The sequence below is a fragment of the Thamnophis elegans genome, chromosome 1 (assembly GCF_009769535.1).
Source record: "Thamnophis elegans isolate rThaEle1 chromosome 1, rThaEle1.pri, whole genome shotgun sequence".
NCBI classification, from domain to species: domain Eukaryota; kingdom Metazoa; phylum Chordata; class Lepidosauria; order Squamata; family Colubridae; genus Thamnophis; species Thamnophis elegans.
Genome location: NC_045541.1, coordinates 71,711,055 through 71,783,143, shown reverse-complemented (window position 1 = coordinate 71,783,143; position 72,089 = coordinate 71,711,055). Strand labels below are relative to the sequence as shown.

At 40.6% G+C, this 72,089-nt stretch overlaps 1 protein-coding gene across 1 annotated transcript; it reads left to right on the top strand.

Moving 5' to 3' along the window:
• Positions 1-36,021: 36,021 nt before the first annotated feature.
• Positions 36,022-61,873, top strand: LOC116512680 (acyl-CoA (8-3)-desaturase-like). Its single transcript, XM_032223289.1, has 12 exons — positions 36,022-36,243; positions 40,079-40,189; positions 42,667-42,864; positions 45,139-45,240; positions 46,370-46,498; positions 50,299-50,356; positions 50,951-51,027; positions 52,109-52,206; positions 54,754-54,850; positions 60,442-60,521; positions 61,403-61,528; positions 61,672-61,873. Exons 1-12 carry the CDS (start codon positions 36,022-36,024, stop codon positions 61,748-61,750), a joined length of 1,377 nt encoding a protein of 458 aa, XP_032079180.1. The 3' UTR covers positions 61,751-61,873.
• Positions 61,874-72,089: the final 10,216 nt, after the last annotated feature.

The window sequence follows — 72,089 nt, the reverse complement described above, 5'->3', positions numbered from 1 at the left end:
AGAGGTACTCTGTCATGCTCTGAAGGTTCTGGAGTCTGAAGCAGGCCAGCTTACCAGAACAAGGCTGCTCCCTGCCATCTAAGGAAAAGGCCCCAAACTCACTGCCTCAGCTTCATTGCCCTGGCATTGCTGCCTGCATACTGAGGGGAAATTCAGCCAGTGTCAGAGTAACATTGAGCAACCTTTGCTGCTGCAATTAAGTTGAATTGGCAAACTTGTGCAGGATTTGTTATGAACTGCAAGGCTGGAATTTTTGGCATTGGTCAATAACTTTACCACAGGTAATCCTCATTTAATAACTGCAATTACTGACACTAAATGAAATACTTGTTAAGTGGCATGGCCACTGAATGAACCATATGACACACACACACAGAGAGAGAAAGGGATGCTGACAAATGGCTGGTTGCTGCCATCACATTCAGATAAAATTGTCTCATGCAGAAACACTAGCTTTACTTTCACTCCAGGGTATGTTGTAGTCAAGTGTGGAAATTTTGGAATAAGTATACATATTTGTCAGAAAATGGTTTTATATAGTTTATGACTGTTTCTGACTATCAGTTTAACAGTTTTATTAGTTTATGTCAGTGATGGCAAACCTTTTTGTAAAGGTGTACCAAAATAACCCACACGCACAATTCAATGCACCCCACCCATATGCTCATGTGCACACAACCCCCGCCCCGCGCATGTGTGCATGACACCCCCACCCCAGCCAGAGGCTTTTCTGAAGCCTGTGAAGGGCAAAAACGGCCTCCCTCAGTCCCCCAGAGGCCCTCCAGAAGCTGGAAATGGGTCTTTCCAAACTTCCGGTTGGCCCATTGGGCCTGTTTTTCACCCTCCCCAGGCTCCGGAGGCTTTCCTGCAGAACACATACGATATCAAGATATCTTTAAGATCTTTTTGTATTGAATACACAGCTAAAACACATAAAGTAATTCAGGCAATGGGAACAAAGCTTGAATTAAAACTTGACACATTTTCAAAGGAACTCTGCAAGGAGATACAACTTCTTTTTTAAAAAAACAAATTATTTTTTATTTTCAAAACAAATATACAAATCCACCTCCTTTACATACTGTAGAAAGTGTATCAGTTGGTTACAAAAGGCTTTTGTGCATCTCTTCCACTGTCATCAAGTATAATTCATATTAACTCTAATATCTTAACTCAGATATTTATACATATTACCATCATCATACCTCCACTTTTATTTGACTATGATTCTTTAAATGTCCTTCATTTTAAAATATACCAAGATTTAATACATAACCACATACTGGCATTTCATTTACTTATTTATAAAATCCTCCATTAAGACTAAATCTTTATATCCTATTCTAGCTAAACATCCATAATATTTAATAACAAAATTTTCTAATCCTCCTTTCCAAATCACAGTTTACATCCAGTTTCCTTATATTATACCAATACATATATATAGATTATTATCATTATCCTTTCTTTATTTAACTATATCCTATATCATAACATTTCCCCCCTAATAATCAAAACTTAACTGTGTCTAATTTAGTTCTTTTTTTAATTGTTATTATTATTATTAACCTTTATATATAATCCAAAAGGATTTCTAGCCTTCCCTTCACGGGTATCATTCAATATTCATATCCAATTATTACTTATCATAACACTACACATTGTATACATTACTATCATTATCATTTTTTTATTTAACTGTACCAATTGTCACTAAATCTAACTAGATTTAGCTAGTTTTAAATTTTATTCTTCCATCTATCAACCTGTATCTTTCCAATAACAAAGCAATCCCAAATTTTCTGCCATTTGTGGAACCAGTCCTCCAAACATCCTCTTATTCAAATCTGTATGGACTCCTCTTAGCAACTCCTTGCTTGTAAGATCTTTCATGTACTCTTGATGCCTCCTTTCTGTTTCCTTGTTCAGCTTGTCTTTGATTGTCAGCAGTGTTATCAAATATTTTGCAGATAGGATTTCATAGTCCATAGATTCTTTAATTTTTTCTTCTTCTTCTACAACTTGCCCTTTGAAATAGATTTCCTCTCTATTTAATTCCTCCTTCAATATTCCATTCTTTCTTTTTTCAGAAATAAACCAATTGCCATAAATATCAACAAGTTTAATCTCTTTATATTCATCTTCCATTTCGTTTTTTTGAGTTTCAATCCCCTTCCTTGTTTTGCATTTGAAAAATAGGTTTATAGGTTTTTTTTTTTTTATAGGTTTTTATTTGCATTTGTAGGCCGCCCTTTTCCCTGAGGGGACTCAGGGCGGCTCACAGAAAACCAGGGAAGGGGGAAATACAACATTGAGACAACAACACATAATAAAATAATGGGCAACATGCATACAACATTCGGGCGGGGTAGGAATCCTTATCCCCAGGCCTGACGGGCGAGCCAGTTCTTCAAGGCTGTGCGGAAGGCTTGGACGGTGGAGAGGGTACGAATCTCTACGGGGAGCTCGTTCCAAAGGGTCGGGGCCACTGCTGAGAAGGCCCTCCTCCTTGTGGTTGCCAGCCGACACTGGCTGGCCGATGGAATGCGGAGGAGGCCTAATCTATGGGATCTTATAGGTCGTAGGGAGGTAATTGGCAGAAGGCGGTCTCTCAAGTATCCAGATCCACTGCCATGTAGGGCTTTATGGGTGATCAATAGCACCTTGAAGCGCATCCGGAGATCGACAGGTAGCCAGCGCAGCTCGCGGAGGATAGGTGTAATGCGGGTGAATCGGGGTGCACCCGCAATCACTCGCGCGGCTGCGTTCTGTACTAGCTGAAGTCGCCGGATGCTCCTCAAGGGCAGCCCCATGTAGAGCACATTGCAGTATTCCAGCCTAGAGGTCACAAGGGCCCGAGTGACTGTTGTGAGGGCCTCCCGATTCAGGTAGGGTCGCAACTGGCGCACCAGTTGCGACCCTACCTGAAATATATCGTTTTTTTCCTCATATTTTGTTGTTAAATGCTCCAAGTATTCCAATTTTCTCTCAATGTTTTCCTCTGTAACTAATAACTTTTGCAGTTCTGAAAATATTCCTTGCAAGTTCAAAGCCTCTACACTGTCTGGAAAAACCATATTCATATACAGTTGCTTTAGCTTAGAAGGTCAACAAGATTAAAACATACGTTCACAGAGACCACTGTTTTTCACAAAGAATGCTGCTCTCAGCTCTCTGTGAATGAAAACAAACTTCAAAGGGGCAACTGTTTGGTCAGATCGTAACCAAACAGCCAAGCAGTAAAACCTTGCAATGCCGAAGTCAATGCAATCCGTGAGAGAGAGAAAAAACCATCGTCTTTGAATACACAAAAACTCCGATCAGCCTCCGGGGTGGGGATTTTTTTTATATCTCTTTTGTATACCAAATTAGACAAAGAAATCCAATCTTTAATGAGCTTAAAAGAAAAATACCCACAACAATAAAAGAGGAAAAAATTAATCTGTAGCTTACAGAGAGTCACAAAGAAAGGTTAGAAGAAGAAAACTTAATCCATCCATTTGAAAAAGGTTTGCTTAAATTCAATCCATGTAAATAACATTTAAAAAGTAAGATAACCACTGTCCAGAACCATTCCAAAATTCAAATTCACTGCTAAGTTCTAAGTTTTAAAGGCAGTCCCTTTTTTTAGAACAATAAACATTCATCACCAGCTGAAAACACTTTCTTTTTCCACATCGTTTTGGAGCTGCCCCGACTTTGTCAACCTTTTGACTGGATTTTTTATCACCGGCTTAAAGATCTTCTCTTGCTTCTTTTGGAGATTTTGCGATATCCCCAAGATCAGCAAGATGTGATCTTCCTATTCACCATCTCTTTGGGATGGTTTAGGTCCGTCGGGACCCCCAGTGATAAAAGTGTCGACTGCGATCTCAGAGTATTGAGATCGTACGTCATCTCGTCACGACTTTGGCCCCTCCCCAAGGAGATACAACTTCTGATGGGAAATATTGAACAGGTAAAGAATAGGGTGAATGTTAGGGAGCACAAACTGGAGAAACAAGATATTTTCTTTGAAACTGATCTGGATGAGACAAATCTCCTGGAAGCCCAAATGAGAGAACTTCAATTAAGATTTAGAGCAGGGGTAAAATGCTACCGCTTTGGACTCATTCGCCCAAACTGGTAGTTTAAAAAATGCTACTAGTTCAGGCAAACCGATATTTCCAATGATCAGATGTGATGCATGATTTATATTAGCTAGAAAGCAGGATTTCCTATATAGTTTATAGGACTATATTTCCTAATATGGTTTACTCTATATACTTGGACAATTTTCAGATCGAGGATCTTTGCTTCACAATTAATCAATGGGCCAAAACTTTCATCATCCTTAGTCTAATACCCTCTTCAGATCATTCAGGGTTTGATCTAAATCAGGGGTGAAATCAACTTACCTTTGCTACCGGTTTGGGAGCAATGTGAATGCCTGCGCGCCACCTCTATACATATACAATGGGCAGAGCATCAAAAACGGAGGTGATAACATTTGGGTGGGTGGGTGGGCGGAGCCTGCTACCGAGCATGCCTGCAAAGGTGAGTGAACAAAGGGGGGGATCTGCTATGCCACGTGATTTAGATTAGCAAGAAAGCAGGAAATCCTGATTTCTAGCTAATATAAATCACAGGTCACAGCTGATCGTCAGAAATACCGGTTCACCCCAACCGGTAGCATTTTTTTTTTAGTTCCAATTTAGGCGAACCGGTAGCATTTCACCCATGCTCTAAATCTTAATTGAAGTTCTTTCATCTGAGCTTCCAGGAGATTTCTCTCATCCAGATCAGTTTCAAAGAAAATGTCTTGTTTGTCCAGTTTGTGCTCCCTAAAATCCACTCTACTCTTCACCTGTTCAATATTTCCTATCTGAAGTTGTATCTCTCCACAGAGTTCTTTTGAAAGTGTGTCAAGTTTTAATTCAAGCTTTGTTCTCATTGCCTGAATTACGTTATGCGTTTTAGCTGTGTATTCAATACAAAATGATCTTAAAGATCTCTTGATATCTTCTCTGTCCTCTTACAGGTAGCCATCCCTTCAAAATGTAACTGAAATTTAAATTTTAAAATTGAAAATTTTATGTTTGTAAATTTATAATATTAAATCCAATGGTTTGGATAATGCTACTGAAGAGTGAAAAGGGTTCATAATTCTACAGTCTTTGCCTCCCTCTTTTGATCAAATAATGCTACTGTAGTAGAAGGAACAGAAATAAAGTTGATCTATGCCTTTTTGTCTAATAGCCCACACTGCTAGACCTGGGGTTGCCAACCTTGGCCATTTTAAGACTTGTGGACTGCAACTCCCAGAATTCCTCAGTCAGCAAAACTGGCTGAGGACTTCTGGGAGTTGAAGTCCACAAGTCTTAAAATTGCCAAGGCTGGAGACCCCTGTGCTAGACCAATCAGAGGCAAGTGCAAATCAAAGCTATTTGTCCCCCTTCTACCAGCAAGAGCAGAAGACCATTTAGGCAGTCTTTGTTTCAAAAATGAAGTTTCCACAGTGATGTCTAGCTTCTTTATTTTGGCTCGGACACACAACTCCTCCCCTCCACGCCATCTTAAAGTCCCTGAGCCTCAGAAATGATGATGTTTCCACAAAAAGGAAAAGGCAAACTGCAGCCAAAGGAAGCCTCATTTAGAATAAAAGTTAAATATGCAAAAGCTAGTGTCTAAGACATGGTGGCAGACTTTATTGTCCATTTAAAATGGCTGCTTCTTCCACAGTAAACTTATTTCTTGGCTACCCAGCCCCCAGCCAGATACTCATCCAATTACTTCTTCTTCAAGAAGTTTTCTGAGAGTATCTGGATAGTATCAGCAGATACAAAACATAGCTAAGAAACTAAGCCATATGTTGCCTACTTTGTCTTCACAATTTGGAGATTCCATATGTCTTTCTCACCCAGAACTCCCAGTACTGGTAGAAATCTACCAATCTGGCAATTCTTCCACATTCATTAATTTAAAAATATGGGAAAAAATTTGCACCACCAAACAGATTATAAATCAAGATGACTGTGAATCTATATTTCTGTTTCTTCATTCCAGAGGCTTCTCCTGGAGAGGTGACAGAAATACAAGCTGAGAAATGGGGGCACGACAGATAGTTTTGCTGATGAAAACCCATCTCACAGGAGAAATATGTGTTCAAGTCAGTGCTGAAATGACAAAGAAAAAAAGAAGCTGATTTAATGAGAGTGCAAAGGAAGGGGTGTTTTTCAGTGTTCCTAACATTCTGACATGTCAGCACTGCTTCAAAGCCATTATCATGATACGGCCAGCGAGATGTCCAACAGCAAATGCATGGTATAATCTTGGTGGTGAAAGGCCTATAACTTGATTTGATTTGATTTTATTAATATTTGTAGGCCGCCCTTTTCCCTGAGGGGACTCAGGGCGGCTCACATAAAATCAGGGAGGGGGAATACAGACATTGACATAGTGACATATAATAAAATAGTAAGCAACATACACTCATCATTCGGGAGGGGCGGCTATCCTTATCCCCAGGCCTGACGGGCTAGCCAGTTCTTAAGGGCTGTGCGGAAGGCCTGGACGGTGGAGAGGGTACGAATCTCCACGGGGAGCTCGTTCCAAAGGGTCGGGGCTACTACTGAGAAGGCCCTCCTCCTTGTAGTTGCCAGCCGGCACTGGCTGGCCGATGGAATACGGAGGAGGCCTAATCTATGTGATCTTATTGGTCGCAGGGAGGTAATTGGCAGGAGGCGGTCTCTCAAGTATCCGGATCCACTACCATGTAGGGCTTTATGGGTGACTAATAACACCTTGAAGCGCATCCGGAGACCGACAGGCAGCCAGCGCAGCTCGCGGAGGATAGGTGTTATGTGGGTGAACCGAGGTGCACCCACAATCACTCGCGCGGCCGCGTTCTGTACTAGCTGAAGTCGCCGGATGCTCTTCAAGGGCAGCCCCATGTAGAGCACATTGCAGTATTCCAGCCTAGAGGTCACAAGGGCCCGGGTGACTGTTGTGAGAGCCTCCCGATTCAGGTAGGGCCGCAACTGGCGCACCAGGCGAACCTGGGCGAATGCCCCCCTGGTCACAGCCGTCAAGTGGTGGTCAAACGATAGCTGTGGGTCCAGGAGGACTCCCAAGTTGCGAACCCTCTCTGAGGGGTATAGAATTTGACCCCCCAGCCTGAGAGATGGAATATTGGTGGAATCTTCGGGAGGGAAACACAACAGCCACTCGGTCTTTTCTGGGTTGAGCACAAGCTTGTTAACCCTCATCCAGTCCATAACGGCTTCAAGGCCTCGGTTCATCACGTCTGCCGCTTCATTGAGTTGGCACGGGGTGGACAGATACAGTTGAGTATCGTCCGCATATTGATGGTATCTGATCCCGTGCCTGCGGATGATCTCTCCCAGTGGTTTCATGTAGATGTTGAATAGTAGGGGGGATAAGACCGAGCCCTGAGGCACCCCATAAGTCAGGGGCCTAGGGGACGATCTCTGCCCCCCCACTAACACCGACTGCGACCTGTCCGAGAGGTAGGAGGAGAACCACCGCAACACGGTGCCTCCCACTCCCACCTCCCGCAGTCGTCGCAGAAGGATACCATGGTCGATGGTATCGAAAGCCGCTGAGAGGTCAAGGAGGACCAGGATGGAGGAATGTCCTCCATCTCTGGCCCTCCAGAGATCATCGGTCAATGCGACCAAAGCGGTTTCAGTGCTGTAACAAACATAGGATAATAGTGGGGTTTTTTTTATGCATAGCCAGAACTAGAAACAATGGTTGTTTAGAAGAAGATTCAACCATCCAGGCCAAAAGAATCTTAAAATGGCAATTGGAGCAATGTTTATTAGAACTAGATGTTTCATTATTCATCCAAGTAACTTCTTTGGTCAAAATGAGAATTTGCATAGTCTGTATAGCAAGAGTTGGCTCTTTCCAACGACTCTGTCTATCCAAATTCTGATTCTGACTAAAAAATTTGCTCGGTTGACTAATGAAATGTCTCAGTTTTAATAAACTTGGTCGCATTGCCATGATTTAACCCTTTAAGATAGTGGCAGGGTGAATAACTCGCTCTGGATTATGAGTAAATTACTAAAGTAAGAGATCAAACAGAGACCTAAATGTGTGCTTTGTGTATCTATCTGGAACACAAAAATTAAATTAAACAAAAAACAAAACATTTAATTAAATGAAAGTTATTAAAATGGAAAATTGGAAATAGTTAAATGCCCATTCCTATACACGTATGCAAAGGTAGCACAATTCAGTGAAATTTGCAATTCTAAATATATTTCCTAGGAAAAACTTGCCCAGCTTTCAGAGGGACAGGATTGCTGCTTCCCTAATCTCATTCTTTTATCCTCTTGTGTGCTGATTGTGGGAGTTAAAATCTCATCTGATGAGAACAGCACTGCAGAAGGTTTCCTCGATAATAATTACAGTCGAACCTGAACAGCTTTGAAGTGTGTTTCACATACATATAGTCCTTGACATATGACCAGTCACTTAATGACTGTTTGAAGCTACTGCCTGTATAAATAGTCCTCAACCTAGGACACAACTGAGTCTAAAATTTATGTTGCTAAGCAAGACAGTTGTTAAGTGAATTTTACCACCTTCCGTGCAGATGTGGATCACTGCAGTTTTTAAATTAGTTACAAAGATGTTAAGCGGCTGGGGATGCCACAATGGTTGTAAGTGTGAAAACCAGTCATAAGTCATTTTTATCAATGCCACTGTAACTTTGAATGGTTACTAAATGAACTGTTGTAAATCAAGGACTACCCATACAGGATTTCCAACCATCGCAAAGTGCTGCACCATCCCTGTGTGGGCACATGATATCATTTCAGGGGCTTGATAATCATTTCACATCTACATTTTTAAAATAAGATCCCTGTTTTTTTTAAACCTATGTGGCTCTTTAAGAGTTTTGGAATTGCAGTAACAATTTAGCTCTTTATTCGCATCAAATCCTTATATTGAACACAAGAGGTCAGCAAAGAACTAAAGATTTAGCTCTTTGCTCACCTCAATTAGTTTAATGCATACAGTTTCTGATTTTAGACTGAAATGAAGCTGTGCAAAGTACAGCAGCACACCTCCAACTCACAAATAGACAGTGGTTGGCCTCCCAGGACTTCCTCCACCACCCTGAAGCACCTGGTATTTCTTACATAGGATTTGTCCACTTAATGACCTACAGTCCTTGTTTAATGACTGCAACCAGGAATGTCGGGATTGTGGTCATTGAGTAAAGTGTTCATTTGACATCACACTTAACTATTGTTTCACTCAATGACCAAGATTCGGTCCCAATTGTGCTTGTAAGTTGACGACTACATGTAAGTAAAAGAATTTTAAAGGAATGTATCTTCAAATATGCAAATAACAATAAAAGGTCAGAGGTCAGAATTGTATAGTCACTCTGAACTATTTCAGAATCCTTCAGTTTCCATTTAAGATTCCATTTAAGAATTTTTCAGTTCATTGAAATCTCTCTAACAGCTACCATTCTGGAAAAGCTTAGTTCAAGGCAAAAGTAAAGATGAGAATGGGCGTTGGTTCTTACCTGATACGCTCATTCTCTGTTGAAGTAGAGACAGCAAACAGACTGGGTTTACTCCGTCCAGTAACCAACTGGACTGAATCTACACTTATGATGTCATTGGGCTCTTGTGGCTCCTCCACAGTTCAGACGAAGGAAAACTGTAGACTCAAGTGAGAATTGTGAGCAAAAACGTACATGTGACAAGTCCATATCCTCTATTTCTCTCTCTCTTTCCTCCGGACGAAAAGGTTCTGAATTGCGTGGTGGGGCTCGCTGCTGTCTCCACTTCAAGAGAGAGTAAGCGTATCAGGTAAGAACCAACGCCCATTCTCCTGTGATCGTGGAGACAGCAGCCAGACTGGGACATACCAAAGATTGGGCTGTCCACTAGGGTGGGGATACTAAAGAAAGTCCATTAAGGCACAAGCACTTGTTGCAGCACCCTGCATCCAAAAGCTGCGTCAGATGACGCATACTTGTCTAACTTGTAATGACGTTTGAAGACCATGGGGGACCCCCTTGTGGCTGGCCAGCAGACTTCTTCCAATGTGGCTTGAAGCGTGGACCAAGCAGCAGTTGTCACAGCACCACATGTAGTATGAGCTGATCCATCGCCCCAGATACGACGATGAAGCCTTGTTATCCAAGGAGACCCGGCGAAAGGATACGAAGAGAGCTTACGAGTGGTAAAATGAAGTGGTGCAGTCAATGTCGATCTTGAGGGCACGACGTATGTCAAGAGTGTGCCACTTATCCTCCCTCTCATGACAAGGAGATGGGCAGAAATCAGGCAAGGTTAACTCTTGACCTCTGTGGAAGCAGCTATTCACCTTCGGCACTAGCAGCAATTGATGAGCTTGTGGGTGTGGGGGCAAATCATGAACTTTCAACTGGGTGGGGAAAACCGGGAAGCTTTCAGATTTGGGTTTCCCCAGATGTGCCAACATGGCTCACTTAATAAATTGGAACTTTGAGTAATACTTTGGATGCTATTTGGAATCCTTAAAGGGGACTTCAAAGGAGGGGAAATGGGGTGAAGGTAAGTGAGCCAATCTGGCAAAGGGTGAAACTGTAGTGGGAAAATGCAGGAGCAAGTAGGGCGGTGGAGGGGGAGGTGTCTCTTTAGAAAGGCAAAATGTGGCACCTCCCTCCAACCTGAGATGGAGGGTGAGTAGACAGCATGTGGGCTGAGGCTCCACGGAAGGTGAGAGGCAGTAGGTCGTGCATCCCCTCAACCTGAGGCGGAGGGCGAGTGGACAGCATGTGGGTGGACGGAGACCCTGTAGAAGGTGAGAGGCTGGAGATAGCACATCCGCCTCACCCAAAGCAGAGGATGAGCAAGAGGCATGTGGGCGTAGGTCCCGTGGAAGGTGAGATAGGAACTGGTGCATCCCTTGACCCAAGGTGGAGGGCAAGCAGGTTGCATGCAGGGAGAAGAATAGCAAGAGCTAGACCCAAAAGACAGCAGACCTTCACCTTGTCCACCCTGAAGTAGCCGTTCGGCTAAATGCCTTACGTTTGTAGGGAGCTGTGATGAGCATAGGGGGCGAGGCATGGAGATCAGCTGGGCTGTGTGGCCAGCATGGTAGGCCACGGCCAGAAATCTGTCCAGAAATCTGGATCATGCAGGCTGAGAAACTCAGCCTCGTGAAGATGATTTCTCAATGTTTTTTCCCTCTCAGGTTTATCACCTTAATGACAACTTAACCTTTTAAGAATGATGGCACAACTGGAAGAAAACCTGAAAAAAGGATTATTGATCATTCTGCAATTTGTATGTGTCACCTTCACATACACATTTTTTTGACCATTATGGCAATTATGGCCATCTTTCCTTTCAACAGAGCAGCATGTTTGAAGATGAAAATCTTCTGCATGAAAAGGAATTTTTGTGATATTGGGGTGGGGGTTACAATCCAAACTACATATGGCAATATACCTTCCTTCTTGTAATTTCTTTATTTCCACTCCTAAATAGTTCTTTATTTCTCGTAGACTCTTTTACTGAAATTCCTTTTCAAGCTATTTTGCAAGTGAGTAGATTTGTGATTGTTCTTTTGTTATGTAACAATTATCATCCACAAATGCTAACAATATAGAACTTTTGCCTTCACAATTTTTAGTATACAAGCATGGATCAGCTTTCTTCCTGAAAGATTCACAGTTGATGCGGTAAAAGTACGTAGCATTTTTTTATGAGCCACAAAATTGCTTCTGCTTCTGAAACCCATTTTTTTTTCAAACTGGCATCTAAACATCATTTCTAATTTCTTGATTTAAGTTATATATGGTTTTGTTAAATGTATACACTGTTCCTGGTTGATCACTCTCATAACCAGGGCCTTGTGTGGTATATTTGTAAACCTCAAGTTACAAATGCAATGGATCCAGCTTTTCATTTTTTCTGTTCTGCCAGAGGTAAATATAATACTTCTTAGTAATTTTGTGGCTCATAAAAAATGCTACGTACTTTGAGCCTCTCTAGGGCTTCGGGGGGAGGACCTGCCGCCGTCGGGAGCTCAACGGAGCTCCTCTCAGGGTTCTGGTCTGTATATCTTATAAGATCTATAGATATCTCCCCTTTCTGGCAGAAAGGGGCAGGGAGAAGGTCAGTCGTTAGGATCTCTTTGTAATTCATAGCTTTTTTTTTTTGCTGTGAATGGAGAAGAGGTTCAACATTAGCTGAGCTTTTACTCCAGCCAGTTCTCCGCAGCTGCCTTTTTTGCAGCCCTAGGCAGATTCCCCCCCCCCCCCAGGACAAAGCTAAGCTATTTAAAAATTAATCCGGGCGGGGACCATTCCTGAGGAATTTCTTTTATTACTATCTAAAATACCAGCTTCAACTTTGCAAAAGGCTCCCTTTTCTAGCTGCGTCACAAGATGGCGATCTTATAGCTTTTGTGTTTGATGTGACGTACTTAGTCAGCCCTACTCTCCTGAAGGCTTCTCCGTATTAATTGTTAAAAGATTAACTGAGGGGAGCAGAGACTTTGATTCTTGGCTAGCCTGATTGCTTGTCTTTTATCTTTATTCTGGAATGGCTCCCAAATCTAAGCAGAAGCGCTTCCTTAATAACATATCTCAAAAAACTGCTATGAAGCCGCTACCCTTGCCTCCTACGTCCTCCACTGGAGATTTGTTAACACAAGAATTTCTTCTCAAAACGCTTAATAATTTCAGACAGGAAATTAATCAACTGATATCGGATTTATATGATCAATTTGATGCTAAAATTGCTCAAGCAAAGGAGGATATGATCGGAGTAATGACAGTCATGACAGATTATATTGCTGAAACGGAGGATAAATTGGAACTTTTGGAAGAAACTAACTTTAATTTGACATCCAAAATTCAAACGTTACAACAGGAAATTGAAAATGCTCAAAAACAACTTGTCATGATAAATTATAATAAGACTGCCTTCGCAATAAGAGTTAGAGGACTGCGTGAAAACGAACAGGAGAATTTGAAACAGATCTTCTTTGAGGCTCTTAGCCGCTCGGTGGGAAGTCCGGGACTTAACTTTGATTGGCAGATTCAAAAAATTTACCGCCAGAATTCGTGGGTAGCAAAACAGCGACAGCTTCCGAGGGACATAATTATATACTTTACCACAAGGGAATCCAGAAATGTGATAATACAGAAGCTTTACAACAAGAGGTTGAGAATTGATGGACAGGACTTGATTGTTTTTAAAGAGATACCATCTCAAATATTAAGAGCAAGGAGAGATTACATTTTCTTAACTGAAGAACTCAGAAATTCTCAGATTCCATACAAATGGGAAGTCCCAGCTGGCATTACAGTTACATTTGGCAATCAAAAACACCGCATTAATTCTGTCTGTGAAGCCCGAGAATTTTATTACAAGACCCTGAAGGCGGGACTTCCTGATTCATCCGGACCTGGAGAGAGACAAGGAGAAGGAGAAGACAAGCAGCGAGACACGTGGCTACAAGGCGGAGGGTGTTGCTTTCCTCTTCCGGAAGGGCAGAAGAGTAAAGAATAAAGACTTAGCGATGTTCTTAAAACTTTATGATTTCTGCCTGGGATAAAATGGAAAAGTTGTATATCGATGATGAGACATGGAGACTGAAAGAAGCGTTGCTGATTGTGGACACATATTGTATATAAGATTTGTTTGAACTCTAACTCAAATTGCGCATGAATTATTTTCCTAGGCGAGGAGAGCGGAGATCGCGATCTTTTTGAGTTGTGGTCTGGGACGAACGGAGTTGGGAGGCGCGTGGGAGAGGGAAGGGTAGCGAAAGCTTAACTAGACTACTTGGGGCTAGAATGCAAGCTGATGTTTGTATCAGTTGCTATTTCAATATAAGGTTAAGAAAGATTAGTCAGAGAGTCTCCAGGAAGGTGGAGTAAATATGTGAGGAGCAATGGACGCGGATAAAATATATATGTGGATATGGATAAAGGCAGGGTGGAAGGTAAAAAATTTACATGTGGATGTGGGTAAGGATAGAATGGGAGGTGTTGGAAATGAAAAATGAAAGAAGTACTTGAGTTTAATGGTTTTATAGAAAGGTTTGGATATTCGGATAAAAAAGAGATAAATTAAAGGTCTGAATAGATAGATAAAGCAATGAGACTTTTAGTTGGGGAATCCTAATTGATTAACTTACCTGGCTCTAACACAGTTTGAAACCCTGCAAGTAGTAAAATAACCGAAATTTGGAATGAGCTACATTGTTTAAGATTTACAGATGATGGGAAGCTGTGTTAATGTAGTGGGTTTATTGATCTTTCTTGTTTTTCTTTTTTTTTTTCTTCTTCTTTTTCTGTGTGTGTTTTTTTCTTTTCTATTTTTTACTATTCCCTTTTTTTTGTTTTTCTTTTATTTTTTTAACTTTAAAGTTAGCTGGCTTTATTATACTCAAGTGCTTGTTAAAGAACTATGCCGGGTATGGGACCTGGGAAGCCGTAAGGGGGTTAGGGAGGGGGGATTATAGGGGGGAGGGGGGAGGGTGGAATTACAGTTTCAATTCTTAGAACAATAAGAATTCACTTGTATACTGCGGCTCGTTTTTCTTTTTTTTTCTTTTTCTCTTTTATTTTCTAAAAAATAAACTGAATAGATTAATTGTAGGGATACACCAAAGTGAGGAGAAGAGAGAAGAGGGAAAGAAGAGGGAGAAGTAAAGAGGGAGCGAGAGGGGAATGTAAGGAGGGTGAGATGGAGGGAGGGGGAGATGTCTGAGGGGGAAGGGAAGTAGAAGAGGGGAATGCTGGAGGGGAGAAATGAAAGTTGGAGGGGGAGAAGAAAGGGTGTATGGGGGATTGAAGTGTCATGTTGGGGTTTGTTTTTTTTTATGGTGGATTTTTTCCTTTTTTTTGTTTTTTGTTACGCACAGTATATAAGTGATTGTATAAAATGAAAATGAAAATGAAATAAATAAAATGTTATTGCAAAAATGCTACGTACTTTTACCGCATCAACTGTGAATCTTTCAGGAGGAAAACCTTTGTTTGCTCTTTCAGAACTCCTTGGAATAAAATGTTCCTGTTTCACTGGAATCTCACTGTCCAAACATTCCTCTGGGCTATATTCAGAGCCTGAGCTACTCTCGGATTTCTATTGAATGTGACTGTGAATGTTCATTTATTGGAGATTAACAGACATAAAAAAATACAGTTTTGGCAGGTACCTTTTCCCAATTCTCATCTTCAGAAAAATTTGCATCAAATAATATGTTTGTGTCTATCTGTAAATCTATATGCCTTTGATCCCAATTGATAATCTTTACATTTCGATTTCCTTGCCTTTCCTTCTACTTGTTTTGGGAATGTGCACCCGTGCATTACTGCCAAAGATTCTTTTAAAAACAAAAATTTTATTTTTAAACATAAAAGACCAACAACACATAACATATAAAACTCTCATCCATTACATACAGCATGTCGTTTGGTTGCAAGCATTTGTGCATCCATATTTTCAATTACATATACGATCACAAAATTTCCATCAAATATAAGTAAGTACCTCACTTTCATTGTACATCATGTATTCTGTTACTATTAATATTCCTTACTTTTCAGCAAACCTAATTCCTTTGCATTCTTAATTATCTATTTAATAACAATATACATTTATATAATCACCTATCTCATTCTAGTTATTTTTACAGGGCGAAATAATTTTCCCATGATTTATGTTTATACATCACTACTTTCAATTATGCATAGTCTCGTCAATCATCTATCAAGTATGCTTATATTCATCATTGTCCTTGTGCATCACACATTCAAGCACAAATGTTATTCCTTCATTTTTAAACAGAGTATTCTAAATATTCACTTCATACATGTGCCAATCTTTCATTGCTTCCTTATTAAACTGTTTAACAAGATAGCTTTATAATATACATCACTACTTACAATTATGCATGATATCACCAATCATCTATCAAATATACATAGGTTCATTATTATCATTATCTTTCATTTTAGAACAAAATATTCTAAATTAGTCAATTCAATTATTTCATTGTATCATTATTAATCTATTTAATAACAAAATATCTTTGTATTATCACTTATCTTCTTCAATTGAAACACGAATAAAATGTTTTTTATTTCCAGGTTTTTTTATTAAGCCTCTGATAAAACAAATCCCATATCTTATAGAATTGCTCATCTTCTTGTTCTCTAATTTCAAATGTCAATTTACTCATTTCAGCACACTCCATTATTTTTTGAATAACTTCCTCCTGTTTTGGTATTGTCTCATTTTTCCAGTTTTTTGCAAATACAATTTTAGCTGCTGTTAAAACGTTTACAATCAAATATTTCAAGTCTCTATTGTAAGTTTCTGCTATAATTCCCAATAAAAAAATCTTTGGTTTAAAGTCTATGTGTTTATGTATCATTTTCTCCAACCACATGTGAATTTTAGTTCAGTATCTTTTGGCTTCAGTGCAAGTCCATCACATGTGGTAATATGAGCCTGGTGTCTGATGACATTTCCAACACTTTTCCGACTTATTCTTGAACATTCTTGCAATTCTCGTTGGGGGTAGATGCCACCTGTAAAACATCTTATACAAATTTTCTTTATATGCAGTTGACATTGTCAGTTTATAATTTTGAGACCACAATTTCTGCCATTTCTCTAACTCAATCCCATGTCCAAAATTCCCCCCAAGCTATCATAGTTTCTTTGACTTGTTTCTCTTGTAGTTTAACCTCTAATAGATATCCATACAGTTTTTTAATTACTTTTTCGTCAGCACCTGTTAAAAGTTTGTCTAGCTCAGTCATTTTGTTGTAAAGACCTTCTGATTTTCTATCTTCATTATATCTAGAGTGTATCTGCACATATGAATACCAATTCATTTCTATTCCTTCTTGTTTCAACTCTTGCATAGATTTGAGTTCACCCTCTGCATTCAATATTTCAACATATTTAACTATTTGTTCCTTGGTAATATAGGTCCCAATCAGATAAGCCCAATCCTCCTCTTATTCTAGCATCTTGTAGCAATTTGAGTTTTATTCTTGCTTTTTTTCCCTGCCAAATAAACTTCAAAACTATTTTGTTTAGATCTTCAAAAAAGTCCTTGCCCAATCTGATTGGGATTGTCTGGAACAGGTATAAGATTCTGGGTAAAATTTCATTTTAATTGTAGAAATTCTTCCTGCCATTGATAGTTTTAGGTTTTCCCATTTCATCAAGTCAGCCGCAATTTGCTGCTTCAGTCTAATATAATTGTTCTCCTTAAGAGTGCTGCTTCTAGCTGTTAGGTGTATCCCCAAATATTTGACCTTGTTTGTGACTTGAATCTGCAAGACTTCCGCCAACCCTTCCTTTTGTCTTAATGGTATATTCTTTGTCAAAATCTTTGTTTTATCTTTATTTATTTTCAAACCTGTTACTTTTCCATACTCCTCTATTCTTTCTAACAATTTGGATGCTGTCTCTAATGGGGCCTCAAGAATAAAAACTAAATCTTCTGCAAACACTTGTAGCTTGTATTCTTCTTTTTTAATTCCTTTTATTTCTTCTTCTCCTCTAATCTTTCTGTTTAAAACTTCTAATGTTAAGACAAAAAGTAACGGTGATGGTGGGCAGCTTTGTCTCCTACCTCTCTTTATTTCAATAGAATCTGTCAGTTCTCAATTTACCATTACGTTTGCTGTTTGTTTATGATAAAGTTATTTCTGCCAAAAATTCTTAAATGTGCCAAAGATGGTTGTCTTTTAAAAACATGTAATATGGAGTTTCATTAATTGCTGAACTCCATTGTTGTCCCCAGTTCAGGTCTGAGCCTGGTGCTCAGACCAATAAAGGACACCAGACACAAGGTGCAGGTTTTGTTTCCTTTTATTGAAGCACTCCAAGAAAAGGGCTTCTGGCCAAAATGCCAGGAGTTCAGAACAAAGGATAAAGAATGCTTTTCACTAAAACAGAAGGCAGAACAAGGCAGGATAATAATAAATATAATCTAATAAACAGTGATGTGCGGTGAGCTTCATGGCTGGTGAGGCAAGTACAAGAGCCCCGCCGAAGCCCCGGCGCCACGTCCGCCATAGAGCGGGACCCTCACTGGCCATGAAGCTCACCGCACGTCACTGATCTATAACCACCCTCCTGCCCCCCCTCCCCCCAGGACCTCCCCCCATGTCCCTCCACAAGTCCCCACCCTGCCCCGCCCCCCCAGGTGCCCCTCACCTCCCCCCAGCCACAAAGCCCCCCACCCTCCCGGGGGGAGTGCTTACCTGCCGCCAGGACTAGGGGGCTGCCACTGCCTCCCTCCGCGCCTGCCCCCATGGCCGCTGCACCCACATGGACCCGCCAAGGCAGTGCCGAATGAGTGCCGATGGGCAGAGGCGACGGGCTCCTGAGTGCGTGCAGAGCGCCTTTGGGATCGCCGGGGAAGAAGTTGGGGAGCGAGGGTCGCCCGGACCTCGCAGCCTCCCCACAATCGCTCCCGCAGTGTCTGCTACTGCTTGGGGACTCTAGCAAAGGAGGAATACAATCAATGTTTTAGAGTGCCGGCAGGGCTCGGCCGCCATTCAGCAAAATATGTTTCGCTGAATGGCAGCCGAGCTCTAAAGTGCCGGCATGCCTTCCGGGCCGGCCGGCCATTTAGCGAAACATGTCCTGGTTTGTGGCCGGGTAGCACGCTTGCACTTTAAAGTGCATGCCGACCGGCCACAAACCAGGAAATGTTTTGCTCTATGGCGCGCCGAGGCGGCATGGCTTTAAAAAAAATAAAAGAAAAAAAATAAATAAAAAATAAATGAAAAATAAAAATAGATGTGCCAGCCCCCGCGCCAGCAGAGGCGGGTTAAAAAAAAAACCACACACACAGACACACACACACACACAGGCATACACATAATAAAAACAAATTACAATTACTTACATTACAAATAAATTGAATTCCTCCCCCCTGCCCCCTCCCTCTGACCCACATACCTTCCAGCTGCGTCAAAAATGCTAGATTTGGTCTAGCCAGGGCCAGGCAGGCTAGTTGCTGCTAGAGTTACCACGTGGATGACTCTGCTTAAATGTTTTAAAATAGGCTCTAAACAAAGTGCCCTCTGCAGGAGGAGGCGGGAGAATCAAGTGCCTCATTTGCATATGGAATTTTTTGCTTTTTAACCCTTGGTTAACTCTTAAAAGGCCAAAAATTCCTTATGCAAAGGAGGCCCATAGTTCTCTAGCCTCCTCCTACTAACTGCACTAAGGAGACTCAGAGTGATTGTGACTTAGAGTCTGGGAGCAACTACCTTGGCCTTTTTAATTATTTTAAAAATAGTATCCTTTCCCTCAGGAGACTGGTAAGGCCCCACCTCCCCTGCCTCTAGTGACTGCACATCACTGCTAATAAATATTTTAGTAATGGTCTAACAATTTATTCTATTGGTCTCTAGCTGTCCCTATTCCTAAGCCTTGGCTAATGAATGTTCCAGGAATTATCTATTACACATTCTATTTGCTCCAGGCCATTTCCATTCCTAACTGTTAGTTGAGCTATGCAGCATGTCTAATTCTTTGTTACTGTTTATCAGTCCCGTAACCACCTACATTTTTTACAAGCTGTACACATGCCTATTCTCTGTCAATTTTCTTGACAAGATTTGCAAAGGTGGTTTGTCTTTGCCTCCTTCCTAGGGCTGAGAGGGAAGGACTGGCTCAAAATCACTCAGCTGGCTTGTGCCTAACATGGACTAGAACTCATGGATTCCAGCTTTCTAGCCTGATACCTTAACTACTACACCAAACTGGCTCTCTTGTTTTCTTTTGGCATTTATTTCTCTTCTCTGACCCTTTTGCTATGTCCTGTGTCTCAACTCCTGAAGTTTTGGAATTAATTTAATAAAAGTACACAAGAAACACTTTGAAATTTAGTTAAAAAGACTTTGATTAAGGGGTGTTCTACATCCTGTTTCATCCTAACTTATTAACATAGTGCTGCTGTTACTCTAAAACAGTGGTTTCCAAACTTTTTCAGTCCACCGCCCCCTTGGTGCTACAAACTGATCCTCAGTACCCCCCACCCAGTTGTGGAATTCAAATTTTTTACTCCTGGTTCTGTGGGTGTGGCTTGGTGGGCGTGGCTGGGGGGGGTCATGTGACTGGGTGGTTTGCACGATGGAAGGAAGATAGTAACAGTAAAATTCAAAACTGTAATAATTAATTGCACATTTATTCAAAATCCAATTTAAAAACATTTTTAGTTAATGTTAACTCAACAAAATTGTTGAACATGATCCAGTGATACTAGGTTTTCAAAGTTTGATAGTCATTTATCAAGAACCTTAGTAACTAGTAATTTAGTAAACTCAGTAAAATTTAGTAACTACTTCACTGTTCAGTAAATTCTGTGTAATACAGTACATGCCTGATCATTCACACGCACACTGCTGCCTTTTGTTTTTTTCAAAATAACTGGGTGGGGTGGGGGTAGGGAAAAATAAAGACTTTGTTCTGTGGTATCTGCCATTTCAGAAATGCTCATTAGACTGTTCCACGTGATCAGTCTTTCTGTATTCCTCAATATATTGGTGCCCAGCAGCTGGTCAAAACCCTAGTAGTACTTATGTAGCTATAGATGATACTATGGCAAAATACAAGCCTTGCAGCTCATGTATACTCACACAACATAAGGGTGATGCCATTATCCAGGTTTATCTGTGACAAAATTCTCACTGTGCATAAATATCAAGATAGAAAGGGCACTTTATTAAAAAAAAAAAAACAGCAGTGTTTTGACTCCATTTGGTTATAAAACATCTTTTTGGCATACTGGGAACATTTAGACAGCATTTTCTTCTAATATGGGACGTTGTTCTATCATAATTTTGTTTTGCTTTGCTTTTTCCTGTATGTGACAATATCCAATGTTAGACAGTAATTAGACCACTTTATTATTTACTTTTTTAAAAACAGTATATGTTGGAAATGCTTATCCCTTTTCCAAAACCTCCCCTATATTTCAGCCTTCAATGAGATTACTTTGCAACTCAAAGTTTGAGAAACCACCCCAAGTGCCTTTCCTCCCACTCCTCGCTTTTTAAGGCCACCTCTACGAATGGAGCGAGAAGGCAGTGCCCCCCCGCCGCATGTTTACCTGTGTTGTATTTCTAAGGTGGGAGGGGTAGAGATAGGCGAGAGTGGCACGTCCGTGTGGAGCGGGTGCAAGAGGCATTGGGGGGTGGCTCCGTTGCACAGGTGCGCTGTGGCATAATCCTCGTAGAGGCGGCTCGCAGCGCAGCCCCGAAAGGGAGTCAGAAGTAAAGTCATTTATAAAAGCACGAGAGGCAGGCAGGCAGGCCTCTTGTGCAGTGACATCGGACTCGCTGCGTAATGCAGCGCCAATTCCCAACCTCTGAAATACAGGCCCAAGGACAGCCCGGTTCAGTCATGCATCTCTTCTCCATGCACAGGACATGCAGAGTCATATCAGAGGAGAAATGCAGGCAAAAGCTCTTATCTTCTTTCTCTGCCCCCCCTTGCCTCCCCCTCCCCAGTCTGACATGCTTATTTGCCTCCTGAATGAGCGTGCGGGTGAGCAAAAAATCCTTCCAGTCTTTGGTACATTAGACTGAATTTCACCCTTGCCGGTCAGTGGTCAGCTGACTGGCGGCCAACAGAGCCCCAGGCAGAATTATACCCTATGAGGGGGCCACCTCCAGTGCTCCTCTGCCACCTCCCTTGCCTCTTAGCTCCCCCATGCTGCCCCCTTGCCTCTTAGCGCCTCCCTAAGTCATCCTACTGTCCCCAGGGGGCGGTACTACCCATTTTGGGAACCACTGCTCTAAAATATTCAAACTTGAGGTGGAGGGGAGGTTTATTAGCTGCAAAGTCTTATACTAAATATAGCTAGGCAAGGTACATTGTCAGAAGTTCATTTTTAAAAATTTGTTTTCAGGCCATCATCTACCCAAATCAGAGATTCCATTATTTCTAAAGGTGAATCTGTTTGTGAGTTCTCATGGTCTCAAATATGAGTTCTTCAACAAGATTTATTTTAGATTTTTTAAATCTCACTTTTACTGCTTTTTTCATAAATAGAGCAGTGAAGATATCTACAACTCTTTCTTCCTCCTATTTCTCCCACAACCACCACCCTGTGAGCTGAGTTGGACTAAAAAAAAGTGACTGGCCCAAAGTCATCCAGCCGGCTTTCCTAAAGTGGAACTAGGAGTCACCACTCCTGGGTTTTATACCAACACCTTAACTGTTAGACCAAACTGGCTCTCAGGGTGATTTCACTGATTTTTGGGTGGCTGAAAAATAGGAGTAGGGTGTAATAGCCAACCAGGAGATCTAAATATGATTTTTGTATTCTTGGTCAAATCGTAAGTATTCGTAATCTCCCAGGAGATTAAAAGTATCAGAAATACTTGCTTCTGTTGAGAATTACATTACCCAACTTCCTGTCCTAAAGGTTGCAAAGCAAGTTGTACAAAACCTCAAGCATGGGAATGTGTGATAAATTGTAACAGCTCATTCTTTCAACTTGTTTTAGCTTGTACACATAAAGGATAAAGCAGGCTGATTAGCTGACAGATTGAAAGGTCTGTAGACATTATCAGTTGTCAGAAGCTTTTTAAATTTTTAATTGGCATTTTGAAAGTATACCTTAATATTTATTGCAGTTATTACACTTTTTTGTAATTAGTATTATAATAGCCTTTAATTAGTTCCTTATTATGACCTAGATCATTCATGTTCTACTGGACAGTCACTTGTCTGAAGTGACATAGGGTCTCCTGCTTGAGCAGGGGGCTGGATTGGAAGACCACCAAAGATCCTTCCAGCTCCATTCTGATTGATTGTGCCATCATTTTTAAATGTTCATTCTCTAATGAGCTTGTAAACATGTTGTTAACCAAGGTTGGTTTGTGGTCTCTTTCTAAATAGACATCTACTATAATGATCCATCCTAGGACTGATTTCTGGATGTATGGAGCATTGTGGGAACCACTGATCTGAGTTCTTGCTTTGTGGACTTGTAAGATATCTCTTCCTAGGAGCAAGATTATCTAAGTCTGAGGATCGAGCTCTGATATCAGGTGTGCTACGCAGTTCAAATGTGGGTGATGAATTGTGCATCTGGTGTAGGGATTTCAGATCTATGGTTAGGAATCTGGTTGCATTCAATAAGAGTTGATAAATTCAGGCATGTTCTCCCATCTACTGAGTGACTTAGAAATAAGATACAAAGTCCACGGAAAAAGAGAAGGGGATTAATGGAACATTGTACTTTCTTTTGCATTTAGAGTCCTGTGTGGTCCACTGCTTTTGTAAGTTATGTGGTAATTGGGTTGACAACTCTGGCTGTGTCAAGGAATGCAAGTCCTGGCAACTCCCCTTCCAAATTATCTACTTGAAGTTCCATCAGTAAGTCATTAAGTTCCCTAAGTTTCTGATAAGGCCTGTTAACTATTTTTGGGAAGTCTTCAAGTCTTTTGAATAGTGCATTTTCTACTGCTTCTGATGAACGATAACACTCATCAAGTCTGTCCCAGATCATAAAAAGGCTTGTCACAGGATAGTTTATATTTATTATCCTGATTTGTTTTGCATGCTATGCAAATTCAATTCTGAGCCATTTAATTATTAAGTATCCCTTCACTGCATGACAAATCTAAGCCTCTGATGGCATTTTGAAAATTGCTAGGCTCTATAGCTTTCAGGGCAACCATTAAACCTCATAAAACTCATGTCATTCCAAGAACTTGGCCAAGCCTATGGTGGCTTGATTATCTGACTGGGTATTGCTGTGGTGAAAAAGTGTTGTGTAATCATACCTTTTAAGGGTCTTTGGTTTCAGCTGGCCCTTTCTATGCTGCTCTGGCAGGAAGGCTGATCCTGTAGAATAACTTGCAGACTCAGGTACCTTGGGTGTAGGGTGCAGCTTTGCTTGGAGCTCTCTCGTTTGTAAGTGTGAGGCTTGTCATTGGCTTGTAGTGGTACTGTGTAGCATCTCTGGCTTGCTTCTTGAAGGTTGTCTTTTCCATCTAGGTGAGCATTGCTGCTTGGCCTGAAGTGTTGATGGATGCACTCTGAAAGGCATTGCAAAGCATGTTGGAGTTCAGCTTCTGGCCCAAGTGTGTTGCTGCATTTGCTGCATTCATTGTCATAATATACATGTCCTCCTGGGGCTTTGTCTTTGGCTGTGACAGCTGCTATTTCTTTCTCTATGGCAAGCCACTCTAGGTTAGCTTCTAACAGGACTTCCTGCATTTCCAGGGAGGCCTCTTGCTGCATTCTTTCAGGTTCTTTCTCTATTCCTTCAGGCCTCTAACCATGGTCTCTTTTTTTTCATTTCCATTTCTTGATCAGTAAAGGCTGCTCGTGCTTTTACTGCTTCAGCCTTTGCTGAATTGGTGATGGTAAGTTCATTACTGGTGATGGTAAGTGCATTACTTGCTTATGACTGTTTGGAAAAACTACAGATTTGAGACCTTGCTTTGTTTGAAGATGGCTAGCTATGTGACATGGTGTCTTCTGGAGGTGCTAAACTGTGTGAAGACTTCTATATTGCCATATGTAGGTGACTGCAGTGACTGGGTAGCAGGCCTCTGTGTAGTCACTATCCCAGATTGCAATTTTTGGGTAGCCACCATTTCACTGTTCTGTCCTTACTACATGTTACTCTGCAATTTGCTAAACCCACCTATCCTCCAATAAAACAGACCATGTGCATAGAGTTGGTTGCTTTGTTAAAAGGACAGGATGGGTGAATCTGGGGAAAAATAGAAATACATACAATAAGATCTCAAATACAAAATAGGCAGTGTTGAGTTGCTGGTGGTCTTAACTGCTGTGTCCTGTCTTCCCTCTGGTCCTCTCCCCTAATGGAAGTTGAAGAAATAAAGATGTAATTGGCTGGCCATCTGCCAGCTCAATATAAAAGAGCTGTCAGATGGAATTTGCCTCAGCTGTTGTGTTAGCTGAGCAGCAGCCACTTGGTTAGTAATATTCTGTTAGAGCTGAATAAATCTGTTAGCCTTTAAAGTCATCTCGCCTCAGTCTGTCAGCCACCATTCCTATACAGAGTAACTGGCAATGAAGGTGGAATGGAGTGTTGTGTCCTGTCTTCCCTCTGGTCCGCTCCCCTAGTGGAAGCTGAAGAAATGAAGACATGTTGTAATTGGATGTCTGTCTGACAGCTCAGTATAAAAGACTGGCAACGAGGATGGGATGCCAAGGCTGAGGCGATAGATGCGAGCGAAGTCACAAAGAACTGAGCAAAGTCACGAAGAGCTGAGCTGTCACTGATGGGGAGCTGAAGCGCTCACAATGAGAGGTCATGCTAAATGCCTAAATTCAGAAACTGCAGCCACCCAGAGAGTCATGATCTGAGAAGAATGGCAGCTATAAATGCCTTCACTGCTTTCAACCGGGCGTCCGAGTTATTGTGAGATTTGAGTGCTTTCTGGAAGGAAATGTCTGGGAAACATTTCAGGCAGCCAAAAAATGGCTTCGTTTTTGACTCACCGTGGCCCCGAAATGTTCATCACAGTGATGGCTCTATTAGCTCCACAGACAGTGCATCAGGTATTCTGGGAGACATTAATGAGAAAATTGAAGGGGGATTACACACCACTGCCTTCCAGAATAGCACGCCGACATGCCTTCCACCATAGGAACCAGGGTAAGGGCGAAACTATAAGTCAGTTCATGGCAGTCCTCAGATCAGCCACTCTATTCTGACTTTAGAGAGCTAGATGACACTTTGCTAGATAGATTAGTGTGTGGAGTTCTGGACCTTCGATTGCAGCTCCAATTGCTGGCAAAAATGGAGATATGGAGATTACACTCTAGTCAGCATTGGATGAAGCGTGCACTTTGGAGTTGTCAAACCTCTCCACAGCTGAAATTCAAAGAAAGGATAGTCCAACATTGCTAAAAAACAAGCACCATTCAACAGAAAGATGCAGAACAGGAGGAAGAGACCAAGGACAATGATGACATCGACCACCTCAAGACAACCAATGATAGGCCTGGGGCTAGAGATAGGGCAAAAATGCAGAATGTGTGCATAGGCTGTGGCAGAAGTCACCCACGTTCAGCCTGCAAATTTAAAAATACTGCATGCCTGAGATGTGGTAAAAAGGAGCACTTGGCCAGAGTTTGTAGGGCCACCCAGCCATCAGCTGCTCCTTCATCTCAGACTCCTTATGTAAAAAAAGGTATTTTACAACCCCAACAAAAGAAGTGAGAATTATTTAACTATTAGAAAAAGCAATAACCCTAGAGAATCTACCATTAGTCAAGCCATTCTGGGATTTAATAAGAAAATACATTTAACTATCAGGATTGAAGTTGCTCCATGCAGGATGGAGGTAGAAACAGGGTCAGCAATGTTTCTGGTATTCTGGAGCACTATCAAACGGTGAGTGCACAAATTAGCCAAGACTCAACTCAGGCCTTGTCAGCACAGGCTGAGGGACTATCAAGGGATCCCTATCCTAGGAAAGACCACAATGTGAGTTGAATTAAAAAAATTCAAAAGACACCTTCCCCTTATAATAGTCGATGGGTCCTTCCCCAGCCTTTTAGGGCCAGAGTAATTCAAAGCATTGTGACGAAGCATGTCAGGCATTCATTCAGTCAGCAATGCTGAGGTATCATTGCTAGCCAAAGAATTGGCCGGTGTTTTTGAAGACGGCCTGGGTGAGTATGCTGGCAACCTCATACCTTTTAACTTAGATCCCCAGGTGGCACCTGTTCGGTTAAAGCCGCAATTTGGACCTTTTGCCTTAAGGCCAAAGGTGGATGCTGAGATTGAAGTTAAAGCAAGGAATATAAGAACCAATGGACCACACAAAGTGGGAAACCTCCCTATAAAACCAGATGGGTCAATGAGGATCTGTGCAGATTATCAATGCATCCTCAATCAGGCCCTACAATAAAGTGCCTATCAGGTCCCTGTTGTCCAACACTTACTACATTCCCCTGGCAATGGGAAAATCTTTGCTAAATTAGATTTAGCCCAGGCTTATCAGCAGCTTCCTATGGACAAAGAAACTGCTGAAGCCCAAAATATTGTCACACATAAAGGGGCCTTTAAGTGCCATACTCCAATTTAGTGTAAGTGTAGCCCCTGGGATATCCCAGAGCTTAATGGAGAGGCTGCTTCAAGTAACACCGGGCATCATCCCTTATTTTGATGACATCCCAGTATCTGTAGAAATTCGCAGTGAGATCCAGGAGCGCTTCAGGGCAGTCCTTCGGAAGTTCAAGGATGCTCAGTTGAAATTAAAAAAGGAAAAATGCCACATAGCAGTCCCCAGGGTAGAGTTTTTGGGGTACTTAATAGATGCCTCAAGCTATTCAAAGCGCACCAGTACCAAGGAATAAGACAAAGTTAGATAAGAAGCTTTCCTAGGACTCCTCAATTTTTACAGCATCTTTCTGCCCCGCAGTGGCTGAGCCATTGCATAGGTTGTTAGACTCTAAATCACACTGGCTCTGGGGACAAAGAGAACCCGCTGCATTCAGAGCTGTCAAAAGCTTCCTGACATCTAAAAGCATGCTAATCCAGTATGATGAAAAACTGCCTTTAGGGTTGGCCTGTAATGCTGCTCCTTATGGAGTAGGAGCAGTTCTAAACCACAGATTACATAATGGATTAAAAGCACCAGAGTATACTGCAGCCAGAAAGAGCACAAAAAGGTTTGCCTGATGAAGATGTTCTCACTGCCACCAATTCTGTTCTCCTTCCTCTTTCTGCAGCAGCTTGTAGGAGTCTGGGCAACACTAGCAGGAAGCTTATCTCCATGAATTGGGAGGGGGAGATGTTCAGACAGCAACAGAAGTACATTAACTTGATGAGAAAGGATGACTTTTAATTATAGAGAGAATATATTTCCAAAACTGAATTGATCACCTCTATTCTCCCTGTTTAACAGAGACATCAGGAGTTGATCACCTGCATGTTTCCCCATTTATGAGTGGGAGAGAGCCAGGGGGCTGAGTTTTGGTGAACCTCTTTAGCACTCTCACTTTGGTAGCAAGAGCTGCCTGTTTTATTCCAGTTTATTCCGTTCTCACTAGAATAGTCCCCATTCTTTCTTTTTCCAAGAAGTTTGAAACATGGATACCCAATGCCTCCCTCTCCATATTGTCTCCTTACACTAACACAGTCCATTTCTCCACACCTAAACCCAATGAATGAAAGAAAACCAAGGCACTCTTAAGAAAACCTAATTATTTCTGAGACTATTACTTCCCATTCTTCCTGTTCTGTATCAAACCTTTGTGCAGATTCAATGGATAGTCAATGCTGAAAGGTTTTGTACTAGGGCTCGCATCAATCTTCAGCTGCTGTGGTGACTTAAATCTTCTGCTGGGAACACAAAGTGAGCCTTTTGCCCATAAAGGTTCTGTCATAAGATGGTGAGAATGTGCTCCTAAAAACTGGATCATTGAAACTTGTCCTGGGAAAACTGTTTTCATTCCCCAAATGCTAAGAAACCATTTCATATCAAGTGTTTTACAGAATAACTGATGGGACAAACAAACATTGGAAGTAACATCTGGTTGACCAGCCTTACCAAATTCATTTTTATTAATGTTCTCATATCTCTACCCTGTTGTGTGTTTATGCAAGAAAAAGTAGAAATAAAAGATCCTATAGTTGTAGCAATAATAATCCTCATAATCCCCAACATAGAACATCTTTCCAAAGGAGATCTTTTACAAGGGAGGGTGGAATGAATTAAAATCTTTTTTTTTCAGATTTGTTTCCTGTATTGCTTGTTCTGCTTCCATAGTTCACCCTCTACTTGCTACTAAGAAGTGCTGCTAACCTGTTAAACCAAGAAGAAGTGCATAGCTTAGAGCCAAAGGATAAATCCTCCGTTTTTTCAAATAGACTTGGTCTAAAGAATTAATCTTTAAACTGCTTCTTTTCTGAATACCTTATTGTCAGGGGAGGGATACTACTGTCTTAACAACCAGTTTGCTGAGTGTGCGCTTTGAAGAAAAGATTGAACAACCATTTGTCTGAAATGATATAGGGTTTCCTACTTGGGCAGTGGGTTGGACTAGAAGACCTCCAAGATCGCTTCCAACTCTATTATTATGAAAAGAATGAGGTAGAAATTGGACTTTGATGCAAAGCATATTATAGAGACAAGTACATTCACCATAGGGTAAGTGAAGATAATTGCTAAGGTGAAACATGTGATGTTAAATTGTGACTCATTTATGGGAGCTCATAAAAATGTAGTTCATGGAGAGATGAACTCCATGGGTAGGATGGAGACCTTTGTGGTCAAATGGTCTCCCAGATAATCCTTTGCAGTCCCCAATATATTAAAACAGATTAAACTGGTCACAAGAAAGGAATTTATCCTGGATGAATGAAGGGGGCTATACTGTTTCTCAGAGGAACTGACATCAGTTTTGGATTTCAATCTTTCACTGATTGTTTTGACATGATTTATCTGGACTGTAATTTCCTGGTCCTGTGTATATGTTCCTTATCAAATATCAGCACAATCAGATATTGTGGGATTCCCATTTTTCTAAGCACATCTCATAGCACCTGGCTGACATAATAATCAATGAAGCACATGTTGATTTATTTTTTATTATTATTCTTTGATATTCTCAGTTGTCCAGAATACTTCAAAAATAGTGTATTTTGTTCCTCAGATTTTTCTGAAACTAGCTTGAATGTCTGGCATCTCCCTTTCCATGTAATGTTTTGCCCCAGATGAGAGGGAGAGAGGGAGGAGAGAGAGAGAAATAAAAGGGTGTTTGCATTATATTATTGTCATATAACGAAAGTATAGAAACCTAGAGCAAAAGGCTGCTATATTATATATTCTATCAGTACTGGGGAAAATCAGAAGTCAGTTTTGATAGATTTCTTTTCTGTATTTTTCTAAGAAATGTTTCTCACTTTTCCCCCAGCCCTTCTATTTTTTCCCCATTGTGATTTTGTATTTCATCGTTCTTTGGAAATTTGATAAAGTTATTTGAAAGGCTTTGAGCACTCAAGATATGCAAGGAGAGTCACTGACTGCCATTGCTCTGTTCGCCATTGCATACCATGTGCTCTGAGGCTGAATGGTTTTTCCAATTGCAATGCCTCATCGTCTGACAGCAGGCACAGCTGCTTTTAGTGACTATTGATCAGCAAAACTCCTGATCATGTTGATTAGCCTCACTGATTGAATCCTTGAAGCTTCCTCAGATTGAAATGCAACCTGCTGTCCCGCAGGAGAATCTTACGTGTCATACTCCTCAGTGTCAGCATTAGGCAAGAAGAACTAAACAAGAACTAAATAGGTTGCCTTTCCACAGTAGGGACAGAATCAAACAGGGTGTGTGGGAATCGGCAAGATATCTAAATGACCTGATCTCTCCAAAACAAAGAATAGCTTTCTTCAGAGCCAGATTTAACATTCTTCCTTCAGCACTCCTCCAGGGCAGGTATAAGAGAACACCTATAGCCGAACGCGTTTGTATATGTGGTAAAGGAGAAGTGGAAGATAATTCACATGTACTATTACACTGTGAGCTATACAGAGCTTGTAAGTCTGCATATATTCTCCCCTTATTAGAGAGATTGCCAGGGAGGGCAGACAATTTTTATCTAGGCTTTCTCCTCCAGGACACTAACCCGGTTACCACGTATGCAGTGGCAAAGTTATGTGCTGCTGCAATGTCCATAAGAAAAAAATTGGCTACAGTATAGTACCATCTTGTACCAATTATCTGGACATACCTTTAACAATCTTTGGACCATAATGTTATTATCCACTTTTAATGTAAATACTTTTAATTATATTTTAATGTTAGTATTTTTAATATAGTATAAAGACAAATGTATATTGTCTTTGACCGTAATAAAGATCTTACTTACTTACCTCAGTGTCAGCATTAGGCATGACATGTAGACCAGTGGTGGGATTCAATATTTTTTACTACTGGTTCTATGGGTGTGGCTTGGTGCACATGGCAGGGGAAGGATACTATAAAATCCCCATTCCCTCAGCTGGGACTCAGGAAGCAGAGAACAGATGGAGGCGGGGCCAGTTAGTATTTACCAGTTCTCCAAACTACTCAAATTTTCCACTACAGGTTCTCCAGAACTGGTCAAAACCTGCTGAATACCCCCTCTGATTTAGACAGTGGTGGGATTCAGCCCGTTCGCACCTATTCGGGAGAACCGGTTGGTAACTTCCTAAGTAGTTCAGAGAACCAGTTGTTGGAAGAAATCTCATTTTGTTTTTTTCCACTTTACAGGGCTAATCCTGTAAGGAAGGCAGGAAGGAAACATTCTAGTGTTGTTTCTAGCCTAATCTTTATTGACCTGCTTACAGAAACTGCCTCTCTGGTTAACCCTTATTACATTGTAACAGCTAAGGCGAAGCGCCCATTGACCTGAATGACCTTCAGTTGGCCACGCCTACCCAGTCACATGACCACCGAGCCCCACCTACCCAGATAGTCATTAGGGCAGAGAACCGGTTGTTAAATTATTTGAATCCCACCATTGGATTTAGACATCTGCATTTGACAATCCTAAGCATTATTTCTGTAGTATGTGAATTTAAAAATATTGTACAATAGTTTGTTCACTTTCTTAAATCTCCTTTCTTTAATATCAATACATGGAGTTACCTCTTCCAATCTCTAAATCATTGTGTTGTTCCCCAGATTTGCTGATGGGTTCGGTTAAAATCTTTATGGATTCTTCTTTTGGTTCTCATTTTTCTGTAGATATTCCATCAATACCATTAACCCCCTGACTTAGTAACAATTGGAGTGCTGACCTGTCATCACTTCGACTACTTGAGGCTCTGATATATAAAGAAATAACTTCTGAAGTATTGTGGATGCTGCCATTGCTAGTATACAAAACTTCAGTAAGCTCCTATTTTTTGTTTAATCATTTTTAATCAATTGCTAATCTATCTAGTATACCAATTTAGTGTTAGAAATTTCTGAGTTCAATGATCTTTTGAAATTCTTTCATTATTTTTCTGGGTGTTTTTCTATTTTTTGTGTGGTATATATGTGTGTATACACAGACACACAGTCACACACGCATGTATATGTGAGTTCTGACAGGCACTACTGCAGGTTCGCTCGTGGGCACATTGCATGTGCATGCACAGTGCAATAAAAATTGTTCTGTGCCTGCCCAGAAGCGAAATACAAGATAGGGGTGCCTACACCATCACCGAGACAACCGGTTTGGGGGTGCGGCCAACCTTGGTCACTGCCAGTTCCAGCGACCCTGGCTGCCAAACCACTAATGGTTCGGCCAAACCGGTAGTAATGGTTGTAATTCCATAATCAAGATTAAGACTGATGTTTTTACAGAGGTTATTGTGTTCCTGCTTGCTGTCTTTTCTAAAAACGTTCTGAAATCCTTAATTAAATTGCTTCTTGAGATCATTATCTTTCTTGCCTTTGGCTTCTTAACAATTTCTCTTCTTGATAATTTCTACAATTAATTTGAATATCCCTTTTGCTTTCTTCTGTTCCTTGGTTGTTGGCTGTTTCTTTTACATATATTCTTAACAACCTCTTTGATTTAATTCCATAGTTCCTGTTTTCTGTCAATGAGGATTTCAAGCGGTTTCTGATGTTATCCTTAAAATGGTGATATATTCTCAAGAGATGACAGCAAATAGCTGTCTTCATTTTTCCTCTTTAGCTTGACTTGAAAATTACACATGAGCATGAACTTGAAATTCAGAAAAATAACTGGATTGAAAGAAAACAATGAACTATTACAGTACTTCATTTCTATTTTCTAGATGATATAGTTCGGTTATATTTCCCTCCTTTTTATTACAATACAAAACAAAATACAATTTCTAGTTTCTGTAAGGACTGAAGTTCACCACAAAACTTGTCAGACATCTTTTCTGCATCAGGGATAGATCATAAACTGGATCTCTGTCATTTTAATATGTTGTCTATGAAGTCTAATTGTCCTTATTCAGTTCTTGACTGCATTGTAATGAAGTACAGCCCTTGCTGTTTTTTTCCTGGTTATAAGGACAAGCATTCAATTAGAGTATCTTTCAGTTAGCTGATGCCTTATATATTAAATGAGTTCATTCCATTTTTCACTGTTTTGAACTTTCCCACATTGATGCTTGTTTTTAGTTCAGGTTCCTACTGTAACTATCTTTACATCTTTGGAATTTCTTTCACCGCATGACAACAGTGGCAACGAAATATTCATAATTCTTTAATCTAGTTACCTGATAAGCACTAAATAGTCTGCAAGATATACACTCTGTCTCCATATTATGTTCTGTCAGACCTCGAAGCCATCTTTTACATTTGGGCCACGTTTTCTACTGTGGGAAAATGAGAGGGGGAATTGTATGGAGTTTGGGTGAGATATAGTCAAAATAACATTCTTTCACAATGGAAGCAGCAGAACAGGACTGAGATGGGGAGATAGTCAGGATCTAAAATTAAACTTTCAGACAAGTTCACAGCATGTAAGCAGTCTTCTAGAAATTTTAGACTATAACTCTTTAATCCCTGTCTATTAGCTCTGCTAGTTGGAATAGGCATTCATAACAGAAAGCTGCAAGAAGGCAGATGGTTAGGAAGCTGGAAGCACCGCAACAGGAACAGTTGGAAAATAACAGAGCTCTGATGGGCTCTGTGAAAACCCAACCGGACACCCGCTACCAGGGACCATTCTGGAGGAACAAGTGAAAAAGAAGAAACATCTTGATAACCAAAGAGGAACTGGCAGTTTCTCAAAAGGTCTGAGATAAAGTTCTTCAAATTAGCAGTGGCAGCGGCCACATTAATGGCGGCTTTAAAGTCGGGGCAACCGGACCAAACCATTTGAGCAGGAGAGGTGCTGAAACAAAGTGTTGGACCTGGGTGAAAGAGTGATCAACCCAACTTTAAATTTGGAATTAAAAGAGACCTGGAGTGGAAATCAGCGGCTATTTGGCAGATGGGGGATTTAACAGAGGAAAAAATGAAAGGGCAGAGACTAAAATGGAAAGCCCTAGAAGATTTTTATTCCCAAATTTGGACTTGGAAACATCAAAAATAATAAAAGAACTCAGGGGGAAATTTCCTTTCTTTCTTTTTTTACCTTTTTCTATTTTTTCGTGGAATAAATACGGATTTTGACAGCTTTTGACAGCTAGAACACATTGCCTACAGCAGAGAGGGAGACATCTACTGGTGAGGATACTAAAGACTTAATAGAAAATAATGGGGAGGGGGGAATACAGCTGTAATCTTCAATGTAAAGATACATTGAAGGTGTGAAATAACAAGGAGGATTTGTTTTTGGAACAGAGTTATGGATTGGATTTACTGTTTCGGTGGAAGAAGAAAAGTAAATAAAAGTGGAACTGAACTTTAGAAATTGGAAATAAGAAAAGAAAAAAAAGAACTTTAAGCTGAAGTAAATGTGATACAACAGAAAACGTTTTTTTAAAAATTGTTTAATTAACCAAAGAGACAAAATGGAATTTTGGATGTATAACAAATTACTTGATATGCTAAAAAATGCACATGAAATGTTAAATGGGAAAAAATAGTGGAAACTCAGAGGGAACACCTAGAAAAAGGAGAAGGAGAAAAGGAGAAAGAAAAGGGATTGAATGAGGAACAAGAAGCCACTATAGAAGAAAAAGATTGAAAAATAAAAATACTTAGATGATTATATTTGGATTTACAGCTATATACTTAAAGGAGACAAGGGGGAAGTGGCCCCCCAAAAGTGAACATTAAAGAGCAAAGGTGGGATTAATGGGTAAAGATGCGGGGGACTGGAGAGAAGTATTAAAACAACAGAATTAAAAAGGAGAAAAAAGATTGGAAAGAAAAAATATAGAAATTTCAAGATTAAGAAAAAGAAAAAGCTAAGTATATGGGTGAAGAAAAGAAAGCATAAGAGAAGTGAATTTCCTGAGAGACTAAGAGAAAATGGTTGAAAGGAGGAAAGAAAAAAAAGGATTTACTAGTAAAAAAGAATGAAATTTGGTAAATATAGCCAATGGTATATATCCAATTAAATTTGAGTATATATGTTATTAATAGTAAAATAGAAAAACATATAGAAATGATACGTAAAATGTGATTAATTTGGAGAGGCAAATATTGATATTGTTTATATATTAAGAAGAAATTAAATTAAGCAGGAAAATATGGAATGAAAATAAGATAACTGAAATGTAAAATGAAAATATGATGTAAAATGAACTATGCCTAAACGAAGATGTAAAGGGGAAAAACCCACACAACACTTTGTTTAAAAAAGAAGTTAAAATATGTACCTAAAAATATATTTAAAAAACTTTTTATTAAAAAAAAAAGAAGACAGATGGTTCCATGTTCTCCTCTCCTCTTTCTTTTAATTCAAAACTATGTTGACATAAGTGCCTCTATCATTACATTGAAAATGCATTGATATCAGTAATGAAGTTGGAAGTGAATGGTGGGAGCATTTCTATGCCTAGAAGGATTTAGAGTTTTGGAAGCAGTGCAAATGCTCGTGCAATGCTTCTCTTCCTGAATGGGTTTCCCAATTCTCTGCTTTTCTGCTTTTTAGTGTTCACAGAAGGAAGCCCTTTAAAAATAACTCTTGGTGAAGAGGTTGCTAAACTCCTATGGAGAACTGTTATGGAACTTATTCAATTCTTACCCAGAATATTTTACACAGTTCTTTATTATTCTGGGTTGTTGTTCTTTTTTTAAAAAAAAAAAAAACCTCAATGATAATATCTTCTTTAATCCAACTTGATACTCTACTACTATCCAGTTTTATGTTCTCTGAAAGAAGAGATGCCTTTGATAGGGGGAGGAGAGGGAAGGCTTGCAAGAGTACATCTGGAGCAACAGGAACTTAATGCAGAGTGGGTGGCTAATAGAGGTGTATATAAAGTTGGCTGCAACATTTAACCGAATGAAGAGATAGAGTCACTTCCACTTTCCACAGGCTAAAAAAAAAACAGTCCAGGAGTTAGTGGAGCAGCATCCCTCAGTGCTTCCAGCCAGGATGCCCCCTCAGTCAGGAGCCAGTGCAGGGAAGCCAGAGATTGAGCCAGGGGTTCCCTGTCTCTTCACCTGGGAGGAAGTGGGGCTCCGCACAGGCAATGGAGACTTGAAGGAAGAGAGATGGCTGGTCATCGACCGAAAGGTTTATGATGTTAGTCAGTTCTATTTGCGGCATCCAGGTGGGCCTCGTCTCATCAGACACTATTCTGGACAAGATGCCACGGTGAGTCCTTGCTGAGGGGAAAGACAGCCATGGAATGACCTGAAGGGTGCACAAAACATTTACTTTGAATACACACATTCCAGGTTGAGGTTGTGTCTTTCTCCAAGGGTCTCAAATAGAAGAATGGGTGGAAAGGAATCTTTCTTGTCTGAAGCTGAAGGGAATTCTGACATTACAGAACAGTCATTCTGGGTTGGACAGTCCAATACTTTAACACAATGTAAGGAAGTTCCAGATGGTGGTTGTATTGCTTGGCAATTTTGTAGTATTGATTAACAAAATCTGTCCAAAATTTAAAAGTTTGGAAAAAAGACAGGGCAGCAGCTAAGCAGCTAATGTACAGATGTACAAGTTGATGTGATTTGCAGGCTTTCTTTTTTCCAGGTTGGGTCAATGGTTGACTGCAGTTAAGTTACACAACTTTATTGACATCTAGACAAAGTGAACAAAATACAGCTTAGGTTTGAGGACCAGATCAGAAGGTATTTGTGAAAAAGCATGGACACAGCTTATATTTTGCCTAAGCAAAATTCAGTCTGGCAGACTTTCTCGGTGAGAATATATGAGTAATATTGGTAGCATAGAAGTGGGACCTCTACCAAGTATTGCAGGATTCGTGCTGCACATGAAGCATGTTCTCATAGAAGTTGTAGGAAAAGATTTGCAATCCCACCACTGGAAAGAAGGAACTGGCAACTTTCTAAGTCAGGGCTCTCCAACCTTGGCAACTTTAAGACTCGTGGACTTCAACCAGCCTCAAGTTCAACCATGCTGGCTGGGGAATTCTGCGAGTTTAAGTCCACAAGTCTCTCAGGATTGAATTCTAGTTAAGTGTAGAATCTGTAGACTCTATTGTATATATCATAATACAATAGTTTATGGACCCAGAATTTGATTAACATTTTGATAAAATGTTTAAATGTACACACACCTGTAGATACATACATACATTTATATATAAGTCTATGTCATTATTGCTTCAGTGTATGTAGAAAATATAAATATAAGCTAAATAAAAAATTATCAGAACAGAGATTGACTTTTTCTATGTACCTGTTGTAACTCGCATGTTGTACAAGGATTAGTAGCTGAAGCTCAGAAATACGTTCTGTGTTCTTGAATATCTATCAGGACTTTCAATCTTGGAAGCATCTGCAGCAGGTGAAAAAGGACCACACTTTCTAGAGACATTCTGTCACTTCTAGACATTTCTGGTAAATACCTGATATATTCTGCCTTCAAGTTAATCTCTGACTGAAGGCTCTCTTTAAATAACACCATCTATTATGGGACATTCAGGCATTGATGGCATACTTGAGACCAAATCTAGCACTGATATTATCAAAATGTCTACATTGCCATTAAATCATAATGCTTGTGGCTATATGACAAAGAATTATTCTGAATGGAAGAATCTATATGCAGTCACTGCATGGATATCTTCTTCAAGGATGAATCTGGGAATTTATGGACATAGGAGGTGGTAAAGGAAAGGGAATGGGAAAGGAAAAGGGAAAACTGGGGTATTAGCAGATGAAGATTCCTTGATTACATAACCATGATGGGTTAAAACCCCAGTGTTTTTGTTAAGGCCTTCTGAGGTAGCCTGATACTTCTTGCTCTATGTAGGTTCAGCTGTCTCAAATTTTGATCTCCTGGTGAAGGTTTTTTTAGGATCTATTTCAATATAAACTGTGCATTTGATGGTATATTCTGGATGGAAATTGGAAGCATGTAGGTATGGTGATTTGTAAGCTTCCTGGCATTTATGTGTTCATTATGTAGTTTATGTGTCCATCATGTGTTTATTTTAAGAAAAGTGGACTTATTGGACACATCTAGGCTTAGGTTGATAATGGGATTGACGTATTGAAAGTGTTCCAATCCTGATAGAATTTAATGAGGGATTTTCATGGGTACAGATCATGAAAATGTCATCAGTAAATTTCATATAAATTCAGGAGTTGTGAACATTTGAAAATCTTCTGTGAACACATTGGCATATTGCAGAGTGATGTATGTGCACATAGATGTGGCATTCATGTGCAGTTATATCTGTTGCCAATGTAAAAATAGTGATGGATGAGATCAAAGTCTTGAATTTCTCCTTATTTCTACGTTGAATCTTTCATTGATCAGTTTCCATCCATTATGCCTTGTCTGGCCTTCAGGTGCTTTAGAAAATAGGTTTAACCCCTCCTCTCTATGATAGCTCCTCAAATATGGGAACCCTGCTATTATGTCTCCCTTGTTCCTTCTGTTCACTAGACTAGCCATGCCCAGTTCTGTTATTGTTTTTCATATGTTTTAGCCTCCAGTCCCCTTATCATCTTTGTTGCTCTTCTCTGCACTCTTTCTAGAATCTGTGGTGACCAAAACTGGATGCAGTATTCTAGGTATGGTCTTATTAAGGCTTTATAGAGTAGTATTAGTACCTCATTTGATCTTGATTGAATCCCTCTGTTAATGCAATTTAGGGCTGCATTGGCACATTATAGGCTCATATTTAATTGTTTGGCCACTAAGACTCCAAGATGCCTCTCCCAGTTACAGCTTTTAAGCCTGGTTTCTCCCAATTTTATATGTGTACTTTTGGTTTTTCATTCTTAATGGTAAGGCTTTATTTTTCTCTACATTGAATTTCATTTTGTTAGTTAGGGCACAATGTTCAAATCTATCAAGATCCCTCTGGATCTTCAGCCTATCATCTAGGATGTTGGCTATTCCTGCTAGCTTAGTGTCATCTGCAAATTTGATAAGTTTCCCTTCTATTCCTCCATCTAAGTTGTTTATGAAGATATTGAAGACTACTGGGCCTAAGATGGAACCTTGTTCTACCGCACTGTTTACTTCCCTCCATGTAGATGTAGACCATTAAGGATTACTCATTGAGTATGGTTTGTAAGCCAGTTACAAATCCATCTGGTGGTGACACTATCTATCCCACTTTTTTCTAGTTTACCAAAAAGTAGGTTGTGCTCTACCTTGTTGAATGTCTTGCTGAAGTCTGCTATGCCCAACATTTTGCTGGTTTACTAATTTAGTCACTATATAAAAGAATGAAATAAGATTTGTTTGGCCTGATCTGTTTTGAATAAACCTGTGCTGACTTCTACTTACTACTTTACTTGTTTCTAGATGTTCACAGATCTGTTTCTTGATTATCTTTTTCAGTATTTTCCCAGGTATTGATGTTAGGCTGATTGGTCTGTAATTTCTTGGATCTGTTTTTCCTGCTTTTTTTGAAGATGGGAATCACATAAGTTTTTTTCTAGTCCTCTGGTAGTTTGCCAGTGCTCCAGGATTTTTGAAAGATACGGTACAATGTTCTATTGCTTGTCAAACATGTTTTTGATGGATGGTGGCTGTATGTATTCTTTTTCCATCTTGAAAATATTCCTTGAGCAATGAAAAAAATTCAAGGTCACTATAGAGTTGAGTTGTATAATTTTTGAATGTTTATTTCAGCTCCACTAAGTAGACCAGATCAGGAAATCAATTCCACAGTAAGGATAAAACTAATTTTATTAAGACTGGTTATAATAACAGAACCTTGCAAGTCTGACTGGGCAGCCAACCAAGTCCAACTATTGCAGGGAAAGATGGTCCTGTCTTATTTACATTTCAAGTAAACTACAGCAGCACAGTTTTAGTCTTCAAAATTAATCAAGGTCATAGAGTTGGCCTCCTAGAGAGCCAGTTGTGAAGCATCACCTACAATACATTTTTCATTATTTCCAAAATGAACAAATAGCCAACTTAACTGGCATTTCCATCATGTTAACCAGATATTCTTCTCCATGTTAACCTTATTTGTATGTGTGTGTGTGTTTAGGATGCCTTTGAAGCTTTCCACAAGGATGAGGATCTGGTAAAGAGATATTTGAATTCCCTCCTAATTGGAGAACTTGCCCCAGATCAACCATGCTGTGAGCCCACAAAAAATGTGAGTATTAGGTGATCTCAGCTGTTGGATTCCCTTTGCAGAACCTTTATTTTAGATAGTTAGGCGTACATGTGTATATGTATGTGTATGTATATATCCCCATCACACTAATCCCTTTCAGGGAAAATATCATTATGCAAAATGCAGTGGCGTAAAGAACATTAAACCAAAGGAATTAAAGATATAAGGTTAAAAAAAATAGAAAAGGACAGTTAAATCTAGGTTACATCCATACTATCCACTTTATCTCTTCATATTTTTCTATTAGAAAGCGAAGACGAGTAGCCACCACAAATGTGATAGACAGATAGACAATCAAGAGATATTCTTACAAACTTTAATTGCTTCGTCTATGTCTATTTATCATTTCATTCATTATCCATTGCACTTTTAACTTCTCTCTCTCATTTTAAGGATATCCAGTCACAAATTTCTCAGTCTTCCCCTTGGCCAATTCACCTCTTAATAGTTTGTTTTACAGGTTGATTCATTCATTATTTTTCACTGCTCAAACCACCTCAACCTATTTATTTCATACAGTCACTAACTTTTGGATTTAATAAACTTCACTTAGGATCTTTTAACCCTATCTCTTTCTTTCACAGCTTCTTCAGTACCTCATTCCTATTAGAGATTTTTTTACTATTGCTGTTGTATTATTAACTCCAAATGTTGATGGCTTGGTTCTTTCTTTTAAGATCTGGACGTCCTATTTAGTATAATGACAGAGGGGCATTGGAAAGCATTTTCCAGATGAGACATTGACTTAGTCAATGACCTAGATCAGTGATGGCAAACCATTTCTGACTGCTGTGCCAAAAGCAAGGGGAGCATGGAGGCGTGTGCCGGTGTACCACACCCATAGTGCTATGCATGCAACCGCCCACAGCGTGCATGCATGTATGTGATCAGCCACACATCCACACCCACACCCACACACACCACTTTGGCTGTGGCTTTTTCGCCTTTTCCAGGCTCCAAAGGCTTTCTAGGAGCCTGGGGAGGGCAAAAACAGCCTCCCCTGCCCCACCCCCAGACACCCTCTGGAGGCCTCAGGAGCTTCCCTAAAGCCCCCAGAAGGCAAAAAACTGACCTACAGGGAACCTGGAAGTTCAGAAATGGTGACTTCTGGTTTGTCTGTAGGGCCGGTTTTTGACCCCCAGAGCCTTCAGGAGGCTTCCCTGAAGGCTCCAGAGGGCGAAAAATGGACCTACAAGCAAACCAGGACTTCCGATTTGTCCCTAGGGCTATTGTTCACCCTCCAGAGCCTTCAGAGAAGCCTCCTGAAGGCTCTGGAGGTCAAAAAATGGCCCTACAGACAAACGAGAAGTCACGATTCCCGAACTTCTGGTTTGCCTGTAAGGCCAGTCTTTCACACTTTGGAGGCTTCAGGGAACCCTCCAGAGGGTGCAAATGGCCTCAAAAGAAGACCAAAGACAGCTGGCCAACACGCAAGGCAATGCCTCACGTGGCCTGACAAATGGCTCCCCGTGCCGCATCATGGACCTAGATAATATTTTCTGGTCATCAAGTGGTACCATTGAAGTAAATAAATAAATAAATAAATAAATAAATAAATAAATAAATAAATAAATAAATAAATAAATAAATAAATAAATAAATAAATAAATAAATAAATAAATAAATAAATAAGTAAATAAATAAATAAATAAATAAACAAATAAACAAACAAATAAATGTCAGCGTTCCAAATATCATGGAGAATTAAATCAGAGTCCAAGGCAGAGCTATCCTTAAAGTTCCTATTTAATAAGCCAGACATAAATCCATCACATGGTCCAATCTTCTTCGGCCACACTGGCATTTCCACCCATTTAGTTCCAGTCAGATGCAGAGGTGCGGAGGCAAAAGATGACCTTGATTTCTAGAAAGGAATGACAACAACACATTCTACAATTCTACTCCTTACTATTCCCCCTCCCAATTACTACACTAATGAAACAGCATGGGAAAATAATGGAGAGTGCGGCAGGCCAAAAATCCTAAAAGGAAAATAATTGCAGGCCTGACAGCTTTGGTTATTGACTTCATTTCCTTTGTTTTTCATTGAAAGAAGAATGTGTAGTAATTTTTGAAAGCACTCTAGTTATCATTCTAAGAAGAAAATATTAGATCCCACATGTAAGAATCCAAAATCCTTTGGGCTGCGGAACAAAGATGATAGACCATTATTTAATTATGTATTGCATTTATCTCATGTACTTTTTTTGAACCTCCAGATGACATAAATGGGGGTCTCCCTAATTTATCCCAGAAAGTCTGTGTTGCAGCTTGGTCTGAGAGAGAGCAACTGATCCTAAGTCACCCAATAAGCTGCATGGTCAAGTGATTCATCCGAGTACAAATCCAACCTAAGGTTTAATACATAAAACTCAAGATGGGCTTTTGGTCTAGTCTTCCAAAAGGGTTCTAATGTTCTGAAGCAAGTAAAAAAAACCTGTCATCATTTTTTGTAGGAAATGCTGGTCAAGGAATTCCATGAACTGCGTGCAACAGTGAAGAAGATGGGGCTCTTGAAGTCAAGATTCAGCTTTTTTGCTTTCATGTTTCTGCATGCTTTCATACTAGACATTGCATCTTGGTTTACTATCTGGTATTTTGGAAAATCCTGGATGCCTTTCCTTCTTGGAGTAGCAATGTTCACCGTTGGACAGGTAACCTCTTTGAGTTGCAGAGCATAGCAGTGTAGAACAGTCTTCAACATATATAGAGCAATTTAATTGTTTTCATTAGTAATTTAACACCTTGTGCACTTATCTCGGTTTTCAATTCTTTGAACTGTTGAATCTGTTCATAGTACTTCAACTACACACAGATTAAGAGTTGCCGGGGGAAGGTCTTGATCGGACTTTGTGGAGCAAGTTTCAACTTGTCGCTCCTGAGGAAGTGGACAAAGCCATGGGAGCGGTGAATGCCTCCACCTGTTTACTGGACCCGTGTCCCTCCTGGTCTCGGCCAGCAGGGAGGTGACACGTGGCTGGCTCCAGAGGATTGTTAACACTTCTCTTCAGGAGGGATCCTTCCCGCACCCTCTAAAGGATGCGGTGGTGAGACCCCTCCTTAAGATGGATCCAGCCATCTTAAACAACTATCGCCCAGTCTCCAACCTCCCGTTTGTTGGGAAGGTTGTTGAGAAGGTGGTGGCCTTTCAACTCCGACGGACCTTGGATGAAACAGATTATCTTGATCCCTTTCAGTCGGGTTTCAGGCCTGGTTACGGCACCGAAACTGCTTTGGTCGCGCTGATTGATTATCTCTGGTGGGCCAGGGATAGAGGACATTCCTCTATCCTAGTGCTTCTTCACCTCTCAGCGGCCTTCGATACCATCGACCATGGTATCTTTCTGCGATGGTTACAGGAGGTGGGAGTGGGAGGCACCATCTTTATGTGGTTCTCCTCCTACCTCTCGGACAGGTCACAATCGGTATTGCTTGGAGGACAGAGATCGACGCCTAGGCACCTCAAATATGGTGTGCCGCAGGGTTCGGTCCTGTCCCCCCTCCTATTCAATATCTACATGAAGCTGCTGGGTGAGATCATTCGACGGCACGGGATCAAATATCATCAATATGCGGACGATACTCAGCTGTATCTGTCTGCCCCGTGCCAACTCAGCGAAGCAGTGGAAGTGATGTGCCAGTGCCTGGAGGCTGTCTGGATCTGGATGGGAGTGAACAAGCTTGCACTCAATCCACACAAGACCGAGTGGCTATTGATGTTGCCTCCCAAGGATAATCCAGACATTCCACCTCTTAGCCTGGGGGGTGAAACTATACACCCCTCAGAGAGGGCCTGCAATTTGGGTGTCCTCCTGGATCTGCAGCTGACATTAGAACACCATTTGTCGGCTGTGACCAGGGGGGCTTTTGCCCAGGTTCGCCTGGTGCACCAGTTGCAGCCCTACCTGGACCGGGAGGCACTTTGAATGGTCACTCATGCCCTCATCACCTCAAGACTGGATTATTGTAACGCGCTCTACATGGGGCTGCCCCTGAAGAGTGTTCGAAGACTACAGTTGGTCCAGAATGCAGCCGCGCGAGCGATATTGGGTGTACCTAGATACATCCATGTTACACCTATCCTCCGCGAGCTGCACTGGCTCCCCATTGGTCTCCGGACATGCTTCAAGGTGCTAGCCGTTACTTTTAAAGCCCTACATGGTTTAGGACCTGGCTACCTGAGAGACCGCTTCCTGCCACTTACCTCCCAACGACCAACAAGATCGCACAGGTTGGGCCTCCTCCGGGTGCCGTCGACCGGACAATGCCGGCTGGCAGCCCCCCAAGGGAAGGCCTTCTCTGTAGCTGCGCTGGCCCTATGAAATGACCTACCCGTAGAGATCCGGACCCTTACCACTCTCCCAACCTTCCGTAAAGCCACCAAGACCTGGCTATTCCGGCAGGCCTGGGGCTGCTGATCAATATCCAGCCCCACTTAGATAGAATGGATGGTGTGTAATTTTAATAATTGTATCTTTTATCTTAATTTTTAAATGCTTTTTTATCTTGCCTGTAAGCCTCCCAGAGTCCCAAGGGAGTGGGAGGCATACAAATTTTATTAAATTGAAATTGAAGAAAAGTGCTTCAGGATCTGAGCAAGTTATACTGCAGAATATGCATAATATTGCTTAATCCTTTTTGTCAGCTGAAATTAAAATGTTTGAAAGGAAGGCAGCAAGTAATAGTATTTGCTGGCAGCATACAGCATATAAAGTCTTATGTATGTATTGTACGTATGTATGTGTATGTATAGACACAGACATGTATCTATATATACAGTGTATAATCGCACAATATGTGTAATATAATTGTGGTTCTTTTTGATCACCATTAATTAATGGTGATTAATGATGCTCCTCTACCAATTAATTCATGCAGGAAAAATGTGGAGAAATTATATACATATGTGTCATGTTTGTTGATTCCAGATCCAGTATGGTTTTCTCCAACATGATCTTGGCCATGTGTCAGTCTTTGAAAAGCTCAAGTGGAACAGAGTAGCTCACTTCGTGGTAATTGGCATTCTTAAGGTCAGAATCCATCCAGGAGAAGGAAAATTTAAGTGATGATTTGTGATTATTTATATATTTGAAATTGGGTCTGCCTATCCATCGTTATTTTCTGTCTCTAGGGTTTTGAAAAATAGGATAAGGATAATGAACACTGATATAGAACACTTTAAGCACTGAAGGGCTGAAAATATAAGATCATCTTTTTGCAATATCTCTGTAAGATGACAGTATTATTAATGCTTCCTTACAGAAAAGGGAGATGGTGTTAAGAGAAATATAGTCAGTCTGCATTTTATGGCTATGAATTATTTTTTAACAATACTGCACTATATTTGCTTTGATTTTTCACTACTAAAGAGAAAGTAATGGAAGCTGCCATGTAAATATTTTCCAAATGAGGTGCTGTACAAGGAAAGACAGGGCACAGAGTCTCTGAGATTCATGGACAGATCTTCACACTCCTGAAATAAATCTAACGACTGAACAGACAAATTATTTCCTGCAAAAGCCCACTCCCCTTTCGCTCCTCTTTTATTTCCTATGGGAGGAACCAATCACCTTCCACCTGTGACTTTACTCCCAAGTCTACCCTGATTTTGGAGTTGTTCTTTTCTCCTGGCAGCTCTGCACATGCGCACACTGGGAACAGGCTGTAGCTGTTCCTCTGCCTCACTGCTGTCTAGCTCCATAAAAGAGGTGTATGCTGCCACTTTGCACCAGTTTGGGAGACTCAGACATCATCAAGGATCTTCTGTGCATGCCCAGACATGTGTGCTCCCTCTACATAACTGGTAGTGAAGACTCCTCCGTAGGCACCTGATCTAGTCTATTTCTAGTTTATTTTTGTTTCACACAAACACATTTAGCAGCAAAATTGGAATTTTCAATAGCCAGTCTTGGAATGAAACTTTTTCAGATGCTTAATAAGAAGGAGAAGAAATGAAGCTAGTTTACACAAAAATGGTGGAGGTCAGAGCACTGTCACTGTACACAATTCAATTCCTGCTGGATGAAGGAAGTGTAAACCAACAAAACTGCAGGTGGTTTTTGTTTTATTTTGTTTGTTGATAGCTAGTGGGTAATACATAGGATACATGATTATTCACAAATAGATGGAATTCATGTTTGTTCTTCTGTACTTCTCCAGGGAGGACCGGTGAGCCTATGGAACCACATGCATAACCAGCATCACGCCAAACCCAACTGCTTCCGCAAAGACCCTGATCTCAACACGCACCCATTCCTTTTCAGTCTGGGGAAGAAACTTTCTTTGAAGGTAAATAAATAGAAAGTCTTAGGCAAACAAAAGACCCTGAAAAAGGATTCGCAGTACAACAAGAAAAAACCCGACACCACCATAACTCTCATGAGCAATCTAGGAAAATAGAAAAAATATTTCTTTCCATCTCCCATATTTCTTTATAACAACTCTTATTGCTGTTGGATCGGTTCAGGCATTGCCTTATTTTCTAGTCTCTGCTTCTGTAATAATTCTGTAAAACTTATTTTCTTATAGACTGGAATGGAATGGAATAGAATAGAATAGAATAGAATAGAATAATCTCCTTGATCAGTTTCCACCCATTGCTTCTTGTCCTGCCCTCGGGTGCTTTGGAGAATAGTTTGATTCCCTCTTTTTTGTGGCTGCACCTGAGATATAGGAACACTGCTATCATGTCACCCAGAGACTTTCTTTTCCTTAAACTAGACATACCCAGTTCCTGCAATCGTTCTTCATATGTTTTAGCCTCCAGTCCCCTAATCATCATTGTTGCTCTTCTCTGCACTCTTTCTAGAGTCTCCACATCTTTTCTACATCGTGGCGACCAAAACTGAATGCAGTATTCCAAGTGTGGCCTTACCAAGGCATTATGAAGTGGTATTAACATTTACGTGATCTTAATTCTATCAATTTATGCAGCCTAGAACTGTGTTGGCTTTTTGGCAGCTGTCTGCACACTGTTGGCTCATATTTAAATGGTTGTCCAGTAGGACTGCAAGATCCTTCTCACAGTTACTACTATTGAGCAAGGTACCACATATACTGTATATGTGCATTTTGTTTTTCTTGCCTAAATGTGGGACCTTTCTTTTTTCACCATTGAATTTCATTTTGTTAGATAGTGCCCAGTGTTCAAGGTTGTCAAGAGCCTTCTGTCTTCTGGAATGTTGGCTATTCCTGCCAGCTTGGTGTCATCTGCAAATTCCCCATTTATCTCCTCTTCCAAATCATTGATAAAGATATTGAAGAGTACTGGGTCTAAAACAGAACCTTGTGGTACTCCACTGCATACTTCCCTCTATGTAGATGCAGTTCCATTGAGGACCTCACCAGTGGTGGGTTCTGGATCCCATTGCAACTGGTACGCTGCAACGGGCCCTAGCATCTAATAAGTGAATGCGTGCAGCACACTCACAGTGTGTGCATGCATACTTACTGCCCGCAATGCTCCAGCTGCTCGTCAGAGTGTACACTCCGTGCACATGCTTGAAACCCTGAGCAGCTCAAATAGCGGTAAGGATAGCGGGCGAGCGGGTGGGCCCTCAGGAGCACCATACCAGAATGGTACTTGGTGCTCCCAGCAGGCACTGCTATGCCTGTACCAATGTGTACCGATCGTATCCCACCACTAGACTACACGTTGAGTGCGGTTGATCAGCCAGTTATGAATCCATCTGGTGGTGATGCTGTCTAACCCACATTTTTCTACTTTATCTAATAGTAGGTTATGATCTATTTTATCAAATGCCTCACTGGTCCAATAAATTATATCAACAGTATTCCTCTAGTCCACGAATTTTGTCAAAGAATGCCATAAGATTAGTCTGACATGATCTGTTTTTGACAAACCCATGTTGACTTTTTGTTATTATTATTTTTTTTTGGCTTCTGTTGGCTTTTTGTTTGCTGATTTTTGCTTGATTATCTTTTCCAAAATCTTCCCTGGCATTGAGGTCAGGCTGATAGGTCTGTAGTTTTTTGGGTCTATTTTTTCCCATTTTTGAAGATGGAAACTATATCACCTCTTTTCCAGTCCTCTGGTAGTTCCTTGGTGCTCCAGGATCTTTGAAAGATATTGTTCAGTGGGTCTGAGGTCTTTGTCTGCCAGTTCCTTCAGAACCTTGGGTATAATCCACCCGGTCTCAGTGATTTGAACTTGTCTAGGGTAGACAGGTGCTCGCTTACCATTTTCTTCCCTATTCTAATCTGTTTTTTGTCGTGCTGTTTTTGATAGGTTGGACTGGCTTTTTTCCCTTTGTCTCAACACACATGCAAAAAACAAGTTAAATAGTTCTGTTTTCTCCCTGTTGCTTGTCACCTTCTTTCCACTTTCTCCAGTGATCAACCAATTGTTTCCTTGACTTTTTTTCTTGTTTTTAACATGTTGGAAGAAGCTTTTTTGTTATTTTTTACATTTGTCGCAAGCCTTTCTTCATTACGAGCTTTAGCTTTCCTCACTTCATCTTTACAGGCTTGGGCTGTTTGCTGATATTCTGCCTTAGTTATGTGCCCCCCTTCCACTTTTTATACTTATCCTTTTTGTCTTTCAATTTAACACAGAGTTCTTTATGCAGCCATGTTGGTTTCTTTTGAGAGCTGTGTTATTTTTCTTCTTTATTGGTATTGTGCTAGACTGGGCTTTTATAATCTCACTTTTCAAAATTTACCAAGCTTCTTGAGTTGTTTTCCCCTTGAGGATTCTCATCCATGGAACCCTTTCTAAACTCTCTCTAAGATTATTGAAATTTGCTGTCTTAAAGTCAAAGATTAGTTCGACTTTGTTGTCTACTACTTGTGCTTGCATAATGTTGAATTCCAATATTGCATGATCACTTGCCCCCAAGGTTCCTGTAGCTTATACACCTTCTATCATTTCCTCTCTGTTAGTGAGAATTAAATCGAATATAACTGATCCCTTGTTCCCTTCTCTACATTTTGAGAAACAAAGTTGTCTACTAGGTTTGTTAGGAACCTGTTGGATCTTCCACTTGGTGCAGAGTTTGTCTCCCAGTTGATGTGAGTGTAGTTAAAATCCTCCATTACTATTGTGGTGTGCTTCCTACATACCTTAGTTACAGAGGTGGGTTGCTCCTGGTTTGGCCTTGTTTGGCCAAACCGGTAGTGGAATTCAGGCCTGGGTTGCAAAACTGGCAGTGACCCAGACCTGCCACGTCCCTGAACTGGTTTCCTTGCCACCACTCGGCTGCTGCCATTTTGGTTTTTAGTGACTGCTCATGCACAGTTCACTGTAAATTGTTCTGCGCATGCACAAAGAACAATATACATTGAACAGTGCATGCGTACATAGCGCTCTTCGTTTTACTGGTAGTAAAACTGGCAGCAACCCACCTCTGCTTAGTTAGCTGACTAGCAAAAACTAGCATAGACCTATGGCAATTCATTCCCCACCCCATTAATATTGACCCAAATGCATTCAAGATAATTAGATCTGTTAATAATTCTGAGCTACATTTAATGACACAAATCTCCACTGCACTTCTGTATTAATCTGTACATTTTCCAAAGAACATGTTTTGATCCACATTTTCCTGTGAAGTGCAGTCTAATAATGCATTCCCCTTCCCAAAAGTTGTGCTTAGATGAATGCAAAGTCAAGTAACTTAACTAATGAATTGTGCATGTTCAAGGCTGCAGTAAAATACGGTGCCTCTCCAAAAGTTGACAAACTATAACTTTTAATATCACAAAAAAGAGAAAATAATGTAACATTGGTGATTCAATGTATGAATTGAAACAAGTGAATTAAATTCAATCAAATTAAAATGAAATCACATTTAAAATTGGTATTGCCTTGTCCATGTTTTTCCCCCTGACCCTGTCTATTTTGGAAAGGTAGCTTCCCTCAGAGATCAGAGGCAACCCTCAGTGCACAAAGACTATATGTACAGCAGAAAATCAAGAGAGACAGATCAAATAATCTGTGATATAATAATAAGCAAAGATGAATCTTTTCAAGAACCTATATTGTAAAGAATGGGCACAGACAACATGACCCTGATGTGGAATTTACATAGTTGACAATTTAACTGTTTGTTCTATTTCTCTTTGTGCAGCTTGGAAAGAAGAAAAGAAAGTATATGCCTTACCAGTACCAACATAATTACTTTGCCCGTAAGTGTTTTACCATGTTTACAGGAGCCTAAATTTGGAGGAGAATAACCAATAAAGTCATATATCTGCACTATAAAGCAGAACAGACTAAGAAACCAATGCCTCACAGGTCGGGATTACTTTTATTGGAACACCTAGAGCAGGTGTGTCACATTGGCCACACCCAGCCCATTTTAGCGAAGGGGGGGAAGTCCTGATATGTTACGTGATGACAACATGACACCGTGAGTTTGACACTCCTGACCTAGAATAACAGGATCTTGGAAATATGAATGTGTTTCCGCCCTTAATGCGAAGCAGGGAGCTACCTGAGATATTTACACAAATTACTCTCTTGGAAAGGGCTCAGTGACTTGATAGCAACTCTTTCTCCTGGCTTTCAAGGCCATTCCTTATTCCCTCTACATCAGGTTTCTGACACAATTAATATAGAAATACCCTGATGAGCAATGGGGCAATAGGTCAGAGAATAAGGTGGTTAGTTTAATGCAAAAAGGGATTCAGAGACAGATGTTTGTTTCCTTTAGGATATGTTCTATTTTTATTTTAATCACACACTCATTTTTGTATTCTCCTTTTGCATTTTTATATTAGTCCTTGCCCCATTGATATTTACAATTGGTGTCCAACTGGTTTCCTATCGCTATGTATTTCAAAGAAAAAAATGGTTGGTAAGTCATAGCACCTCTTTATTTTAGGGGATTGGTGTATGGTCAAGTGTAACACATAATGGTCCTGAATCCTCTTTCTTTCTAATGAGCCACAGGAGATGCATTACAAAATGCAAATTGCTTTCTTTCCTTCATTCCCCACAACATCATGGGAACATTCCCTGCCATTCATTATTTCATTGGCCTTCCCTCTTGTCAGCACCATTGAACAGAAAATGTACCTTGTTTGGGAAGGGAAGGGAAGGGAAGGGTGAGCAATAGGCAAATATTACAATCCAAGCCAAGGAATGCTTATCACAGCTACAAAGAGCTGACCACAGTCTCTACCCTGATGTTAACAATGAGCCTGTTCCACTGGGTTACATCAGGCATTGGGGAAGTTATCTCCTAGACTGGGAATCTTTTCCAAACCAACCTGAAAGTCAGATAACAACCATACGCTCCTCCAGGCAGAGACAGTGGCAACAGTGAAACAGAAAGGGATGAGGAGCAGAGGAAGAGATTGCCAGGAGATTACATTTCTAACTACCATGGATATTAGGGTGCACTTCCAGAGGGATGGGGGAGAGATTATCTGGGCACTGATATGGGGAGTACAGACACATTCTAATAATGCAATGCTCTAATTAAACATACTGTGGGTATGAAGCTTCATTCCTTCCCATGAGTACAGAACCCACCCCCACCCCCACTACTCAAATTGAGCCATGCCACTACCCATTGCAATTCTCAGCCACTGGAAATGACATCAAAACCTTTAGCAGCTTCAAGAATTCCATTTCTGCCCTAGAGAAATTCTTTCCATTTTGATGTAGAGCAAGGTTTCTGCACAACTGATGCTAGTATGCTCCATCCCCACTCCTTTTTATCATTGTGGGAGTTTTATTAGATACACAAACGAAGAGACCCTGAAAGTCCTTCAGCACTACATTGCAGACTGCCTATTACTCAACATGTTATTGCATTATAGTCTTTAGTTTGCCACATTGTAGCTAATTAATCTGAAATTGACAAAGGACCTCATAATAATGATTCACACATTGTTACCATTGTGCTTATTTAACATTCTGTTCTTTGACAGGAGCTGTTTAACAATCTTTTCTATAACTTCCGGGTCTGCCTCATGTATGTTCCTTTAATGGGATTTAAGAGCTTTATGGCTTACTACTGGTTAGCAAGGTAATAATTATATAAAACGCTACCCTGCTTCTATGACTCAACTAATGCTTTTAAATGCTGTGAAGTCAAAGAGACCTTCAATATGTACATTGCTAGCTTTGTGTAAACAAAAAAAATAATGAGGTCTCCATTTCTTGTTGACTTAATATGGGGATCTAAAACAAAATAAAAAAATTAGTATACACTGTTACTGATCGCTATTATACTACAGTGATACTATACGGATGCTATAATATCTGTATCTATGACTATATGGCTTGGGCTTTTTAACTTAAAAAATGATGTGTCATCCTTCGTCAAGCTCACCTCAAACTAGTTTGTAACATAAAAATGAAAATAAAAACAACCATGCTATTGAAAAGAGCATAGCTCACCACAATAATTTTGATCCAACTCTTGTTATTGCTTGGTCATCATCAATTAGCAAAGTATTACTTACCAATACCTCTATACCAGCAGTGAAATCCTCCTGGTTAGGCCTGGTTCGGCCGAACCAGTAGGGATATTTGTCTGTGGTTCTGGGAACCGGTAGTAAAAAAAAAAAAAAGCTTCTGAGGGTTGCACGTGATCATTGGAAGCTTTTTTCCTTCTTTTTAAAGCATTTTTTCCCTGCCGGTTCACCCTCTTTAAAAGTTCTTTAAAAAGCTTCTGATGATGTGCAGCTCACAGCTGAGCTGAACCGGCAGGGAAAAATGCTTTACAAAGTGAAAAAAAGTTGGCCACGCCCACCCAGCCACATGACACCCCCCCCCAGCAAGCCAGAATGGGGGGGGGATTAGATTTCACCACTGTTCTAAACAGCCAGTAATTATCAGTTTCAAATGTTCTTCACTAATTGCCAAATAGCTTCATCTGAGAACAGAGGTTGGTGTTTAAAAGCTTGATCTTGCACTATGAGAAGGTTAGTACAGGAGGAGACATTTCTTTAAGGATTGGTCTGGTACTTTCCATCCTCAGAATAAAATATTGTTATTGATTTGTCCTGAACTTCACAGTTGGATAAAAACTGCATTTCAATGGCTTCATCCAAGGAATGAGGGCATTTGGAGAGCCGCCTCCATATGCATATACAACAGGGATGGGTTATGGCCAGCTTTACTGCCGGTTCACTCGTGCACATGTTTTGTCTGTGTGCACGTGCTGGATCCGTGCTGGATGCGCATGCGCAATTCAGTTAAAATTGTCCTGTGCATGCGCAGAACTCAAAAACAAGATGCCAGGGGCAGCCACCAGGGAACCAGTTCGGGGGTGTGGCAGGGCTGGATCGCTGCCAATTTCAGCAACCCAGGCCACCATACCACTACTGCTTTGGCCAAACCGGTCCGAACTGGTAGGAGCCCACCATTGATATACAACCTGTCTCCCAACATGTGTTTCATCCAATCTACAGTACCTCGTGTCAAAAGGCCTCAAATGTAGTGTTTCCAGCATGCCATTTTTAGCCCAAAAATCCTCTTGGATGTTGGACCAATTAGCTATAAGGCTGATCAGGGAAATGAAGGAATTTTAGATTTCTTTAATGTTTTCACAAATCAATCCTTTCTTACAATCTGGCTAGCAATCTACCTGAAAGATTGTTTCCTAAACAAACTGACAAAGACACAAATGAATGCTGCAAAATGCCTAGATGGGTCATATTGTGGAGGAGGGAGAACTAGAAATTTCTTTGGGACAGTGGTTAAATCTATTCCCCCCCCCCAGTGGTTCTGAGGACGTGGCTTGGTGGGAGGTCATGTGACTGGGTGGGTGTGGCCAACATTTTTTTCATTTTTAAAAGTATTTTTTCCCTGCTGGTTTGGGTGAACCGGCAAGGGGGAAACTGCTTTAAAAAGTGAAAAAAAATTTCCAAGCTGCACGACCATCAGATGAACTGGGAGGATTTCACCCCTCCTTTGGGATCTTTTGCCAAAGGAAGGAGCTGTTTGTAACTCATATGCCATTAAAAACTCTGGAGACAATGTATGTAGTGATATTCAATCCAGAAGAACGTCACTATTCTGTTTAGGGGCTGGGATTCTTTGTGTAGCTGTTGGCCAGTTCAAACTGAGCAACAATTGGCTCAGACTGATGTGTGTGAAACCCAAACTCACAAGTATTGCAAATGAGAAGTGATTATGGAAAAGGAGCTGCAAAGGGAAATACAGACAAATCTTAAGCACTTCCCCCCTTCTTTAGGAACTAAGCTGAATTTAAGCACCTTTATCCATCTTTCTTGCCCAATAGGTAATCCAAATGTGGGCAGTTCATCAACTTGTGTAACTGATAATACTATTTACTCAATTGAGAACTCTGAAGAATATAAGTTTTAGAATACCTGAAACTTCTAGAGGGATTAAAGTGTGACAGATTGCATAAGATTATTACAGAATGCCATAGCTTTAACTCCCTGCTTTTACCTATAAAATTATGTTTCTGTATAATCCGTGCAATAAAGTGGTAACAGTAATGATCATGTTATGTTTTGGGCTGAGAAAAGCAGCTTTACTAGTGAATGAACCATTTAAAGAATTTGTTTGAATCATTATTATTGTTTTTATGTCCACACAGGTACTTAGAATCTGGATGGTTTATCTGGGTCTCACAGATGAACCATATTCCAATGAATATTGACTATGATCAGAATTTAGATTGGTTCTCTGCCCAGGTGAGATAGTTTCTATTTAAAGGGGAAATTTCTTGTCTTCAGATAATCTTATTCAGAAATGCTGGGTCCTTAGTTCTGAAACACAGGGCCAGATCATGTTGTTGTTTTCTTAAATATTTCATGCCCTTATTTACATTGAAACATTGTCTTATGAAGAGCAGGTAGTACAAATGAAATGTCTGTGCTGGCAGCTAGAAATCACTTTCATATTGCAGTTTCTGGGAAATCACAATTGCAGCATGATGCCCTTTCTCTTCTCATGGAGAAAAGTTACAGGGGCCAACAATGAACTCATTGTCCACAGTAGATGATGAGATGGTAAACAATGTAGTACATTGCCTATTAATCTTTCTTGCTTTTTCAGTAAAGCAGGAACAGTTTTATTGTTACTGCTGTTTACTACTCAGTAAAGCAGGAACAGCACCAATGCTATTAGTCCTCCATCCAAAAGGACACTTTACGATTCCAAGTCCCCACATGTGGACTCCAATTCACATAATTGTTCTTTTTGGGATCATGAATCAGTTTTTCAATGGCATAGAAATTAACTTTGTGAGATGCATTATCCACAGAATGAGAATATAGATCCATAAGACTAACTGATTCCAGATAGGAATAGCCAAACATTGATGGTGATAGGGGAAATACTGCCATTTTCTCTTTATATTGTAGAGAAGAAAATATCAGAGTGTTGAAAAACATTTTGTTGGAATGTATATTTATGCAACAACTACAATAGTGTGCAGCCAGTAGATAGTAGTATTTAAAAGTTAGGATCTATGGTATATATTCTACGTTTTTTGCACTAAGTAGAGTTTCCTGTTACAGTTGAGCAATTAAGCAGTAAAGCACATGGTGACATTATCTTTATATGAATCTGTGGTGCTATATATAAACAGAATTTCTAACATGGAGGAAGTCTAATTTTCCTAATGGTAATTACAGCAATCTCCCCAGAAAGGGTAGAGTGACTATGTACATGTGGATGTACCCAATGATTCTTTCATTTTTTTAAAAAGCATGTTTCTTCATGCTTTCTTGGCGTCATTTTCCCTTAGGGCTTTTTACCAGTTATTATGGAACTAGAGATTGGCTTGGATACAATCAATTTCTAACTGTGATTTAGACAAGATAATTAAGGGATGGGACTAAATGAATAAATTATGTGACTAGGCCTCCAGCAAGCATTGAGCAATTTAAAGTTGCTACCTGAAACCTTATCACGGTGATGCAAGTTAACAAGAGAAACAGTGTATAGTTGTTGTGACATTAATAAGATGGTTTCTGCATAGATAATCTGTTCTATCACAAAGAAAGAATGAAACATGATGAGAGACAAGACAGGTTTTCTCTCTTTTTTTAACAGTAAATCATAAATACAAATGCAAAATGGCTAGTTGTATATCATCTTATAGGTCCTCCAAATGTAAGCTAGTGCCATCCTTTATTATATCTTTACTGTTGGTCTACCAACCAAGTTTATGTTGCCCATCTATATATTTCATTTGGATTCTACCTTTTCTTTATGGGACTTACAGCCAGTTTTTAAGGTAGCTCTAAAGATTGGTTTATTCATGCACAGTTTTCCTTTTCCAATTTCTTTTTTGTTTTATTTTTGTAATAGCATGATATAATTCCTGGGGATGGGAAATGGTAAACTTTTAATGCATGTTTAATAGTGATGGGATTTAAAAAAATCTATTACAGGTTCTGTGGGTGTGACTTGGTGTGTGTGTGGCGTGGCTGGGTGGGTGGGCGTAGTAGGGGAAAGATACTGTAAAATCTCCATTCCCTTCACATTCCAGAGGAAGGTTACTGCAAAATCCCCATTTCTTCCCAATCAGCTGGGACCTGGGGGGGGGCATTAGAAGTCGTATTTAACAGTATTCTGAACCACTCAAAATTTCTGCTACCGGTTCTCCAGAACTGGTCAGAACCAGGGACGGGGAGGCAGGGGAGGCAGGACCTCACCACTGTCATCATGAAAAGAAAAAAAATTAAAAGGAAAAAGGCTGAAGTAGTTGCTGCCCGAGTCACAGTGGATGACTCTGCTTAGTGCTTAACTGCAGGAGGAGGCGAGAGAACCACGTGCCTCCTTTAATCTATTTTTATGATCACTTGAGCAGAGTTAAGCAAGGGTTAAAAGGTGAAAAATTCCTTATGCAGAGGAGGCACGTGGTTCTCTCGCCTCCTCCTCAGAGGGCACTTTTTTAGAGGCTTTTTTTAAACAGTTAAGCAGAGTCATCCACATCGTGACTCTAGCAGCAACTAGCCCAGCCTGGCTTCAGCAGCTCTTGCCTTTTTCTTTTTACATTTTCATCATGGCAGACAAGAGCAGAGTTGAAATCCTCTGTGACACAGCTGGAAAAGGTATGTGGGTCAGAGGGAGGGGGAGGAGTTCAAAATTATTGTAATTTGTAAGTAATTTTTATTGTAATTTTTGTGTGTGTGCGTACGTTTGCATGTGTTTGTTTCTTCAATTCACTCAAACAAACTCTCAATTTGAGAGAGAGTTTTTTTGAGAAGAGAGGGGCAGCCTTGTGTGAGAAGAGAGGGGCAGCCCGACAGCAGACGCGGGTCTTTTACCCGCCTCTGCTGGCGGGTTGGCGCTTTCTTTCTTTTGCCTGCTGTGCCACCCTTCACTTTCTCCTCTCCCCCCACCGAGAACCCCATCCTGCTACCCTCCCCCTTTCCTCCTCCTCCTCCCCCCTTTCTTTGCCGGCTGCCCCAGCTAGCCAGCCCACCCACCCACCCCACCTGACCTACTCCCCACATCTCGCATCTATGGTGGACACACTCTGTCAAGAAAGAAGCTCTTGGCCGCTCTGGCACTATGTCCGACATAGATGTCGGACATAGCATCGGTACTCATGAGCGCGGCTTGGAACAGCGAGCTCTCCGGTGGTGGTGGTGCTGGCAGCGGCAACAGCAGCAGCAGCAGCAGCAGCAATGGCAAGAGTCCCGCCGCCCAGCCAGATTCACCAAAAGCAGCACCAGCAGCAACGGGATATGCTTGGGGAAGGGAGAGCCAGAGCTGGCTGCCCGGGTTTGCGCTCCAGCCGCCGCCCCCTCTTCTGCTGCTGCTGCTGCTGCAGCAGCAGCCACCAGAGACTCCTTCTACTCCACCACCCGCATGGGATGGGGAGTGAGCACACGAAAGGAGGAAAAGGAAAGGGCCAGCGACCCACGGGAGTGCCAGAGGAACCGGCCGGAGGTTGGGGTTGAAAGGATTTCTTCGCCTCCATCCTGCCCTCCGGCGGCTTAAAGGGGCAGGACCCGGTTACCAGGCAGCTGGCGCTGCGGTGGCAACCATGTTATATATGCACCTGGGCTCGGGCCGAGAAGCGACGCCTCCAAAGGGCTGTCAGCTGAAGTCGCCTCGCCTCATTTCCTCTGCCCCGCCAGGTTGCGGAAAAATGAGCAGCTCGATTCTCCGCTCTCATTTTCCTCAGCCTCCGTGCTATTGGTGTATGTGTGTGTGTATGTGGGGGAGGGGGTTAAAACATCACCCTGTGTCAGAATTGATAGGAAATAAAAGGCTAAATTGGTTTTAGCCTACTTACCTCCCCAATATGCAAAAGATCACTTGGAGTTACGTAAGACCTTTAAATGATATTTGCTTCAAAACGTTTAAGAAACTTGGTTTCCCTACCTTTCAAGGCAGGCTTGGCATTTAACTAGTTCTAATCCATCTCAGTAACAGATGATATTTCTTCAGGCAACCGGCAAACTATGATTTAGGTTTAAGGATTAGATTCTGAAACGTTTTGCTAAGATGGCATATCTGCCAAATCAAGGAACAAAATCATGCCCCCTCCTCCAAACAATTTTGTCCTGTTTAGTTTTGTTCTGTTCTTGGTTATTTTCTGTGAGTTTGTATTTCATCCCTTGAATGAAAAAAATGGAAAAAAATATGTGAAGTTACTTAGCCTAATATACTAAAGTAACAAATCTTCTTTACACATCATGATCAGTTCTAAACTATGGATTTATAGATCACAATGGTTGTGTTCATACAATAGGTTAAGCCAAAAACAAATCATAAATTAGTTGATTGAGCCAAACCAATATGTCCCTTGATTTATACTTTATAACAAAATGAAGCCCCTTTGCCTTAGTACACGTTCATACATCTTATTCAGCCTTAGGCAAAAGAAAGATTATTTCTCTACTTGATATATGGAAAAGAGGAAGTCGCCATGAAGTTTTAAGACACATTAACTTGCTGTCAGGAATCTTTCCAATATCCCACAAAGAAGACATGATTTTTTGTTAATTTGTTTAAGCAAACAGTTGAAGTTCCTTCAAGTGTTTTGGAATAGATTCTTCTATATATAGCTCACATTTCTTATTTAGCTGATGATACCTCTGTTAACATTAACCCATTGTAAAAATAACAGCAATTGAATGTTTTACGACAATCAACGCATTACATGACTGGAGTGAAGTTAGCGGCAGGGCGGTTTTTGCCTCTTGAAAGAGGGCAAAAGCCGCCCTGCCGCCCCAGCGCTATGTCCAACATAGAGGTGGGACGCCTCTATGTCGGACATGGCATCCTGCCTCTATGTCGGACATAGCGCCAGGGCGGCAGGGTGGCTTTTGCCCACTTGCCTCACCAGCCATAAACCTCACCGCACGTCACTGGTCAGAACCTGCTGAATACCACCTCTGATGTTTATATTATTATTTTTATTAAAATTGGAGGGTACATTAATTCATATGATTTGGTTATATCCAGTTTTGTTTGGACTAAAATTAAAGCCCATAAAAGTAGATTTATGAATAAATGTTTTATATTAAAATGTTATTTTGAATACATTCCAAAATCAGGCAAGCTGCTTTTTAAAGGAATTACATGAATTATGAATTATATAAAATATAATTATGAAACAATTTTTGAGGAATTATTACGAGAAATTATATTGGACCAAGTAAATGATATTGAAAGACCTATCTATTTCTGAATATTAAGGACTGTATTCAAGAAAATGTAACAATTTTAAAGCTATTTTTTCTACTCAAAAGACAATAATAATTCAAAATAATTTTATAATGGTACCTTCTTTTGAAAATAGGAGAAAAACAATTGGTCTAAATCTGCTTGCTGATGGCTGAATGGAGATTTGGAGACTGATCTATTTGATCCCAACCTAATGTCCTAACTTTTACAGAAGTAATTGCATAATATTTCCATGTCTACTTCTAAAGAAATAGTTCAATAAGAATGACTCAGGGAAGATGACTTTAGATTCACTGGTTGGTTGATTCACTCCAAAAGAGAATTACATTTCTCCTGAAAAGAAGCCAGCGTGTTAAGCAGAATAAGCCATTGAATCTGAAATGTTACCAATATCCTAGTCTGTGCAATTTTTTCCCCATGCATATATATCACTGGATTTCATCCCATGCACACAGCACCAGTTCAATAGTTGGCCTGGATTGCCTGGTCTGGATTCAGAAATATTTCTAATTTCCTTCTGGACAGGGACCACACTATAAATGTAACAAACATTTGGAAATGAATGATGGTCTACTATACCGTAAATTGGAAGTTATTGGAAGTCTACATATTTTTTTTATTTCCCCCTTAGCTCGCAGCAACATGTAATGTGAATGAATCTCTATTCAATAACTGGTACACTGGGCACTTGAATTTCCAGATTGAACATCAGTAAGTACAAGCTATATGGAAAGGTTGTATAGTATATAATGCAACGTTTGTACAGCTTTTGTCACCACTAAGCATCACATGCACATTATGGTCCATGTTTGAAGCCAAATGATGGCTGTGGCCAGGAGTTTTGGCTAGTTTTAAAGAAAGCAGATCTTGTCCCAGTAATACATGCTGTGGCTATTCCAGACTGGACTTTGGGATCTATCCTGTAAAAATGCCTAGAAACAGCATTTCATATAAAATGCAGCAGTGAAACTAATGTCTATGAGCCATGGTGGCACAGTGGTTAGAGTGCAGTATTGCGGGCTACTTCTGCTGATTGCCAGCTGCCTGCAATTCGGCAGTTCAAATCTCACTAGGCTCAAGGTTGAATCAGCCCTTCATCCTTCCCAGGTGGGTAAAATGAGGACCCAATTTGTTGGAGGCAATATGCGGACTCTGTAAACCACTTAGAGGAGGCTGTAAAGTGTGTAAAGAAGTAAAGTCTTACTTCTAGATATATAGCAGATTATATGGTTGATAATTATAATTCATTTCTGGACCAAGTCAAAATGCTGGTTTTCACCTTTAAAATTCTTAACTAAGATTTCAAAACCTGTGAGCAACTGCATAGTACCCTACTACAAAGTAACTCATTAGGAAGGATCATGGTTCAGCAATAATCAGAAGGACCTCAGCTTGTTCATCCCTACCTCAAACTCTTTGGGAACCAGACAGGTGAAAGGTTATCCTCTTCTGTATCCACCTGCCTGTATGCAATACTGAATATGAAACCCTCTGACATTGAAATGGGAAGGGCAGTAATGACAGCAGGATCCAAATTACCGTAGAAGTGTCTTCTACTGTGTCCTCTTGATATTTTTCCTCTCTTTCCACAGTCTTTTTCCAACCATGCCTCGACATAATTATTACAAGGCGGCTCCCCTGGTGAAATCCCTTTGTGCCAAGCATGACATTAAGTATGAGTGCAAGCCCATGCTCACTGCTTTTGCGGATATATTGCGGTAAGTGTGAGCCACCAGGAAAAAGGCCATTTGCAGGCATGTCACCAAGAGAATATCTCAAGTGAAGAGTAGCCTGAAAGAACTCATGGCTGTGCAAATGTGCTTTTGATTAATGTGTTCCATGTTCCTTTTTCCTTCTGCAGCACCCTGAAGGAATCAGGAAAGGTCTGGCACAATGCTTATTACCAGGAAAAAAATCAATACAGTGAGGAATTGGGATGACTCCTTTGATATTAACACCTGCTGTTTTCTCTTAGCCTTTGTGATTTTAAAATAATTTAAATAATAATAATTTTAATCTATTGATTGTTTTATAATGTTGTTGCCACCGTCTGTTTTTCATGAGATGGATAGCCATGTACAGTGGATGACTAAATAAATAATATTGAAAAGGAATCTTGTGGTAAATTATTCTGGATGGATGGATGGATGGATGGATGGATGGATGGATGGATGGATGGACAGATGGACAAACAGATTAGAGAAGAACAGGCCAAGATGGTAAATGACCCATTCCACAAAGAACCATCCAAGATGTACTCCCAACTGCAGTGCAACACATAGAAACATGAAAGCTGCCTGTCAGCCAGCCTGCTGCTTGCTGTCATGGAAGGGGGGGAGGAGTGCTGCTCATTTGAAAAATTTCCTTTGCAGCTTTGCATCTACCAGCCTTAGTTTTGCTTATCTCACCATGGTCATTTCTTCCAGCTTTGTATGCCGCGGCCAAAGACGATGGTCTTGAATCAAAGACCTTCTCAAAACATTTCTTGTCCTGTGCTTGCCCTCTGATTGCCTAGATACAAGGGTGTCAGGCTCTACGGTTTGTTTCAATTTGATGCTTGATGAGTTTGCTCCGCTTATTGCAAAAACGCTGCCAGTCGCCAACTCCTCTTTCGTACTTGAAAAGCTCAGCCAAGTTGGCTCTTTCGGTACTTCCCTCTCCGCGTTTGCTCTCCACGAGAGCAGCGTCAGTGACGTTGTTGGCCAATCGGTGATGGAACTCCCTCGTCAGGACCCGCCCAGTCCGCCCTCCCAATGGTGGTGAAACGGAGAGCGCCAAGTTCCCCGAAGCTTCAGTCGGTGGGGAGGGGGTGGCTTCCCAGCAAGGAGAAGCTGGGATCAGACGGAGGAGGGAGGCTGATCCCACGACCGATCAGTCCGGTCTTCACGGCGGTTCACCTGGGAAGAAATCACGCTGCGCAGGGAGCCCGCCATGAGAGCGCTGGCGGGTGATTGATAGGAAAGTCTATGACATCAGCCGGTTCTACAAGAGGCACCCGGGGGCCTCTCGGACCATCTGCTGCTATGCAGGCAGGATGCCACCGTAAGGCGCGCGGCAGGTGGCGAGAGGAAGACTCCGGTGTTTCCAGTTCCTTGCAGCCGCGAAACTTTCACTCTTCGTGTCAAAGCAGAATTCCTTTTTCTTGCAGTTGCCACCTCTTCTTTTTTAGCTTCTTTCATTTACCTTGCACTAAGATATGTGTAAGGATAAATATGAATAAAAAATAAAAAACATTAAACAGAAACATGTTCTTTCTCTTTCATCCATCCACCACTTTTCCTTTTTCTTTGGCAAACAAGTATGCTGAACTTGTTTAAATTTTATGAATCTAGAACTTGATTTTTTTAAAAAATAAAAGAACATAAAAGTTTTATAGCAGTAGACCTTGTGCAGCATGAAACTTAACAGATATTAATTAAACCTTTTGGGAATGGGGGGGGGATGAATTCAACTTTCAATTTTGGATGGAGGAAAGAAAATAAACATTTTTTGGGCGGCAGGAGTTAATTCAACCTGTTTAGGAGAGAGAGGTACTCTGTCATGCTCTGAAGGTTCTGGGGTCTGAAGCAGGCCAGCTTACCAGAACAAGGCTGCTCCCTGCCATCTAAGGAAAAGGCCCCAAACTCACTGCCTCAGCTTCATTGCCCTGGCATTGCTGCCTGCATACTGAGGGGAAATTCAGCCAGTGTCAGAGTAACACCGAGCAACCTTTGTTGCTGCAATTAAGTTGAATTGGTAAACTTCTGCAGGATTTGTTATGAACTGCAAGGCTTTTTCCTTTCCTTTTTCCTTTCCTTTCTCTTTTCCTTTCCTTTCTTCTTTCCCATTTCCTTTCCTTTTTCTTTCCTTCTTTTCTATTTCCTTTCTCTTTTCCTTTCCTTTCTCCTTTCCTCTCTTTTTTCCTTTCCTTCTTTCCATTCCCTTTCTCTTTTCCTTTCCTTTCTCCTTTCCTTTCCTTTTTCCCTTCCTTCTTTTCCTTTTTCCTTTCCTTTTTCCTTTCCTTTCTCTTTTCCTTTCCTTTCTTCTTTCCTTTCCTTTTTCCTTTCCTTCTTTTCTATTTCCTTTCTCTTTTCCTTTCCTTTCTCCTTTCCTCTCCTTTTTCCTTTCCTTCTTTTCCATTTCCTTTTTTCCTTTTCTCTTTCTTTTCCTTTCCTTTCCCTTTTTCCTTTCCTTTCTTCTTTCCTTTCCTTTCCTTTCCCTTTTTCCTTTCCTTTTTTCCCTTTCCTTTCTCCTTCCTTTCCTTTTTCCTTTCCTTCTTTCCTTTTTCCTTTCCTTCTTTTCTATTTCCTTTCCTTTTTCCTTTCCTTTTCTTGTTTCCCATTTTCTTTCCTTTCCCTCCCCCTCCCTTCCCTCCCTCCCTTCCTGGGGGTCTGAGGGAGAGGGAGGGGACCCTTTTCTTCCTTGCCCCCCTCCCAACATCTGCTCTGATAGCAATTATGGCTAAAAAAATTCAGGTGCTCAGGCATGAAAATGTGCCGCTCGACACTATACTTTTCCGCACACACTGAAAAAAAATTAGAGGGAACATTGGTCCTCAACCTAGGACACAACTGAGTCTAAAATTTATGTTGCTAAGCGAGACAGTTGTTAAGTGAATTATGTCCTAATGACAGTTGTTAAGTGAATTTTACCATGTTCCTTGCCACAGACGTTATGTGGATCACTGCAGTTGTTAAATTAGTTACAAAGATGTTAAGCCCAGAGTCCCAAGGGAGTGGGCGGCATACAAATTTCAATAAATTGAATTGAAGCATCTGGATTTTGATCACATGACCCTGGGGATGCTACAATGGTTGTAAGTGTGAAAAACGGTCATAAGTCATTTTTATCAATGCCACTGTGACTTTGAATGGTTACTAAATGAACTGTTGTAAATCAAGGACTACCCATACAGGATTTCCAACCATTGCAAAATGCTGCACCATCACTGTGTGGGCACATGATATCATTTCAGGCACTTGATAATCATTTCACATTTACATTTTTAAAATAAGATCCCTGTTGTTTTTTAACCTATGTGGCTCTTTAAGAGTTTTGGAATTGCAGTAACAATTTAGCTCTTTATTCTCATCAAATCCTTATATTGAACACAAGAGGTCAGCAAAGAACTAAAGATTTAGCTCTTTGCTCACCTCAATTAGTTTAATGCATACAGTTTCTGATTTTAGACTGAAATGAAGCTGTGCAAAGTACTGCAGCACAACTCCAACTCCCAAATAGATGGTGGTTGGCCTCCCAGGACTTCCTCCACCACCCTGAAGCACCCGGTATTTCTTACATGGGATTTGTCCACTTAATGACCCACAGTCCTTGCTTAACGACTGCAACAAGGAATGTCGGGATTGTGGTCATTGAGTAAAGTGTTCCTTTGACATGACACTTAACTATTATTTCACTCAATGACCAAGATTCAGTCCCAATTGTGTTTGTTAGTTGGTGACTACCTGTAAGTAAAAAGAATTTTAAAGGAATGTATCTTCAAATATGCAAATAACAATAAAAGGTCAAAGGTCAGAATTGTATAGTCACTCTGAACTATTTCAGAATCCTTCAGTTTCCATTTCATATTCTATTTAAGAATTTTTCAGTTCATTGAAATCTCTCCACTTTCAAGGAACCCTAACAGCTACCATTCTGGAAAAGGTTAATTCAAGGCAAAAGTAAAGATGAGAATGGGTGTTGGTTCTTACCTGGTATGCTCATTCTCTGAAGTAGAACAGTTGAACTGAAGTTGAAGTAGAGACAGCAGCCAGACTGGGTTTACTCCATCCAGTAACCAATCTACACTTATAATGTCATTGGGCCCAGTTTCAAAGAAGTGGCTCTCATAGGTTCAAAGAGTGAGGAAGTCAGAGCCTCTAGGACATGAGGCAAGTCCCAAGTTGGATATCTATGGATGGCAGGAGGACGCAGGTTGGATGCTCCACAGAGAAATCTCCAGATGAAGAGATGAGAAGGTAGATGGTCAGAGGCAAGATCGTCTAGGACAGGAGCCAAAGCAGCCACCTGTCAGCATAATGTATTAGGGGTAAGGCCATGATCAAGCCCCCTTTGTAAGAAGTCCGATATCTGTGGAATGGACACTTTAAGTGGGTTAAAAGTGTTGTTGGTACACCACAGTGCGAATGCCCGCCAAGTTGCATACTAAATCCGGTTAGTAGAGCTTCTGTGTGATGCCTGAATGGTAGCAATGACGTTGAGGGAGATGTTATCGGCTGTTAGGGCTTGCCGCTCAATCGGCATGCAGTTAATTGTAGCCACTGAGATTCGGGATGACAAACTGACTCTTGGTGTAGAGCAGTGGTAGTCAACCTGGTCCCTACCACCCACTAGTGGGCATTCCAGCTTTCATGGTGGGTGGTAGGGGTTTGCTGTAACTCTGCTTTCTAAATTTTATAAAGTAAAGTTACTTCCCTACTTTATAAATCACCATTACTGTGGAACTGGTGGGCGGTTAGAAAATTTTACTACTAACAGAGATACAAAAGTGGGCGGTAGGTATAAAAAGATTGACTACCCCTGGTGTAGAGACAGGCAAGACCGTGGAATGTGCCATGGAGTGGAGATTGACAGAGTCACTAAGTCGGCATACCAAGGCCGGTGTGGCCAATTCGGCGCTAGCCGCAATAGTTCTGCCTCCTGCTCCAAATTACTCTCTGAATGAGGGGAAGGGCGGAAATGCATACAGGAGACTTTGGGCCAATGGCACCTGAGGGTGTCTACTCCTTCTGCCATGGGATTCATGAACTGCGAATAATACTTGGGTACCTGGTTGTTGTCTGCCGTCGCAAACAGGTCTAGGACAGGGAGACCGAATCGTAGTGTCAGTTAATGGAAGAGGTTCGGATGGAAGAATGTGAATGAATGCCAGGAGCGAGGTGACTCTTCTTGAGATTCACTCTGAACCCGTGATTTTGCAGGGTGTGAATGGTGAGAGCAAGATCCCTTTCTGCTTGAGACCTGGACAACAAGAGGATGTCATCCAGGTAATAGAGAATCTGAACTAGAGAAGACCTGATGTGGGCAGCTAGGGCAGCCAACACCTTTGTGAATACCCTGGCGGCTGAGGACAGTCTGAACGGAAGACCTCGGTACTGGAAGTGCCTCCCCCCGCCATAAGAGAAACAGAGATATTTTCGGTGGCCTATGAAGATGGGAATATAAAGGTAAGTTTTGGTCAAGTCCACCAATGTGAGGAAGTCGCCTTTCCTGATTCCCTGCAGGATGGTGTGCAGAGAATGCATTTTGAACTGCTGGTAGACAATATGGCGGTTCAACGACTTTAGATCCAAAATTGGTCTCCATCCCCCGGAACTCTTCAGTATCACAAACAGGCAGGAATAAAAATCCTTCATTGAATATTATTGAACATATAAGGTAATTTGAAGAGGTGTGGATAACCTCCTGGTGAATTCAAACTGTTTGCACTGACTATTGATTAACATTTAAAATTGTGACTTGGAAGTTTGGCTTTTTGAATTAATGAACTCTAGACAGTGGACTAAAAAAGAGATTGACTAAACACAGACACAACATAAGATGGAAGTGAAGAGGACTTAAACAGAATGGAGCTTTTTCAAAGCATTGAGAAAATATTTGATCTTAATATAGACCAAAAATTGAGAAATCTAATGTAAAGAATAACGGACAATGATCAGGACAAGGAAGAAAGAATGGAGCTACCAGAGGAAACAGTAGGGAAAGTGGAGAAAAACCAACAAGAAGAAGATAACAAGGAGGAGATGTTGCCAAAACGAATAGTGGTTAAGGAACTAAAAAAGGAGGGAAATAATGTAAAAGATTTAAAAAGGGAATGGGAGAAATAAGGGGAGAACTGGGGAAAAGAGATAAGAGGTGGAATGGATAGTTCTGGAATTAGACAGTGGGAAAAAGTAGAGTTGGGAGGAAAAGTTAGATTCCATAGGCAAATAGAGGGAATAAAAGACCCTAGGGACAAATCTGGGAGGAAAACTAAAAAGAAAATAAGATCAAAGGTTCAGAAGTGGGTAAGAGATAAGGGAAAATAGAGTAAAAGAATAATTTTATCAATATATTTCAATAATGTGTATTAACACCAGAATTATACAGATTGGATTACTATTTTAGCAGTGTGACAGATATCAGGATAATATTGTTATATAAATGGTATGAAGAATGGGAAAAATAGACTTTGAATGAGTGTACTACTAAATATATACAAAAATATGAATAACAGTGGAACTTAAGGGGCAATTAGGGGAATATATAAATATATATTAACATAAATATGTGTATTAATAGTAGAATTATATGGATTGAAGAACTATTTTCCAAGCAAGCCCATTTCATTGCTTGCTCAGAACTACCCTCTGCAAAGAAGCTAGCGAAAATGTTTGTTAAACACATTTACCGCCTTCACGGAGTACCCAGAAGGATCATCTAAGACCACGGAGTTCAGTTCACTGCCAAGTTCTGAAGAGAGTTCCTGAGGTCCATTTTGTCCACACAAGGACTTAGCTCGGTTTTTCATCTGAGCACAAATGGGGCAGCGGAAAAAGTCAATGCAATGGTGGAATAATACATCCGTCGTTATATGGATTACCAACAGGACAACTGGTCGGATTTGCTACCTTTTGCTGAAGTAGCATACCACAATGCTGTCCACAGCAGCACTGGATTAACTCCTTTTCAAGTTTCTAGTGACATGGAATTTGTTCCCATGCCTGAACTGCCCAGAGAATGCCCCCCCTTCCATGTTTCTGAATGGATGGACACTCTTAAAAAGGGGTGGGAAATACGAAAAAAGCTCTGGCAGAAACAGCAGAAGAGTACAGGAAACAAGCTGATAAGCATCGCTCGCTTCAAGCCCCCTTCCATGTGAGACAGCATGTGGACAGAGGAAAGTGAGAGGCAGTAGGTCATGCATCCCCTCAACCTGAGGCGGAGGATAAGCAAGCGGCATGTGGGCATAGGTCCCCTGGAAGGTGAGATAGGAACTGGTGCATCCCTTGACCCAAGGTGGAGGGCAAGCAGGTTGCATGCAGGCAGAAGAATAGCAAGAGCCAGACCCAAAAGACAGCAGACCCTCACCATGTCCACCCTGAAGTGGCCATTCGGCTGAATGCCTTACGTTTGTAGGGAGCTGTGATGAGCATAGGGGGCGAGGCATGGAGATAAGCTGGTAGGCCACGGCCAGAAATCTGTCCAGATATCTGGATCATGCAGACTGAGAAACTCAGCCTTGTGAAGATGATTTTTCAATGTTTTTCCCCTCTCAGGTTTATCACCTTAATGACAAGTTAACCTTTTAAGAATGATGGCACAACTGGAAGAAAACCTGTAAAAGGATTATTGATCATTCTGCAATTTGTATGTGTCACCTTCACATACACATTTTTTTTTTGCAATTATGGCAATTATGGCCATCTTTCCTTTCAACAGAGCAACATGTTTGAAGGTGAAAATCTTCTGCATGAAAAGGAATTTTTGTGAGATTGGGGGGGAGGGTTACAATCCAAACTTCGTATGGCAATATACTCTCCTTCTTGTAATTTCTTTATTTCCACTCCTAAATAGTTCTTTATTTCTCCTAGACTCTTTTACTGAAATTCTTTTTCAAGCTATTTTGCAAATGAGGAGATATGTGATTGTTCTTTTGTTATGTAACAATTATCATCCACAAATGCTAACAATATAGAACTTTTGCCTTCACAATTTTTAGTATACAAGCATGGATCAGCTTCATTTCTTCTGAAACCCATTTTTTTTCAAACTGGCATCTAAACATCATTTCTAATTTCTTGATTTAAGTTATATATGGCTTTGTTAAATGTATACACTGTTCCTGGTTGATCACTCTCATAACCAGGGCCTTGTGTGGTATATTTGTAAACCTCAAGTTACAAATGCAATGGATCCAGCTTTCCATTTTTTCTGTTCTGCCAGAGGTAAATATAATACTTCTTAGTAATTTTGTGGCTCATAAAAAAATGCTACGTACTTTTACCGCATCAACTGTGAATCTTTCAGGAGGAAAACCTTTGTTTGCTCTTTCAGAATTCCTTGGAATAAAATGTTCCTGTTTCACTGGAATCTCACTGTCCAAACATTCCTCTGAGCTGTACTCAGAGCCTGAGCTACTCTCGGATTTCTATTGAATGTGACTGTGAATGTTTATTTATCGGAGATTTACAGACATAAAAAAATTCAGTATTGGCAGGTACCTTTTCCCAATTCTCATCTTCAGAAAAAATTGCATCAAATAATATGTTTGTGTCTATCTGTAAATCTATATGCCTTTGATCCCAATTGATAATCTTTACGTTTTGATTTCCTTGCCTTTGGCCCTCCTTTCCTTCTACTTGTTTTGGGAATGTGCACCCATGCATTACTGCCAAAGCTTCTTAAATGTGCCAAAGATGGTTGTCTTTTAAAAACATGTAATATGGAGTTTCATTAGTTGCTGAACTCCATTGTTGTCCTCAGTTCAGGTCTGAGCCTGGTGCTCAGGCCAATGAAGGACACCAGACACAAGGTGCAGGTTTTGTTTCCTTTTATTGAAGCACTCCAAGAAAAGGGCTTCTGGCCAAAATGCCAAGAGCTCAGAACAAAGGATAAAGAATGCTTTTCACTAAAACAGAAGGCAGAACAAGGCAGGATAATAATAATTAATCTAATAAATATTTTAGTAATGGTCTAACAATTTATCCTATTGGTCTCTAGCTGTCCCTATTCCTAAATCTTGGCTAATGAATGTTCCAGGAATTATCTATTACACATTCTATTTGCTCCAGGCCATCTTCATTCCTAACTGTTAGCTGGACTATGCAAGATGTCTAATTCTTTGTTACTGTTTATCAGTCCCGTAACCACCTATAATTGTTACAAGCTGTACACATGCGTATTCTCTGTGAATAAGCGCTCTTTGTTCTTGCCAGACATATTCCACAATAGTTTTGATTCGTGGAGACAACCTGCTTCAATTTTCTTGACAAGATTTGCAGAGGTGGTTTGTTTTTGCCTCCTTCCTAGGGCTGAGAGGGAGGGACTGGCTCAAGGTCACTCAGCTGGCTTGTGCCTAACATGGACTAGAACTCATGGATTCCAGCTTTCTAGCCTGATACCTTAACGACTACACAAAACTGGCTGTCTTGTTTTCTTTTGGCATTTATTTCTCTTCTCTGACCCTTTTGCTATGTCCTGTGTCTCAACTCCTGAAGTTTTGGAATTAATTTAATAAAAGTACACAAGAAACACTTTGAAATTTAGTTAAAAAGACTTCGAGTAAGGAATGTTCTACATCCTGTTTCATCCTAACTTATTAACAGAGTGCTGCTGTTGCTCTAAAATATTCAAACTTGAGGTGGAGGGGAGGTTTATCAGCTGCAAAGTCTTATACTAAATATAGCTAGGCAAGGTACATGGTCAGAAGGTCATTTTTAAAAATTGGTTTTCAGGCCATCATCTACCCAAATCAGAGATTCTATTATTTCTAAAGGTGAATCTGTTTGTGAGTTCTCATGGTCTCAAATGTGAGTTCTTCAACAAGATTTATTTTAGATTTTTTAAATCTCACTTTTACTGCTTTTTTCAAAAATAGAGCAGTGAAGATATCTATGACTCTTTCTTCCTCCTATTTTTTCCCACAACCACCACCCTGTGAGGTGAGTTGGACTAAAAAAAAGTGACTGGCCCAAAGTCATCCAGCCGGCTTTCCTAAAGTGGGACTAGGAGTCACCACTCCTGGGTTCTATGCCAACACCTTAACTGTTAGACCAAACTGGCTCTCAGGGTGATTTCACTGATTTTTGGGTGGCTAAAAAGTAGGAGTAGGGTGTAATAGCCAACCAGGAGATCTAAATATGATTTTTGTATTCTTGGTCAAATCGTAAGTATTCGTAATCTCCCAGGAGATTAAAAGTATCAGAAATACTTGCTTCTGTTGAGAATTACATTACCCAACTTCCTGTCCTAAAGGTTGCAAAGCAAGTTGTACAAAACCTCAAGCATGGGAATGTGTGATAAATTGTAACAGCTCATTCTTTCAACTTGTTTTAGCTTGTACATAGAAATGAGAAAGCAGGCTGATTAGCTGACAGATTGAAAGGTCTGTAGACATTATCAGTTGTCAGAAGCTTTTTAAATTTTTAATTGGCATTTTGAAAGTATACCTTAATATTTATTGCAGTTATGACACTTTTTGGGGAACTAGGGTTAGAATAGCCTTTAATCACTTCCTTTGTTATGAAATTGGCTAGAAGAAGAGAAGCTTGTTTGTCTTTGGAGCTATTAGCTTCTCAT

Excerpts from the sequence above, each read along its gene's own strand:
- LOC116512680 (XM_032223289.1), top strand. The coding sequence starts at position 36,022 with ATGCCCCCTCAGTCAGGAGCCAGTGCAGGGAAGCCAGAGATTGAGCCA. Across the intron at positions 40,190-42,666 it reads GCTGTGAGCCCACAAAAAAT|GAAATGCTGGTCAAGGAATT; the intron begins GTGAGTATTAGG and ends CATTTTTTGTAG. Across the intron at positions 61,529-61,671 it reads GCTTTTGCGGATATATTGCG|CACCCTGAAGGAATCAGGAA; the intron begins GTAAGTGTGAGC and ends TTCCTTCTGCAG.